At 35.6% G+C, this 68,026-nt stretch overlaps 1 protein-coding gene across 2 annotated transcripts; it reads right to left on the reverse strand.

Moving 5' to 3' along the window:
* Positions 1–8,430: 8,430 nt before the first annotated feature.
* LOC150088139 (5-phosphohydroxy-L-lysine phospho-lyase) lies at positions 8,431–59,889 on the reverse strand. Of its 2 annotated transcripts, XM_090370586.1 has the most exons (12): positions 59,715–59,824; positions 51,020–51,411; positions 50,359–50,477; positions 43,381–43,540; positions 41,655–41,729; positions 37,770–37,860; positions 30,882–31,090; positions 30,669–30,766; positions 28,824–28,948; positions 22,976–23,130; positions 10,095–10,184; positions 8,431–8,880 (listed from the first exon to the last, which is right to left on the reverse strand). In XM_090370586.1, exons 2-12 carry the CDS (start codon positions 51,040–51,042, stop codon positions 8,592–8,594), a joined length of 1,434 nt encoding a protein of 477 aa, XP_090226712.1. In that variant the 5' UTR covers positions 51,043–51,411; positions 59,715–59,824; the 3' UTR covers positions 8,431–8,591. The 2 variants fall into 2 exon arrangements, with proteins under 2 accessions (XP_090226712.1, XP_090226711.1); XM_090370585.1 differs by lacking the exon at positions 51,020–51,411 and having other exon boundaries at positions 59,715–59,889.
* Positions 59,890–68,026: the final 8,137 nt, after the last annotated feature.

A 68,026-nucleotide genomic window follows, 5' to 3' on the forward strand; every position in this document is an offset into this window, starting at 1 on the left:
AAAAGTTAATGATCTTGTTGTAAAGCAGATATCTTTAAGGGCACAAAAGGTGCTACTGTTGTACACATTGGTATTAATGACATTAAGAGTTGAAAATCTGCGGATTTACTTATTTATAAACATTACTTTTTTTTAAACATTGCTCTGTATAAGTACAGGAGAATATCTAAAAAAAAAGTTGCGAGTTGTGGTTAAAATTGGAAGCGTCTGCAATTCCGCCCAGACACAATAGGAGGAAGTATGTAATGTGAGCCATGTCAATCAATTCGGTCATGGAGAGTTTATGCAAAGCACATGAGGTAGAATTTTTCCCAGTGTTGTCTGTGCTTGTTAACAGGAGAGACTGCTTCTAACAAGGATGGGACACACTTAAAAAGAGTGAAAGAATATTTGCTGATGCTATCGTGGCAATGTTAGTTGTCTCAGAAAACTGCTAGCTTGGGGAGATACACAGACTAATAATAGCTGAGTGATTCTTGCACTGCTTCTATTGGAACAAGCAGCAGCTTGGAATACAAGGTATCAGGGATTTCAAGAGCTACTGGGGGAAGGGGGGTCCTCACGGAAAAAGCAAATAGTGGTAACTAAGAGTAAGAACAAGTGCATGTATACTTTCATTACACTAATACTAAGAGCACAGTAAATAAATTTGACGTACAGATTAAGTCATCAAAGGTAGGGATATAGGAGTCAGTGTCACTCAGTCACAGCAGATGCAGAATTTGAATATGGGGAGTACAATGTGTACAAAAAGGATGGGGAATTATGCCCTTAGTTAAGAAGAATCCCGTCAACATGGCTGGTTATGTGGAGCACTAGGACACAAAAAATATAAGTATATGGGACCTGTTATGGCCTAATGACCACAATGAGCATGAAGCACTTTTTTCCCCCATTAATTTCTATTATTTATTAGAGATTAAATGTATTGAAGTATGTATTAAGTTATAAAATTATAACTAAATTTCAGACTTTATTTGCACTTGTCCTGGAACTTGGGTAGTCAACTTTATGAAAAATTATAAGGGGACTCAAGTTATAAAAGTTTGAGAACCTCAACTATACACAGAAATACAATGGGCCAGTAAATAAGAATGTCTTATAATGGGCATTTTTGATTTTCCTGCCATTTACGGGATTATAATTCGTCTTTTACATCCCGTATGGTCACTACGATGATAACATCAACTGTGCTACCCAAGAGGGAAAAGGTAATTAATCATACAAACTTTTCATAACAACAATGAAATGCCATTCTCGGTTTAGCCCTAAATGGATGTCAGAAGAACGAGAAAAAAAAAAAAAACTGCATGTAAATTATCAGGTGATACAGAAACTTATGGTAGATATAAACTGGTCTTTGGTCAAGTAACTAAGGTTAGGAAAACTATGGCAGATTACAAGAAATCTCTGGCAAAGACTACTTATGTTAACAGTAGAAGGGGTTGAATCACATTGGTTCACTTCTTGTCACTGTTGATGAACCTGCTCTGGTTGCTGACAGGATGAATAGGTATTTTACATCAGCATTCACACGAGGAATTCTTTAGGGAGGCAGTTGCCAGATGTTTATCAAACTAACAGGTAGCTGAACGATTTTCGGATAACTGAGAGAAAGTGGAAGAGAAACTGAAGTTAAACATAAAAAAATGTACCTAGGGTGGTGGGATCTATCCAATCATATTAAGGGAGATAGCAAACCCTTGTTCATAATTATGAGAGCATCTTTGGATTCAGCAGAGGTCCCCATGTACTGGAGATGTGCAAATGTATTGCCAATTCACAAGGTAGGGGGGTACAAAAGGTGACATGAGTAATTACATACCTGTTTGCTTAACTGCTGTTCCAGGGAAATTAATAGTCACTGGTTAAAGAAATAATACAGAATCATCCAGACAGGAATGCAATTATACTGCAGTCAGAGTGGATTTGTTAAGGGACAATCTTGTCTGACCAATCTTATCAGATTGGCATGATTCCATTACAAATGAACTGGGATAAAGGGAGGGTTGAGTGGAGGAAAGTAATTAATGGCACTGCTCTTCATGAACCAATGTTATTAGTGGAGTCCCTCAAGGTTCACTGCTGGGCCCATTGTTTTCCACATTTATTAATGATATTATGGTATGTATATCAGGCTAAGTTTCAGATAATACAAAGGTTGGCTTAGTAATTAATGACAGTAATCACAGTTGTGATCTAGAAAAGTTAGGCAGATAGCTGAGAAATGGCAGTTGCAGTTTAACATTAACAATTGCAAGCTAGGGCATATGGGTAGCAGTAATCACAGATTAATGTAGAAACTGTGTCTGTGTGAATAGTGAAAAACCTGGGGGTAATTGCACAATCAAATATGTTCACTGAGCACTGCAGACAGGCTGCCGGGAACAATCGTAGGGTTGGCCAATGATATATAGAGGAATTTACTAGTAGAGATAGGTGGGGGATGATTATCCCATTGTAGAAGGCAGTGGTTAGGCTGAAACTTGAGTACTGCATACAGGTATTGACGCTTCATTTCAGGAAGAATGTCTGAGGATACAAAGCAGCAAAATGCAATTAGTAAAGGAACCTATCTGAGAATAAGTAACAGTCTTCTACTTAGGTGAAGCGTTACTTATTCGAAGTAGTGCAATATCATGGCAACTCGTTGTGAAAGTATTCACAATATGAGATATAACCTAAAACGATGTCGCCTTAAAAATTCTGTTTATTCAGAAATGGCTGTGGATTATGATGCTAAAGCACTTTATATATACTTAGTAAAGGAATTAAAAGGATGGTCTTACCAAGATCACCCTTTTGTTCATGCCTTCTTACCAAGAAGGTCTTCAGTTCTGCAAATTACGGCATCATCTGTAGATGAGACACCTGTGAGGAGATCTGGTTGAGGTGTTTAAAGCCTTGAATATAGATTAAGCTCAACCTTGATGGCATTGTTCCTCTTGTGAGACTACACACACACAAGGCATAAATTCAAACTGATGAATGATGGTTGCAGGATAGATGTGCAGAAGTTTTCCTTCGGGCAGTGGGTGGTCTGCTTGTTTGAAACTTGCATCTGTTTTGAAGGTGGGTAGTTTGAATAAATCCAAGGAAGGAATACACAAATTATTGAAAGCAATGCGGAATTTGTTTTTTGCTTTATAAACTTGCCTTCTTGTATCATTTGTCACTACTAATAGTAACAAAAGATACAAAATACAGGTAATAGATATAAATAATATTGGCAAGAGGGAAAAAAAACTCACTTCACTCGTCCATCCTAAGAATTTTAGTTCATACTCTAATTTATTCAAAGTACACACTTCCACAACAGGGTTTTGTGGTTGGTTACAACAATCAACCACCTGCTGACTAAAGGTAAAACCTTCTACACATCTATCCTGCAATCTTCTGAATTTGGATTTATGCTGACTCATGTGTGGTCTCAGCACGAGAAAGATTATCATCAACATCAAGCTTACTCAACATATTCAATGCCCGAAACACCTCCTTGCAGTGTAATCAGCTATTGTTTTTACCATTGAGCCTAGATTGAGTTTTATGAACAAAGCGTTTTACATCTGACTTAGTACTGAAGTAATCAAGTGGGTTTTTTTTTTTTCTCAATAATGTTAGTTTTTTTGGGGAATGATTCTACATGAGTGTGAATTATTGAAATATCTCATCAGGGATATACTAGCTCAGTGGTTTTCAACCAGGGTGCTGCAACAACATTCTTGGGGTGCCGTGTAATTTGGGTTTAAATTATATATTTATTTCATTATATAAAAGGTGAACGGCCTCCATTTAGTTTGGTAATCAATAGTAATCAATAATTGATCTTTATTTAGTATCTCAATATATAAAGAATAAGATTATTATATAGGTATATATTAAAAGGTCGCAAACCACAGTTAGGTATTTCTTTTGGCCTAGGGGTGAAGTGAAAAAATTACTGGGACACTAGGGTACCATGAACCGAGAACGTTTGGGAACCTCTGTATTAGCTTCCCTCTTCTTTTCTTATGTCGACTTTTGCCTAAAATCAGATTAGAAAGATGGCATATGCAGTTCTCACTAACACCATATAGAGATAAGAACCCCCTTTTTTCCCCCTTTCCTCCAAAAGAAGGAAAATAAATTAAAATAAATGAAATTACATTTCTACTTTTTTGCTCATCTTTCTTATGTCTGAGTTTTAACATTGGTTTTTTTCAAAAAGTTGCTGTAAGAAAATATCTTGCTCATCCTTAGAATGAAAAATTTCTCCAAAATGTTTACAGCAATTTTTAATCTAGTGCAAAAATCAAAAACTTACTGAAACAGCCCATAAGGCACAGTCTACACCAGTGCTACGAGCTTATTTTTCCCTTCCAGTTTATATGTTAGGTCCCCTTAACGTTTGAATTACGGATCATTTCTTTTGCAATTCTCTAGTTCCTTTTTCTTAATTCAATAATCACTGAAAACTGGAGTTACTATCGACATTTAAGTATTTTATTTAAAAATAAAACTGAACAGGTAGCAAATTAACTGGCTAAACTTAAACATTAAAACTGGTGAATTATTGTAAACAGGAACTGATCACTAGTACACGCAGATGAGTGAGAAAACACTCAGTAAATGAGTTGTTTCTGGACTCATTGCCAAATATTTTAAGGAAGAGTTTACCAAATGTCTTCGCAACCCATATGCATTTACTAAAAAATAACAAAAGTATGCCTAAAATTAATTACTTGTTCTTTCTAATCTGATCCACTGTAAACCATAGTCATGCAAGGCTGATGGTATCATAAGGGTAGCATTACAAGTGTAATGTATTCAGTTATCCTTTCACTTTATGTTAATTAAATTTATTAACCAAATTGTTTAAAACAATTGTTATTTGCTAATAAGTGCTTGTTAGTTAATTCAAGACCTTAACAAATATGAAATGTGTAAGCAAATTAACAACTATTTAAATCAATTCACCATAATATACCTGTTCTTTACAGCCATTGAAGGAGTGATACAGAAGTATCACAAGATGTCTGAGAATAATCTGTATTTAAGAAATACAAGGCAGATTACACTTCAGAAGTTTAAGTGCTCATTATTTCACTAATATCAGTTATTGATATACCCACACCACTAAAAGAATATTTAAAATACAAATGAAAAAAAAAAAAAAAAAAAAAAAATTTGTGGCTGCATACTGGTCACTCAAGCTCATTCAGTGTCAGAAGTTCTTGGGCAATATCTGGAGGAGCTCCTAATGGTAGCTAGGGTTCATTACCACCACCAAGTTTGTTATAGCTGGGAAACTGAGAATGTCACATTTAATGCACAATTCACTTCAATAACCTCTTACAGCTAAGAGGGGTGATCATTTAATTCGTGGACTGGTGCAAGGTTATGTTTACTGTGCAGACTCTCCATAACTGCCACTACAGGTGCTCTCCCTATCGCTACTGAGAAAACTGTATGCATGCCAGTATTGTTGAGCTAGTTTTGCTCAAAAAGTTTTTTTAGCTAAGTCACTGTCCATCATTTTAAAGCATCATGTCAAACATACAGATTGAACAGCGATATGCGATTTGTTATTGTCAGATGGGGCTTAAATGCATCAGAAACAGTGATGAATGAAGCATATGGGTATTGAGTGTCTTGGTGGGATGGCCATATTTAAATGGCACAAGCAGTTCAGTGAAGGCTGCAAGTCTCTTGCAGATGACCCAAGATGTCAACTCCTGAAAAGCCCAGGAAACCTTGGATGAAGACAAGTGAATTATATGTTAGAATGTCCATTTCATACAGTAGTACTTACAATACTGTGAAAGGGCACCTGAAAATGTTACAAATCTGTGTAGGCTGGATACCACACAATTTGACTAGACTACAAAATAAAAACAGCAAAGAAATTCTTGATCATTTTGAGAGACTGGCAAAACTTCTTAAGCTGAATAAGTGACTTGTGATGAAACTTGGATTTTTCACTTTGATCCAGTGGAGTGGAAGCATTCTGAATCACCAAGACGTAAAAAAAATTGAGCTTCTTTTGGCTGACAAACAAATGATTGTTTTTTGATATAAAAGGCAATTCTGTTACGAGTTTTGTGCCTCGTGGAACAACTATGAATAAGGAAACAGGTTCAAGTAAAACTTTGCCTCGCCATTCGTCAGAAATGTCAAGAACTTTCTCCTGCAAAACAATGCCAGGCTCCATGTGGCTAATACTGTGCAGGCAGTAATCACTGCCATAGGTGCTGCAACATCCCCCCCCCTTATTCACTGGACTTAGCCACATGCAATTTCTTCCTATTTCAGCTTCTGAAGAAAGCTGTGAAAGGCAAGCGTTTTGCATCCAACAATGCTTGCAGAGCCCACAATGGAAGCACTTCAGTCTTTCAAAAAATTGCTTGCGACAAGCATTTAATGTGTGGGTGGCAAAAGTGTTTAGAGGAGAAATCCAGAAGACAATTAAGATAAGATTTTGTACCAGTATGAATTAAATTATCACCCCTCATACAATTGCAAAAGACAGTTATGTCATAAAATGAAACTTTTTTTTAAAGCTAATGAAGTGGAGTTAAATTAGTTGGCTGATAAAAAGTAAGCAAGTTTAGTTCACCTTCCACTGCTAGTATGGCACCTGACAGATGCCACTTTTTTGAATATTTTAAGTTGTAAATGAAACAAAATTCTCCCATGTATTTTTTCTCATATATATTCTATAACCAACTAGAGACTACTATTTCTGCTTTTGTTTCAATAAACTGTGAATTAAGAGAATTTCTTTGTATTTAAGATGTACCAGGTGAGCAAAAGTATCTTTCTTCTATGCCAATCCCATTCAAACAGTGTCTGAAATGCCAGCAACAGATTTACATTTAATACTATTAAAATCAAAAACCCCAACTCTGGAAACTCACAACATAATATAAAATACATTTTTAATCAAAAATTGAACCAAAAAGGCTCTGAACCTTGGTTAAAATGAAGCCAATTATAAAATAAATTAGTTAACTGTGCTTTATTCCAATGTCTTTGTGAATATCAGATTTGCCAACATCTTGAGGTATGGATAGACAAAAACTAAAAAAAAAAAAATAAAAAATAATTAGTAAAAGGCGTATCAGAGAAAACAGAGCTGAAACCACACTCTGTTATCACATAGTGGGACAAGTGTGGTTTCAGTTCTTTCCATGCCTGTGGTACTTCTCAGAATTTTTAATGTGTTTTAGTTTAGATGCATGTCATTGGAAATCTTCCTGTGATTGTATTCATGTTGGTGACCAGATTCTCACTGTCTGGGTGAATAATAAGTGGGATAAGCATGCTTCAACTAAGTTTTCCATGACAACTCTTAGTAATGTCAATCATTAGTTAATTTTATTCTAATAATAATTCAAACATTAGGAAAGCTCCTCAGAGTCATGAAAGGTCTTTCATGACTCTGAGGGCAAAAATTTAAATTCTTTATCAAAAACTGTGAACCTAGGTTTTAAAAGCACAGAATAAATACTTATTTAACCGCTCTGCCAGTGTTAAATTTTCTCAACAATCCTCCATTTTGAATTCTGACAGTTTTTTTGCAGTATCAAGAGATAATGTAATAAAGTTAGCATGCCTGAATACAAAATTCTCACAATGCAAGTGTAATGTACACAACACATGTGTTGTACCATCTGTTTTGTAAGCTAATGATATGATCTGATTAGCAAAACTACTTGCTGTTGAGAACCATCAATGAGCCAAATGGTACCGAATTAGTCTAGCAATGAAAACCAGCAGTGCATTTCCTTTTATTTATTTGAATAGAAATAATTTTTTTACTAACTTAAATTTCTTACCAATAAGAAATATTGTCTGCAGAGGAATTTTATACAAGTAAAAAAAGTGGATGTGTCAATATCAGCAGTGAAACTGAGAAATAACTCTGCATTCTACCTATACTAAAGGAGGGATGGGGCATATTGCCCCACCTGTGATACTGACAGGTTTTGCTTAGGATCATTCACTATTACTAACAGAGCTTAATGCCAAGCTCTGTCACTGCCACAGAAGGAAAATGTTGACCCTCTCTCTCTGCAGTAGACATGGAAGAAAGAGTATTATTTCTTAAATAGAATTTTACATTATGGTCTACTTTATTTGTAAAGATAGCAAACATGATAATGATCTCATTCTATTGCAGTTTGGAATCATTATGAAAGTGAACACTAATTCAAAATGTTTCTAAAAATATTTTATTACATGGTAGATACCATGTTACTTTGCATTATGACTAAACTCGGACAAATCAATATCTTTATATAAATATCTTTACATAAGGAATAGATGAAATCTTCAAATGACCTATCTCTATAAAAAGTATAGAGAGTTCATAAATAAGGCAGTTTATGAAGTGAAAAATGAACTAGTCCAATGATAATCTTACATATAAAAGATGCACTGAAAAAAAATATATATAATACAGATATAGACATTGAACAAGTCTTACTGTACAATGTTCTTATAATATGATTGTATCTTACAGACCTTATCTGTTAGTGTATTCAACACACTTTGGTTGACTATACTAACTAATACTTTATACAAAAAAAATTATATCACAGTCAGGAGACTCAACACTGGCACCTAACAGTTTGTCTTGTTGCCAAAAATTTAACAGAGCATGAAGAGGAACTCATTTCATCTTCAGTTGCACTATCCTCACTCAATGAAACAGAATCTTCACTACTTATATCTTCTTCTGCTTGTAACCAGCAACTGTCCTTGACTTCACAAAAGATATCATCCAAAGTATTAAGAAGGTGATTGGCATTATCCATATTAAACACCATTGGTGGTTTAAATTTTAGGACATTTTCATACTTTCCTTCAGTACTCATTATAATCCTTTCATCTTTTAACCTGTAATAAAACATTTTGCTTAATAAAAAAAAATTGAGATACCATTAATCATAATTAATTTATCAAGTTCTTGAAATATCAAGTTTAATCATTAAATTTTAATTATGGTACTTTTGAAAGCCATATCCTCAGACAGTGTTTTCAAACAGTCTGAAACAAAAATGTAGAATAAAATAGATACAAATAAAGATGAATAATTTAAAATTGTGTAATGGTGTCAAATGTCACTGGATTAATGCATTTTAAGCAGAGAAATGCTCTCAATCTAAACCTGATTCAATTACAGAATTCAGTAAGAAATTCAGGACACTCATTGGGACAAAAACTTAGAAAAAAAGTCCCTACTCACAAAAATCTTATTTAACTTTATAAGATGGAATTTTCTTAAAATAAAATTCCATAATTATTTACCAAAATATGTGCATACAACTATATATAACATTCCAACTTACTCTGAAGAAAATAAAGGGATGAGAGGAAGCACTATCATTTGTAAGTGATTTTTTTTAAAGTCACTTCCACAACAAAAATTGCTTTTAGTCGCAGTATGTACACAGTCCCCTCAACAGAAAGTTGACAACAGTTCGTAATACATATCCAAAACAACCATATTTTGACCGAGTCATTCCTTTCTCATACCACGTGGGAAAAAAAATTTCTTTGGCTCGTTTCAGTAAGCTGCTTCTCTGCATTCACCCCAAAATAGGAATTGTTTGAGGCCAGCCTGCACTCTTCAGGTGGGTCCTTGTTTCCCACAAGTGAGATTATACCAGTACTACTCAGGTTGAGCTCCAGCAGTGTGAAAGATTTTTCATTAACATTATTTTTTATTACTATTTAGATTTTTTTTTTTTTTTTTTTTTTTTTTTTTTGTCCATCTATCTTAAGTCCAAGCAATAGGACCGTGTGATAAACCTCCTCATTGCAAAATGAGGCATCAGCTGCTTTCTGGTAACTAAACAACCAGATACAAACCAACACAAATTCTCACCAACATACACATACCTTGCCTTTAGCAAAATCTTTATAACCTCATAGAAGAACAAAACAGAGCTAAATGAACAGAATGGTATTCAAGTGAAAAAGAATGAATTAGTAAAAAAATGGGGTAGGGATCAACATGACAACAAACAAGTTAGACTTGAAATAATACTATGAAATGATCAGTATATGATAGACAACTGTTAAGCAATGTATTCCAAAGAGTTACTTACCTCGACACTATGTATTTTGCTTCTTCTGCAGCTGGTTCTTTTGTTGTTCTGTCCTTAACCAAGTCAATTCCAATAAACAATCCCACACCTCTGGAAAGAGAAGAGAAATAAAAACTGGAGTATAAATATATTATTAATTCATTTATATTTTAATGAATACTTAGCAGAGTCTATATGGATTATACCTTCTGAGGGATATGGCTATATAGGTTCTTTTACGACTGCCAATTTAGCATGATGCAACAAATTCAATTCCTGAGAAAGAGCAAGCTAGAACACTAACAGTTATGCCATCATGAACCAAATTGTTAGACTAAAATTAAACATCTTCACTGAATTTATGATTACAATAATAAAAAAAAAAATTTATACTACTGAAAAGCAACAGAATTTGAGAGAATAAAAATTTTAAAATAGCTGAAGAATGTTTATTTCTGGGTCTGTGGATTCTTAGTTAATTTAAATGTAATTTTCTTTACATTGCATTTTGTCTCAAATGTGAAAAGAATTTTGGTTTAATCATCACCTACAATGCTAAGTGCATCATATGACTAGCAAAGGAATAAAGAAATGGCAAATGTTTTCACTTCAAGTGAAAATACTTAGTTGTAGGCATAAAAAAAGGAAACAAAAAGAAAGAAAAATTTAGCTTCTCGCACTACGTTATTTACACTCATCACGGATCATGCTAAAACAGTTTCTGGATCCCAGTGTCAAAGGATTAATTAAAAGCTTTATATGATAACAATAAAGTTGTTTTTAACCCTTTAAGGCATTTGTTCCAGATAGATTTCTATACACAAAAGGCAAATATGTTCAAGAGCCATACACTTATCTAAGCAAGGGTCCAAGGATACCCAGTTAAGTACAGATTAGTGACACTAATCTGTAACAGATTAGTGACACTCCATATGCTGAAATTATTGTCATTAACCCAAATTTAGGGGTTACTGTGATTACATCAGTATGCTTTGAAATTGGTACTCCTACTGGCTCTGTATATTTGGTGTCCTTTTACTGTAAATATGGGGGTGATAGACAACTGTACATTAGTTATCTTGAGTAGATTAATGTTGTATATTGAATGGTAAACCTGTGATAGTTGCTCAGGATTTGACCATAGCTCTGTGGGGGCAGGAACTTCCAATGATAGAGGATTAATTCTGGAGGAGTTCTTTTCCACTTCTGAGTGGGGAACAATCTACAGCAGCTTCCTACCTTCTGTCTGTGGCAAATCCTATATGGTGCAGTTAGAAATAAATTGTCTGACTGGAAGCTCTAGTTACTAGTAACTAGAGATGTATCTCGTTTAAGTACTTACTTGGACCTGGCAGGAAATAGAAAAGGTTTGCCATAACTATAAATTGGAATGTTTTTGAAGAGACCATCAGAATGAGCATTCAGAGATTAACAAACTGGAATGATATTGGTGGGGAGGATAAGCCCAGGATATTAGCAAAAAATTTTACAGGAGGTTAGCTCCGAGTCTATGAACAAAAGGAAAAATATTCTAGGAGTGTTCCCTGGTGGAACCAAATTTTGAACGAATTGAGAACACAAGTACGTGCTGCTCGTAAGCAATATCAAAGGGCCTGCAAAGTTGTAAATTCCATCACAATAGAAGATTTTTAAAAAATATCTTAATTTAAGGTCACTGCTCCAGAGAAATTAGAAAATGCTTGGCAAAACTTTGTAGACTGTATTGCCAGCTAGATCCCTGGAGTAGAGTATATAAAATTGTCACTGAAAAATGTTTTATTTGTGAAATGTTTAGAGTTTGTACAGACAGGGCAGGGGAAAAAAAAAAACTACTTGGTTTGGGTCTGTCTGGTTTATTTAACTGATGATCTTAGTTTAAATACTGTAGACCAGTGAGGAATTTGAGGAGAATAGTCTATATAACTTGGAAGATAAAAGAACCTCCATTTTTGAGAGACAACCTTGATTTGGCTATGTCTCTTGTCAAGGAATGGTTGGATATTTTGGAGACCAAGTTCATATATAGTGATTTTATGCAATGTATTCAGATATTTTACTTGATCTTTATAACTCTTGCTTGCAGCAAAGAGCATTTCCTAAAGTACGGAAAACTGATCTTAAAGAATCTGGAGAAGCCCTTGAGCAAACCAAGTTTATATCATCCTATTGCACTGTTGCCTATATTAAGCAAAATATGAGCATTTAATTGTGGCCAGATATAATGTTAGGTATATTAATTTTAATTTGGCTTCCAATAAACTGTTTGGTTAAAAAAAAAAAAAAGGTAGGTCCATAGAAGATACTAAAGAAATTAATGGACACTTAATGATTCACGGCGATATGTTCTCTGTTTGTTCATGGCCTTTAAGGATGCATTCAATGCCCTGCGGTGGGGGAGTATCCTCTGCAGGGCTAGAGCAGCTAAATGTCCCAGAGATCTATAAAAACCTTGAAGGATTACTTTTCAGACTGCAGTGTTACAGTGAGATTGAAATTCCAGCAAATAGTTTATGAAGTTTGGCATGGCTGTCCTCAGGGATCCATACTCTGCCCATATGTGGACAATGGTTCTGAAACAGCTTGAGGGCACAACTTGGGGGACTGTGGCCATCGCTTACATGGATGATTTGGTTTTGATCACGTTGGGCAACTCTAGGGGGGAGGGAGGAAGAGAGAGAGAGAGAGAGAGAGAGAGAGAGGGAAAAAAAAGGTAGTTTAGTTTTAGGTAAGTTATTAGAATGGCGTGCCCTTTACAAACTTGCCATTTTTAAAGAAAAAATGGTTACCATGTTATTGAAGGGTAGGCTAAGTTGCATTAGGCAACCTGTTATTAGAAGTGTCTCCTTAAGGAATGTTTCTCATGTCACGTACATTGGATTGCACCTAGAGGATCATTCATTTTTTTAATGGAATATATTAAAAATTTGAAGTCTAAAATTAAATTATTACATGCCAAGCTTCAGAGGGTCATCAGGGTTAAGTGAGGTGTAAAGGAACATGCCCTAAATATGTTATATGAAAGGGTGTTTTTGTGCCAATTCTGATGTATGCTTCTGGGGCATAGTTTGAGCAAGTAGCAAAATGTAATAAAAAGGCATTAGTTGTCTGCTCAGAGATTCACTCTTCTGAGAGTGACCAGGGCCTGTAACACAGTTGACAGATACACTACGTTATTATGGGCAAATTGCCAACTGACCTATTGGCAATAAGACCAGGATTAAGATATTGTTGGCAAGGAGGCATTTCCACTGAGATTGAGTGCCTGTTTGTGCCCATTGGGAGGGGGGACTGCACTCAATTCTCATCAGCTAGCTGCTGAGAGGTGGAGAATACATGAATTTATATGAGCATTTGGCAAGATGAAATTGTTCTGAGAAAGACAGGGAGATGTTTCTGCCCTGCCTCTCAATAGTAAATTTTAAATCACCAGCCTTGGCTACAATTTAGTATGTGTGCATGCTTTCTCCTCATGGGACACCTACCACTTTAGGTTCAGGCCGAACCAGTCCTCTCTGATTTGTGCAAGTGTGGGGCAGTGGAGACAGGTCTTCATGTTTCCTTGTATTATCCAAATTATGAGGACATTAGATCAGAGTTAGAAAGAAGCACCTCTGTTTTATGAGGGTTCTCTTCCAGAGTTCTTTTTGGTCAAATTATTTTCAGATTTTATATATATATATATATATATATATATATATATATGTTTTTAAAAGAAGAGCTAGAATTCTCTACAAACAGCATACCTCTGAGGTTTTGGACAGTGCAATCTGCTGTTCATTGCCTTCACGCAAAAATTGCCGTAGCTCTTCTTTGCTGTTCACAAGATGCACTTCAATTGTTTTAGACTGAACTGGTTTTATAATGTATTATTTAATTTAATATATATTGTAAATAATTCATTCAGCCAATTGAGTGTATATGTAAAATTGTACAGTATTTTATGTTAACATTTATTATATATAAATAAATAAATAAATAAATAAATAAATAAATAAACTTATTAACCTCTGCATGAACAAATTCTAAATTATATATATCAAAGAAAATATGGACTTTGGTCCTGGAGGAGCATTTTACCAAAGTGCCTAACATGAGTACCAGAAATATAACTGGGGAAGTCAAGTCTGCATATGAGAAAGCATTAGCCACGCTAAGTATTAGCCATGCCTATGCTCTGTCATCCTCGCTATCTTCCACTTTCCTGTCTCTTCTCTGCTCTTTCCCACTCTCGCTTCTGCAGGAGCATGGACGACCCGCCAGATGTCTTTTACTCCCTAGTCCAGCTCCCCCGTGCCAGTGGGGATACTGGGAGAATAGGTACAAGGAATTTCATGTATTTAATACACAAAGAAAGAAAAGCTAATCAGATTGGACCCTTGTGCACTGTGAGAGACTGCTGCTCTTCCACTTCCAACCCCAATATGAAGCCAGTGGTTTGACATCCTTGCTTCAATTTGGATTCAAACAAGGGTGCTCCACAATTGATGCTCTATCTAAAACCCTCAAAGTTGCAGAACAGTTGGATGCAACTTATGTACTGACAATCTTCATTGACTTCAAAAGGAGCTTTTGACACTGTTGTGGCCAGGCATTCTTCAGAGGGCCAGAGTCGCTAACTGTACCTGGAATTTCTACTACTGCCTCAAAAGCTATTTCTCTAACCGCAAGGTCAGCATCAAAACAAAATATCACTGCATCACCTGACATCTAACCCGAGGCTGTCGCCAGGGCTCCATCCTGGGGCCAGCTGTCTGGAATATAATACTTGACGACTGGCTCCTGAGGAACTACCCACACACTAATCAGCTTTCTTATGCTGACGACATTGTTACCATCATCAAGGGCCCCACCCACGCCACCATAGAAACCCAGGCTACGGTTGTTCTCTCTGCTCTGTCTGTATGGGCCACAGAAAATAAAAACTGTCTCCACTGAGAAGAGCAAAACCTTCCTATTAAAAGGCAAACTGGACTTCTCCAGACCTCCTACCATACATTTTAATAGCCGCCCACTGAAAAACTACCGATCGGTGAAGTACCTAGGAGTAATTTTGGACGACAGGAGAACTTTCATCCCCCATATCGAAGCTATCAAAGAAAAGATAAAAAATTACATCACTATGTTAGCACACTTTACCCGCAAGGACTGGGGTCTTAAAGGACCAACTCAACACCTTTTATACTCAGCCGTATTTATACCAATTGTCACATATGGAGCTGCAGTATGGTACCACAGAATGACTTTAGTGCATGCTCGATGTAAAATTCAATGACTTGTGCAACGACTTATTCAACGACAAATGACCCACGCATGTAGAACGACATCAACTGCCGCCCTACAGCTACTAACAGGCCGTCTCCCCTTGGACCTCCACGTTGCTTTTATCAGACTCATGCCATTAAGAAGAATAAGGAAGCTGAATTCCTCACTATTCAAACGTATTGATACCAACATCAAACAGGAACATAAATGTGTGTGGCTAGAATTGATAAACCTATAGCAAACCCGCTGGAATAACTCCACAACTGGTGCAACTACTAAACTTTTACTTCCTGAGGTAACCTACATCAACGAACAGCATTCCTCTTGAATCTTCCCTAACATCTATGCTTCCTTCCTATTAACTGGCCACTGGTCTTTCAAGAGACACCTTCTAGAGTTTGGCCTAGTCAAGGATGCCCTCTGTACCCGCGGAGAACCTGAAGACTGGGATCACATGATTCACTCATGCAACGTATACTTAGATCTAAGAATCCAACTACTCCTAGACCTCTACACTACATCACTTCGGCCAGAAACCAAGTTATTGGAATCTAATGATGCCTTCCGTGCACTGACCAGTTATGCCAATGAGGTCTTTCATCGTCGCTGGCATCACCTGCAACTCCCGAACACTATTCCTGGATTACCTCCTCTAGACAGCAACTGATACCCAGCACCAGAAACTTCCAGACATGAAACTGGAAATTGCAGCCAGCCCTGTCGACGCCGCTCCATGATTCTCCATTGTGACGATCCTGGACTCTTTAATTTGAACTTTACGTATTCTCTTCTTCCTACCCAGTCTTTCTCCAGGACTCCCACAACTGCACCTAGCACTCTTCCTGCTCCTTTTCGCCTGGGAGGATGCCTACGCTCTGTCATCCTCTCCATCTTGCCTGTCTTCCACTTTCCTGTCTCTTCTCTGCTCTTTCCCCAGGAGTGTGGACGACCCGCCAGATGTCTTTTACTCCCTGGTCTGGCTCCTTGTGCCAGTGGACGGATGCTGGGAGGCTCCTTCCTGGTGATTGTGCCTCCCAGTAACGAAGAGGCCAGTCAAACAACACACTACTCACACATAACCCACACTGACTGGCTTTGCCATGTTAACAGAGTATTTAACACGGATTTGTGGGAAACCACGAGAACCGCATAACAATAACACTACGTGTGGGAAAATTTTAGACAACTCAGCTGATGTTGGGAATGAATTGAATAAGTACTTTACATCAGTCTTTGCTGACGAAAGACCCTTCATGCTGAGAAGAGCAGCCCAAGCCATAAGAAATTAGTGATTTTGTAATAACAGATTGTTTATTAGAAATAAAAACTTGAGCATAAAGGCAAGTAAGGCTCCCGGAGTGGATAGTATATACCCCGTAGTTTTGAGGGAGAGTATTTGAACCATTGAGGTTAATTATGAGGGCATCTTTGGACTCTGGGGAGATTACTTTGAATTGAAGAAGTGTTAATATATCACCGATACATTGAAAGTGGTTCTAAAATGAAGTTTGTAACTACAGATTGGCTAGTCAAACTTCAGTAGTAGGAAAAATCTTAGAAGCAATGATTAAGAGTGCAATCCAGGGATATTTAGATAGATATGGCATTCTGAAGGACAAAACATGGCTCTGTTAAGGGAAAATCATGTTTAACTACTGAGGGTAGTAAATTAGCCCGGGTAGGCATATTCCAGTAGACGTAGCAGCCTATAGGTGCTCTCAAGGAACACAGACTACACAAAAAAGATAAAGAGGATAGAAATACACAACATCATACTAGACTGGTTGGCTGCTAACTGCAGATAAATACCATTATCTATAACAGAGTCTGAATGGCCTCCTGCTCTACATCCAGCAGTTCATACTTAAGATGCACTTTGGGAAATAACTAAGGAATGGAACAATGCTCCCATTAACCAACAAATGATATTCCATCCACACATAAGAGAAACAAATATATCTAATATAAAGCAGCAAGATCTTTGAAATCTACCATCAAAAATATATAAAACAGTAAATTTTTTTTTTTTTTTTAAAAAAAACCATGAAATTCTGATTACTATGTTTTAAAGATAGTACTTAAATAAAAAGCAAATCAACATTTCATTTTTTGAAAAACTATTATACAAATTAGTTTCCAGGAATGGTTTTAAGATCAAAAAATTCTGTGAAATTAATAAAAATTGGTTAATAAAGGAATGAATTAAAATCAAATTTTCGAATCTTTCAGTTTGTGGTATTTTATTCCTGAGAAGTGGGAGAGAAGACACGTACCACCACATGCTATACAAGGCTGTATCAGAAATCAAAAAATGGTTTTCAACCAATGCTCACATATACAAACTGGGTTTTTTATATAACCCAGTTTGTATATTTGTTATTCACCTGCTATGTATATGTAAGAAATGGACTTTTGTTAAGAAATCAACAAAAATAACAATACTTTACTGTTTTCTATAGTTTGCAGACCAAGTTTTTTTAAGGAGAAAGAAAGTTTGTAATACCAAACTTTATGTAAAAATCAAAACAAAGGCATTCTTTTTTGGTAGCCTGAATATGCAGCCAAAAACTGGTCTTGGAAAGTGATCTAGATGGCATTTTTTTTTTTTTTTTTTTTTTAATCAATTTAGCTGCTGAAGTGTTGTTCCATCCAAAATTAAAATCAATATAGCAGATTTGTCACTTGACAACAAAAACTAAGGACATTTCTTGTCAGTCCTAATGAAGACATTTTTTCATGGTGAAAGAGAGAAAAAGACTCTGGATCAGGCAGTCTCAATCATGTAATTTTGATAACAGTGATTGCATGATTATGAAATAAGTAGTCACTTTATGAAATAACCATCATATTTACTCAATGGGCGTAAAGCTCTGCAAAGCCACTATCAAGAATATCAGACTCTGAACAAGAAAATACTAAGCTTTTTCTGATTCAAGAATGAAAGGAAGAACAGAGCATTTTGCAACTTCATTATTAGAGATGGAACTAAAGTGTCTATAAAAGATTCTATAACAATCAATTAAAAACCAGAAATAATCTAGTGCTTTCATTTAAAAAGGAAATTTTCTAGAGTTACTGCATTTGTGGATTTCTCAGCTGTAAAGATAATACATTCTGGTGGAACAGCTATTAAACATTAAAATAAGTGCACTCTAAACTTTCAATTGCAAATTAGTTCCCTTAACAAAAGGAGTCTATTATTACTCAGTTAAAATTAAGTGACCAACTATTGAATATTTTGTACCAGAAAAAGTTTAAACAAAGACCACATAAAAAAAAAAGTACTGAGAGGATAATAAACATCAAGCAGTTTTATTTAGAGTGAATGCAAAACTTCTAACATTCTTTTTCCTTCTAAACTTCTCGAAAAGTGTTAGCTGAACTGCTATGGCTTCTATTCTGCCTCAGAAGATTCAGAATTTGTAAGTTTTTTTTATGAAAATCCCAAATACAAGGAGATATTAGAACCTTTAAATTAGTACTGTGCATGGGTTGAAAGTTGAGAAGATGAAGGAAGATATCTGTTGACAGACTGAATTTCAGTATGTCGCGATTTTCAGGAAATATGTATGAAGGAAGGTTGTTCCAGAAAATGTAAGTTGAAGTTGGACAGAAAGAGGATGTTGACTGGTTGCCGCATGTGTTCAGACTGCTTTTGAAGAGAGAATGGGAATTATAGAAGTCAATTCAGAAGAATTGTCCAGAGAAGTATCAAGAGAAAAGGCAGCAGAAACAATGTCTGAGACAGATGGACTGTTAGAGATGAGTCATTCATTAACCTAACTGCCTTCTTTTGAATGGAACCTGAGAAAGGTTTTGGCAGAAGTGCCCCAGATGTGGGAACAAAAAAATTCCATGGTATGGTAGAATTACGATTTGTACAGAATGAACAGCTGTTTGGAAGAAAAGTAAAGTAATACTGAGAATGAAAGAGAACCATTTTTTGATGCAGAGGAAGCAATATTTGTAACATTTGCTTATGCCAAAAGAGATTAAAAGTCAAGGTAAAAGCCAACAGAGATATGATCTTGCCTACAAATAAGCAAGTCATTGAAGATAAGAAGAGGAGCAGAAGAGTCCTTTTTGTGAGATACAAGACAGGACTGAGTTTTAGAAGGATCGAAATCAACTAAGTTGATTGTCCCACTGGAGATCACCATTTCAAGAATTGGTAGAGGATATTTGAAGTTTAAGCTGTTTGTGTAGGGCAACGTTTTTCAAACCAGAAGGTGGAATGCAATGTGCAATCATCAGCAAAACTATTAATAATAGGATTTCTGCTCAATGAAAGAAGGTCATTGATGTCAAGTATAAGAGAAAAAGAGTGAGCAAGACTCTGGGGAACACCAAAAATAGTGGAGAAGTCAGAAGACAGAGCCATTTACCATCACCTGCAGAGAGCAGTCAAAGAAAAATTAGATATCCAAATAGAAAAAAAAAATTAAAAAAAAAAAAAAAAGTTGACAAACCATAAGATGGAAGCTTATTTAGAAGACATTTATGCCAAACACAATTTGAATTCCATTGAATATGTCCATAGAGGGGTAACATAAGCCAGAATATCACCAGTGGATTGACACTGACTGAATCCGTATTGGCCATGGTTTATCAGACGAAGGTTTCTGGATAAATTAAGAGTTAACTGATTGCTCCATTGCTTTAAAAAGAGTAGAAGTATGTGCAATAGGACAATAATTGAATGGGAGAGATTTATCCCTCTTTTAGAAACTGGCTGAATATGTAGTGGGAATTTCAGCTGTGTGAACAGTAGAAATTATAGCAGGTCTATGACATTTGATCTGGATTTAAGACCCAGGTTCACTGTAGAGGTCTGCACTGGCCCAGGCAACAAGGATGTTTGGGCACAAATATTCTTAATGAATTATTTCCAAACATTTCAGACTATTTCCTACATATTTTTTAAATATTTTGTTAAGACTTAAATTCTTAAAGGTGTTTTAGGAAGTGTGTATTAGTTGGCTGTTGACACTTAATTGACCAATAAGGTGCACCTCTCCAAAATTTGGACTCTTTCATGGAAATGACCTGGTCTGTAAAGTAGCCTTTACCCTTAAGCAGGCATTAAGTTGCAATTTATGTTACATCAAGAGTATGATATGAGTCATATTTCCCTCAGCAATGGGTTCCTTTTTAGTTGTATGTGTACAGTATACAATATTTATTAAAAGTGTGATACTGTTATTCCCTAGTTCTACTACAGAGATTTTTGGTTGACCTACTTTCAATTCTAAGAACATTCACTTGTAACACTTTCTAACTGCTTCTTTGCTATATCCAATACTGACCAATAATAGAAATACAGACATGGCTGACCCATCATTCATACAGTAAGAATTGCCAGTGACAGTCAGTCCTAATTTAATTTAAGTAGAGGTAGACATCAATATTTGTTTTGGAATTATTAAATATGGTAAATAGTGAAATTAATAATCAGTCCAAGCTTGATGTGTAAAGGGAGAAGAAAAACCTTTTGTGGATCAACACTTTACATTGCCTTCACTGGGAATATATTCATCTCTCTTGTCCCAGTGTTGTATGGTGTAGTGTTTGGCTGTTACACAACTATCCCACAAACACAGGAAACAACAGTATTTAGTGAAACCACCTTGCAACCCAACAAGCAGTCCAATCACTGAGATCACCATGAATATTTCAACCATAGTCATTGTAATGACTAGCAGCAAGAATCTGGGACATATCATAAGTTTCTTTCAGGCCAACAGCATGAACATGAGGAATTGATGGCAAAGTATTTTCATTATGAAGCAATACTGTTTTCAAACTTAGCTTTGATGCATCAATGAACAAACACCATACAGAGGTATTGTGATCAATGTTCAGTTCGTGCATAAGACCAACAAAGTCTTTGCAGACACATTTTCCATTGCAAAATATCTTAAACTCTTCATTTCACTTACAGTATATTGTAATGTTTTTACCTTTGGCAAGTAAGTTCCACTGTTGTAGTCTGGATCTGAGTAATTCAGCCTTCTTTGGCTAAGCCCACTTCTCTGATCAAGTCATTTAATTCTTGTTCAATGTAGAGTGAGGGCCTTTTCTTTTTCTGGCTCTTAGTCCAGATGGTTCTGCAACATCTGGTAAAACGATTTCTGCACCTTCATCACTACTTCCAATACCCCAAGATTTTGGTGGCTCAGGTACTGGCAGTTCTTTACCATGTGGCACAGGCCTAATTCCTGATGGGATATTTGATGCAATGCTTGCTCTCTTCGGAAATACCTTTTATTTTTTTCATGCAGAAATAGCAGTTGTCGAAATGATTATGCTCACGCCACACCATAGGCAAAAGGTCTTTTAAAACCACACCATACCATAGGATGGCAAAAGGTCTTCTAAAACTCAGTCCTGTCTTGTATCTCAGCTTGCCATATAACCACAGCCTTAAGTTTGTTGTACGAGTAATACAATATGTGGAGCCCAATTTTTTTCTTGGTTACTGATCTTACAGCCAAAGTACAATGAATATGCAATGTTTGACACTGTATACTTTCTTCCTGAGTTTTTGGGGTTAAGTGTCCACAAACATAGAAGTTGTCTGGCCGACTGATGCAAGTTCTGTGCTTTTGACTTCTCCATTTTAACAATACATTAACCTAAAAACAGTACAAGCAACTGGTAAATTTGAACAGAGAGGATGAATTCTTCTCGTGTAGTTTATCCTACACTATATATTGAACAGCATAATAAAAATGCTGACTTGTCTGGAAAAGTGAATCCAAATATACTATATTGCAAGAACAGTAATGTACTTGCTTAACTTTTAGCCCAATAAACAAAACCAACCAAAAGTTGGTAAGTTTAAAAATTTTATTTCAAAAAGTAATAATATACTTTGTACAGAATCCAGTTATCTAGCTATATCTTAAAAACAGACATGATAGGAAGTTTTTGATCGATTTTAAATAAATAAAATAATTTGTTTATACTCCGGCACGACAACCAAGTCAGTAGAGTTTACAATAAATCGTCAATATAAATATTTATCGTATTTAGTAGTCACGGGCTTGAACCCCGGTTCACACAAGGAACGCATGCTATGCACTCTCACTCCTGACCACTGGGCTACGTAAAAAATTCTATACATAAAACTTGACCAGAAACTACTGATTTGCTGGCGGTAAAAATCATGTTGGGTAGTGTTATTGTTAACGTTGAATCTGAAAGTATTTTTTTATTATTATGAAATTTCACAGTAATGCTAGCAATTTTATTTGTATAAAAAGCTTCAAATCAAGATGGAATAAAATCTGTTCTTTGGGTGAAAAAACAAAAAAAATAAAATTTAGGCCTGTGCAGACCTTTAGTTCACCAATTTACATTAATTGATAACTGAACATCTAAAAATGTAATAAAACACAAAGTCTAATTTTTCTGCCCGTGCAGCTTGAAACAGTAATTAGCATTGCCAAAACTAACTAGATTAAGTTTTTCAAACAGGAATGAATAAGATTACCCAAAAATTAAATTTCATATGAAACATGGAAAATCTTAAACTTCAAAAGCTTTTGTCAACATGAAGTGGAATCTACAGAATATGTCAATAATTGAGAAATTATACACTTAAATCCCAATATAAAGCATTACTCCAAACAATTTACCTGACATCTCCTATAAGTGGATGTTTACTCTTCATTTCTCTCAAAGAACTTAAAAGGTAATTTCCTACTTGAGTAGCATGATCTAAAAGCTTCTCATTTTCAATCACATCCAAAACTGCACTTGCAATGGCTACAGACACTGGATTTCCACCATACTATAAAATAATTGGAGGAAAAATACATAATCACTCTGAAGAGTTTAATGTTGATAATATCAGTATACACTTGTTAAAAATAAGTGTGCTAATTTTAAAAAGCATATGTCACTTAAACCTCAAAATACCAAAATGTTAAGATTTCAGTCATTTCCAGAAGTAAACAAAATATACCATAAGAATTTCTTAGATTCAATAAATTTAAACCAAACTATTTAAAATTACTTTCAGTTACCCAAATTTTCAAAACAATACATTTTATATTAAATAAAATAAATATCATGTTCTATGTAGAACCTTCTTTCATTTTAAGTGCATAATAAAATCACATTTCAGGCATAGGTGTTGTTCGAAAGTAATTTCATGTACTGAACTTTCACTCAAATGACATTTACAAAACATTTGTAAATAGGTAAGTTGACTGGCACCCAAAATATTTTCATAATAGTGAATTACTTAAAAAAAAAAAAAAAAAAAAAAAGTTTGTTCTACAGATAATGTTTCATTTAGGTGTTCAACATTGGCAGTGAACATAAAATAAAGAAACATTTCATTACGTAATTTCTAAAAGCAACTACACATTATTTGCAAATATGTTCCATCATGTGATAACATTCATCTAAAAAAAAAAAAAAATAATAAAATTTGTTAGTTCACTGCTAGATACCAGATTGGAAAGTGGTGGGGATATGGTTTTAGTAGCCAATGTGCCATGAAACCATTACAAAGAATATCTTGAAAAGTGGTTCACTTGCCTAATTTTCTTTAGGTTATGAAAATGAGTAATAATTTTGTGAAAAATTAAATTAAGTTTCATATGAAACATGGAAAATCTTCAACTGACCTCTTCAGATGTTAAGTCAAACTTATAGCAATAAGATTCTGGTTTAACCACAAGGACAGTGTCAATGAGTGGAATAAGCATCGAACAACTCAAGACAAATTGAACAACTCAAAAGTTAAAGTTCAGTTGTATTAAAGAAACAAACCGTATACTCATTTTAATGGAATAATGAACATGAGGATAGTTTCTGCTAAGGGATTCCACAAATGAGTAAAGGAGAAAAACAAACTTAAATGTGCTCTAAAACTTAACTAAACAAAATACTGCCTTATTAAATTCTAAAAAAAATTTAAGGCAAATCTTTTGCAAAGATTGTGATAAAAATAAGCATCCCAGTATCACCTAGAAAGAGAGAAATGTCAGGTCTCTTAAGGAAAACTTAATCCTCAAGATTAAAAGCTCATTATCAAAAATCAATGCCAAAAATAATGAATTTTTTGTTTACTTTACAGCACACCAACATCTTATTCCATATTGATATAGTACATTATGTCTACTCAAGTGTGTTCACAAGCTGATGTGCTTGTTATCATATGGAATGAAAAATGACAAATAATTCAGGTGGGAAACCACTTTTTTTTTTATCTGAGATCAGACAACTATAGCCCTGACTATACAGGCTTTCATGCCTCGAAGTCTTCAAGAGGATTTGAACCAAGAACTCTCAAAACAAGGGAGACGTAACAAAAGTACTGTTATGGAGGATGCTGAATTTCTTTAATAAAAAAAAAAAAAAAAAAAAATTCATTCCTGGCAGTCAAACAGTTAGGAGCTTATTTATAAAGCTCAGTAGTTAATGTGGTAATATAGTAGTACATGTTTTGAGTCTATGTAACTGCTAACTATTGTAACACTCTCGTTCCTTATCTTTTAAAACTTCTGACCTTATGTAGCCATTTAAGATTTATTCTTTTCAATGAAAAATCTTTGGTTAACTGATTTCTTAAGTGTGACAACATACAACCAGCTCACAATACACTTTTCATAAAAGTTTTATGCAAAAAGGTCCTGCAGCTTGACTATGCACCTTATTCAGCAGTCACTCCACGAAGAGCTGAAAGAGAGAAGAGAAAAAAAAAAAACTTCCTCTGATTACAAAAGAAAGGTTGCCCACGATCAGATAAAGAAAATGTAACACTATTTTCTTTAACATAATATTCTGAAGTACAGAAACTCCCCGTCTTATACAAGGGTTATGTTCCACAGAACACTGCATAAGTCGGAGAATTTTCCCCGTGCTTGCGCAGCACTCACAACTGTACTTGCTGAATTGATTTAATCAAAAAATAAATATTCTATGAACATGTAAGTAGACTTATTTATTGTATTTATTCAATTTTTTTTTATCTAATGTGCAGAAAAATTAGAAAGCGTGCAATTTAAAAATTATAAAAAGAGGAGATGGGCATAACTAATGTCAATAAGTTTTACTTCTCTAGCATCATTGCCAGAATCTACGTCTTCAGCTGATAAGTACGCCGCTGCAGAGATTTAGAAGAGGTCAGCTGCTCAACCTTACGAAAGAACATATTAATGGATGACTGGACAGTAGCTTTTTTTTCTTTTCATCATAAATTCCTTTGTAGCAAGCAAGCATACAATTCACCCCTCTGTTAACTTTTAAGCTTTCGCTGTCAGGATCCATCTTCTTAAACCTCACCATTGCAATTTCACGAAATTGCCATCTCTGGTGATGAAGCATCTCTGCTGCTCATTTGGTTCATCTTGAGCTGTCAGCATTTTCTTGCTTTCACGATTGCTGCCTGCAAGTCAATATATTATTCGCTAAAATAATTCCTTCTCTTCTTCCTCTATCAGCTCCTCCATGTCTTTGGCATTGACCTCCAACTGAAATAGCTCTGCAACCTTTACAATCTTATCTGTAACCTCTTCGTATGATTTGTCTTTTTCAAATCCTTCATAGCCTTTTACATGCTGTGGGCATATTTTCTTCCATGCACCATTTAAACATCTTTTAGTAATTTCCACCCAGGCCTTATTAATGTTTAAGATGGCATGGTAAGATTTCCAGAAGTCTCAAATTTCTCATTGTCTACTGCAGACGATGTGTGAGCAAATGTTCTGCATGAATAGTATGGTTTTAAATTTGCTTTTAACCCTGATCCATAGGTTGGATGAGTGAAGCAGTGTTTGGCAGTAGGAATACGACTCGCACGTTCAAACTGAAATCTAGATGCATAGGATATCCAGGAACATTATCTAATAGAAGAAAAATCATGAAAGGAACTTAGGTTTTCTTTACAATATTTTTCAACCTAGGGAATGAAGCAGCATTTAAACCAATCCTCAAAAAAGACTGTTATCCATACTCTCTGATTCAATTGGAAAGGCACATGTAGGGTGGCTTTATTGATGCCCTTAAATGCACAAGGATTTTCAGAATGGTACACAAGCAGTGGTTTTAATCTGTAATCTCCCACTGCATTAGCCCCAAGCAACAGCATGGCCCTATCTTTTGATGCCTTGAAACCTGGCATTGTATTTTCCTCTTTGGCAATGTATGTTTGATCTGGCATTTTTTTTTTTTTTTCCAATACAGAGCAATCTCGTCAATATTAAATTTGACGCATTGAATAGCCACCTTCAATAATTTTTTTCCAACACATCAATTTCTCTGCAGCTGCAGAATCGGCACTGGCAACTTCACCACATACTTTAACATTGTGGAAACCAACACAATACCTGAACCTATTAAATCACTCATTGCTTGCCACGAACTTGGGTTGGCCTTACTTATCCTTAATATCTTTATAAATACTTGTTGCTTTTGCTTGAATAGTCATTAGACTCAGGGGCACTTGATTCTGAATCTCCATCCATATTATTAACAGCTGTTCCATCTTTGATATAGCACCTGAATGGTGCTTTGTGATCACTGTTAAAGCAGCGAGACCTAATTCCGTTGCAATATATGACAAACTGTCCTGCTTCTTGATCATTTTCATCTAAATGAATATTGTTTCATTTCCTGGCACTACCATCACTTGCACTTTCCATTAGTTGCTTTCCTTTCATCATTGTAATATGTAAATAGGAATTAAGAAGTTCCTGAAAATGTTTTTTATGATTGAAAATTTCATTGAAGGGAAACACATTTCACCATAATAGCGTAAAAACCCATGCAATTACAGTTATTGGTTTTTTTAGGCGCATTAGCAACTAAGGCCATATTGCTCCGGGATATGCGGTGGTCATTCCCTGACCTTTCCGCATCCTCTGTATTTGGCAGTGACGGGCTTGAACCCCAGTCTAATCGAGTGTGCTACATACTGCTGCTCCTTCCCACCTGGCTATGGAGGTGCCACAGTTATTGGTATTGTTGCAAATGCAATAAGATAGTTTACTACCCGTTTATATTTAGATGCACTGACAGAAAAGCCCAATAAAAGTGCAAATTGTTTTGTTTTTTGGTCATGACCTCAAGAAACTTGCTTTAGAAAAATATCACAAAAGGTGTCCAAAACTGATTCTTAGATAAATAGCAAAATTTAACTTCCAAGGACTTGGATCAAATTACAAAAAAAAAAAAAAAAAAAAGTTATTGGGTTCCACATTATAATATTTTCATGATACCTCCATTTATTCCTAGAGGATGCAGAATAAGCTTCTACAAATTTTTCAAGTTGTGCACCAGCCAGGAAAAAAACTTACGTAAAGTCAAAAATTTGTAAGTCTGAGAGTTCCTCTAGTCGTTCGGGGGGAGGGGGGGGATTCACAGAGCATAACCTATCCAAAATGTTTCAAAGACCACTTGACTCAAGCAAAGTTAAGTAAAAAAATACACAATATAATGTTCCTTTAAATTCTAAAAGCAGTGCACGTGTGTGTGTGTGTGTATATATATACATACACACACATCCTTCATTTTCACAAGTAGAAACTGAACCATTTTGTTCAGTGTTAGAAACCAGCATTCTACAGAGTATTTCAAAAGAATAGTTGTGGAAATCATTTCATCAATTTAAGTTGAGATATTATTCTCAAGGGATAAAGTTCTTCAATGTACACTAATGATGGAATAAGCATAGCCTTACTATATACCAATAAGGATATGATTATTAACAATGCAAGTCTCAACAAAAGAGCAAGTCATTATTAGAAAAGAAAAAAAAAAGCTGGCACTTTATTTTACTATGAATATTGTAATTTGACAGTGTGGCTTTAGTTAGGCTGAATGGACACTTGAACTGTACATTCAGGCTTCTTCCTTTTGCTAAGTAGGACAATGTTACAAGATGTGAGCTACAGCTCTAAATACACTAACATCAAAAAATTTGTTTTGACTAACCAAATCTGGTCTGAACCTTTGTAACATCTTGGAGCATAATAAAGTCACACTTGGCGAAATCAACATTGAGCGATTTTGTTATAGTCCCACAGGGACTGCTAAACACAATCCAACTAAAAATAATCATTAGTGTATTTCTTTTTCTTTAAGTGAAAAAAAGTGCAAAACAAGTGAGGAAAAAAAAAAAAAAAAAAAAACCACCCTTGTTAACATGCTAACGAACCATTTATAATAATTTCTTAGAATAAGTACAGCTGGTTTTGTATTAGGCCTTAAATCTTGGGAATTGTTTTTTTAACTATAATTTTTTATATTGTTAGGGTTTATAATCTGGACATTTGTACTACTTGAAATTACATAAACTGCAACTGACAATATTAAAAGCTGTACTGAAAATCAGTTAATAGCCTACTCAACTGCTATTCAATAGTAATAATCCAACCAAGAACCATAAAAAAAAAATATATATCGTAAAAGAAAACTACTTGCATATAAAACACATTTATCTATAAATTCAGTTATTCAAAAAAAGAGACTTACTGTATTAAAATACTCAACACCAATTTTTTCAAAACTCTTGGCAATCTCTACAGTTGTAACCACAGCAGCTACAGGATGACCATTTCCAATTGGCTTTCCCAACGTCACTATGTCAGGTACAGCATCTACATGCAATAGAAGAAAAAACCTCATGTTGTGCAGTACACTTTATACAATAAATTCATGAATACATAATGCAAGCCATCAATATTAAAGAAGATATTTAGTATAATAGAGGTTAAAGATGCAAGAAATCCAGATTTCTGTCACATCAGTTGGATTTATCCATAAAACTATATCTACTCTCATAACACAATTTCCACTGCAAGAAGGCACCAATCCAGCTGTCCATAAATTTTACCAGTATCAACTACAACCAAATAAATAAGAAATTTCAGTGATTAAAACCTAACCAAATAAGCTTCCTCAGATCCAGCATAAGCATTTTCAAAATGTATACTCCCCCCTCCCATTTTCATCTCATTTCAGTGAGAATTTGACTCATTTTATGCTCAATGAGGCACCCATACCTCAGCTCCCCTGATTACCAAACTCTAACCCACAACTATAATGTTTCTCCTTATATGGAGATCGTTTTCTATTCTTATCAGGCAAGTCTTCCTTCTTTGACTCAAGTAGCCCAATATCCTTTAGATGGGAAGGCCTCCAAACCTGAATGCAATATTCTTTTTTTTGCCATTCATTAATTAAAACCACAGTACATGGTAATGGTATACCATTTGCATATAAAATACATTTATCTATAATTCAGTTATTCAAAAAAATGATACTGTATTAAAATACTCAACATATTGCTTTAAATAAATAACAATTTAATTGTCCAGTGGAGAAGTATTTTATTTAGGGTAATACAATACTGAAGAAACTAAGTGAACCATCCACAGAATAGACTGATATAAAAAAAAGCAGCAAAACAACCTAGCTTATTCTCTGGTGTGTGAAAAAAAAAAAAAAAAAAAAAAAAATGCTTGCCCTATTTGTACAATATTGTTCCATTGCATGAAAAATTTATCCTAAATTTACTTTAGAAATTGCTAAAGTACCTACTATCAAAAACAATTCTACCTACTGTCCAGGGGTAGTGTCCATGTCCACAACCAAGAAAGATATCAATGATGATGACAGGAACAACAACAACTCAAAAGACCAAATGTGTTCAAAGAGAGATTTTGTTCATTTGGATAACAGCTAAATTTAATTAAATGCTGAAGATTTAAGCTGGGCTAAAGGAATAATGATGCTCATTTTAACAGAACATGAAGTTTCTGTTAAGATAATTCCACAATTCCAGTTTGTTAAACTTAATTATTAAAATTAATTTAAAGTAAAATAAAAGAAATTAACTAACTGTTTCTTTAAAATACAGTAAATTGATAGGTTAATCAATTTTACTGATAAACATATTTAATTTTTTTTATCACAGAGTTAGGAGCAAGCAAAAATATATTTTTTAAACAATTAATAAGAATATTTAAATAAGAGGCTTAATGACTTAGTTAGCACATTTGTAGAACATGCCTATACTTTGAATTTCTGCAGAGTTCAGAAAGAAAAAAAAAAAAAAGTCACCCATGGATGCGTAAAATTTAACAGCTAAGAAAATAACTAAATATCAGCTTTAAAGTTCCAAAGGCTAGAAATTCCACAGTTCAATTTATGGAACTGTCAAAGTTCCAAGAGCACTTACTTGGATATAATCCTCATTACTGCTATAATATATACACCAAAACAGATTTTCAACACCCAAATAAACTGAATTTTTTTTATTTACACCTCAAGAAAATGTAGGTAAAGAAAAAAAACAATAAATAAATGTTAGTTTACCATCCTGAAGCTGAAATGCCCACATGTGCTTCCCAATTCTTCCAAAACCAGTCTGTACTTCATCAGCAATACAAATGCCACCTGCTTCCCTAACATACCTAAAGAGAAATAGGAAAAATGATAAGTGAAAGCTGTGATAAAGCTCAAAATTATAAAAATTCTGCAAATATTCTTAATTATTTTATAAAAAAAAAAAATTTATACCATCTTTACCTATAAACTTTGCTGAGATAGTTCTGTGGTAGCAGAACTTGGCCTCCACAACTGACCATTGATTCGGCAATAAAAGCTCCAATATTGCGGCCATTATTATGAACTTCATTGATGATGTTCTTTACTTCATCTGCATAAAGTTGCCCAAAGTCTTCTCCAGGTCTGTTACTTTCTGTATATTTTCCACGGTATGTACAAGGCAAAGGAGCCTGTGGGGGAGAACAATGTTAATACCTGCTTTGTAAAACAGGATTCATTTTAATTAAATTTTTGTATAAAAATTAGATTCTCAACCAAGTTATTTTGATATTTGTAGGTAGCAATTGAAAAAAGCTAAAACACAGTAACAATAAGATAGCAGGTGCATAAGCAAAACAAATAAGCACAAGTAAGGAAATCTCAGAAAGTAGAAATTAAATTACTATTAAAACATTAAATCAACAATTAAGAGTATGTATCTATATTTCTGGATCTTTAAATTTTGATTAGTACATATTTCTGAAAATGTAAGACTAAACCTTTAACATTTTCGAACTAAATAAAAAAAACCAACCACACTTGTTGATCACACTTAATACAGATTAAAGTGAACTGAAACAAAATACAGATTTTTCATTATGATAAAATTTGCTTCAAATGACTTATGGTATATTAATATATAAAGAGCTTTGCACTCAAACTTCATAACTAAATAACCCTTCACGAAAACATGAAATAACTTTCAGGATAAACCACTTTCTGATATCTAGGAAGTAATATCTACAAACTAACAAATAGTGTTCAAGGTTCAGGCCTAAAGAATGTCAGATGAATTAATGAGGCTTGTGGCAGAGAAGAAAAATGCATGATATGCATATAAGTTATCAGGCAGTACAGAAGCCTACAGCAGATAAGCTAGTCTGTAATCAAGTCACAAAGGAGGTTGGTCAGGCAAATTTTTGAGAAATCTTTGGCAAAGGATGCAAAGAAAAACAGCGAAGCATTCTTTACTTATTTAAAAACTCTACAAGGAAGAATCAGATTGGTCCGCTTAACATAGATGGTTCAGCTATTGATGATCCTGCTCAAGTAGCTGATAAAATGAATGAGTATTTTGCATCTACATTAACATGGAGTTACTGAAGGAGACGAATGCCAGAAGTTTATCAGGGAGCCAAGTGATGTTGTAATTACTGAGAGCAAAATGGAGGAGAAATTGTTCAAGTTAAACATAAAGGCACCTGGGGCAGATGGAATCTATCCAGCTATATTGAAGGAGGCAGCAAGGGAAGTAAGTAAACCCTTAAACAATAATTATGGGGGCATCCTTAGAGTCAGGGGAGGTCCCATGGACTGGAGATGTGCAAATGTTTCCCCAATTCACGAAGAGGGTGCAAAAGGTGACAAATAATTATAGACCTGTTAGTTAGTTATTTGGTTTTTAGGAGCATTAGCAACTAAGGCCATATTGCTCCAGAATATGCGGTGGTTATTCCCTGACCTTTCCGCATCCTCCGTATTTCATGGTGATGGGCTCGAACCCCTGTCTAATCAAGAAGTGTGTGCTGCTCCTTCCCACCTGGCTATGGAGGCGCCAATAGACCTGTTAGTTTAACTTCTGTTCCAGGAAAAAGAATGGAGTCACTGGTTAAAGAGGTGATCAAGATTGCCTTGACAAGACTGCAGTAACAGTTCAGACAAACATTGGTTTGTTAAGGGGAAGTCTTGCCTGATCAATTTCATTGGATACTACGATGTAGTCACAAAACAACTGGATGCAAAAATTAAATTTTGATATCATATACATGGATTTCAGGAAAGCTTTTGATACTGTTGCACTTGGAAGACTGCTGTACAAATTGGAGCAGTATGGCATTAAGGGCAAGTTGCTGCAATGGATAAAGAGATGGGAGACTGCGGAGACTGGTAATAAATGGACACTGCTCTATGCAGACTAATGTTATTAGTGGAGTCTCCCAGGGTTCCTTGTTGGGCCTATTGTTATTGTGTAATTATCAATGAAGGTATGTCAGGCTTAATGCCCAAGTTTGCAGATGGTTGGCAGAGTTGTTAATGACAGTATGCTACTGCAACAGGATCTAGAAAAGTTAGGCTGATGGGCTGAGACGTGGCAACTGAAGTTTAACACAGCATTTGTCAAAGTACTACACATGGGTAGCAGTAACCCAAGAGAAAAGTATCAACTGTGTGGTACTATACTCAGGGAGATGGAGAATGAAAGAGACCTGGGGGTAATTGTACAGTCAAATATGAAGTTCTGCCAGTGCAAACAGGCTGCCAGAGCAGGGCATGGAGTTCTGTCATAAAGAGGAGCACTTACGAAGAAAGGGCTTAAGTTCTGAAAGTTGCAGCATCTGGAGACTAGGCACCTGCAAGGTGATCTGACTGAAGTGTATAAGGCCTTGAACAGTTTGAGCAGGCTCAATGCTGACAGTATACTTCCACTTGCTCAGATTAAGAACCTGATGGGGGTTTCAAATTGAGGAGATACAGCTGTAGAATAGATGAGTGGAAGTTTGCCTTTAGCCTGCAGGTAGTTGATTGCTGGAACAGACTTCCATTGTTTTTTTTTTTTTTTTTTTTTTAAATGAAACCCCAAACATGAGGTATTAGAACCTATAACACCAGGATTGGGTTGGAGGTTGAGAAGATTTGTTGACATTAGACTAACTTCTGTAGACTGTAATCTTCAAGAAATACATATGAAGGAAGGTTGTTCCAGAAAATGGCAGTTGAATGAATAAAGGATAAATATGAAAAGTTGGTTCTGTGCGTTTGAAGTTGGACAGTAAATGGATGTTGGCAGCAAGTGTTCGGACTGTTTTGAAAGAGTGAGAATTATAGAAGCCAATTCAGAAGAACAGTGTCCATGGAAGTATCTGTAGAAAAGGCATGCAGCAAAAACAGTACATCTATGAGACAGTGAGTGGAGAGACTGTTAGAGAGAAGTCATTAATTAACCTAACCACCCTCTTCTGAATATCACTTAGAAGCCTGAGAGGTTTTGGAGGCACCACCCCAATGTGGGAACAATATTCCATGGTAGGGCAGATTTGCGATTTGTACAGAATGAATAGCTGTTTGGAAGAAAAGTAATGCCAAGAACGAAAGAAAACCAAGTTTTTTAGATGCAGAGGAAGCAATATTTGTAATGTGCTTGTGCACAGAGATTAGAAGTCAAGGTAATCCCAAAAAGAGATATTTTGCCTAGAAATCAGTGTCATCAAACATAAGCATAGCAGCAGAAGAATCTTTATTGCAAGATATAAGACAAGACTGAGTTTTAGAAGGGTTGAAATCAACTAAGTTGTCTTTGCCCCACTGGAGAATTACCTGGAGATTGGCATTTAAGGAACTGGTAGTGGATATTTGAGAAGTTGAAGCTGATTGAGCAGGGAAAGGTTTGTCAAAATGGAATGTAATGTGCTATCATCGGCAAAACTATGGATAGGATTTCCAGTCAATGGAAGAAGGTCATTAATATACAAGAGGAAAAAAGAGTGGGGGAAAGAACTGAACCTTGGAAGGACACCAGCATTAGTGGAGAAGTTAGAAGATAGAGCCATCTACAATCACCCTCAGTGAGCAATCAGAGAGAAAACTGGATAACCAATTACAAAAAACAGTTGGAAAACCATAAGATGGAAGCTTGTTTAGAAGACCTTTATGCTGAACATGATCAAAAGCCTTTATGTCAAGAGCAACTGCTTGCGTTTCAAACTTTCCATAAATGAGTAACATAAGTCAGAATATCACCAGTGGATTGACATTGACGGAATCCATACTGGTGATCATTGATCAGACTGAAAGTTTCTAGGTAGTTCAAGAGTTGGCAGTTAATTGATTTTTCTATTACTTTAGAAAGAGTAGAAGTAATTGCAATTGGACAATTGGATGGGAGGGATTTGTCACCCTTTTAAGTAACTGGCTGGATATGAGCAAATTTCCAAGCAGAAGGAAAAACCTTTGGAATAAGAAAGTGAGAAAAGGTGGCAAAGAACAGGAGTAAGTTCAGGAGCACAGGTTTTGAGAACAAGTGGAACAAATACCATCAGGACCTGGAGCTCTTTGCATCAAAATCCTTCTCGCATCTTTTTGACGGAAGACCACAGGAGGCATTGAATGGAGCATGTTGGGAACGGTGGGAGCTGTTTTACCAAGATCATTAATACATGAATTGGAAGGAAAATGGGATGCTAGCAGATCAGCTTTATCCTTGGCTGAAGTGACAACAGAACCATCTGGTTTTGACAATAGGTAGGAGCAGAGATGGGCAAAAGTTGTGGCCAATAGCTTTTGCAAGAGACCAGAATGCTCTGCTACCATTAGGGAAAGAAGCAAGTTTTCTACTCTTAGTCTGTTCAAAATCTAGTTTGGACTGATTAATGACTGCTTTACAATTGTTGCGAGCTTTGGTGTAGGCAGAAAATGAAGAATTGGAAACGAGCCAATTACAATATGCAACATTCTTCTCTTGAACAGCCTTAGCACATTTATTGGAAAACCAAGGTTTAGATAAAGGACGAGATTTTGAAGTGGAGTGTGAAATAAAAGATTCCATTCCTACAAGAATAATTTCATTGACACAATCTGAGCAAATATTGACATCAGAAGTTTTGAAACAGTAATCTGACCAAGAAAAAGAAATCTCGGAAGTCATCCCATTTTGTATTCTTGTAATGCCAAACAATACGAGGTTGGGAATACCCATGAGATAAAGGCTCCATTGGAGAAGAGAATCACCAAGTTGTGATCTGAGATGCCTAAAGGAACACTCACTTTGACCGTGTACTTAGATGGGTTGTTTGTGAGAAAAAGATCAAGCATGTTGGCTGTGTGGTTAGGATTGTCTGGTATCCTTGTAAGCAAATGAACAATCTGTGCAAGGTCATTAAGTAATTGCAAAAGCCTCAGCATCTCATCCAGCTGGGTTGGTGTGACTATAAAACAGAAACCAGCTGGAGTTGTGAACATTAAAATCACCAAGGAAAATTACTTCACTGTTAGGAAAGTTGGACTGGAGAAAGTAAAGTTGCAAAGAGAGGAAGTCAAAGATCTCCAAGTGATTTGTGGAGTTGGGAGAATAGTAGAGACAACAGATGAATTTGACAGAATGGGGTAGAGATTTTAAGCCAGCGAAGACCGAAAAGAGGAGATTCCAAATTACTAAGTCTCTGACAGGGAATATTGGAACGGACATAGGGACAAGTACCACCTTTAAGTCGAAAGGAATCATACAGCAAATAATTTGGACAACTGATATGAGTAGTAGTTGAATCAATCGATAACTGAGAGCCTGTCAGAAAAAATACATGGGGTTTGGAAGACTGCAAGTGTCGTCATTGAGATTAGAACTGAGACCACGTATATTTGTGAAATGAACTAAGTGTTGATAAACAAACATTGGTAGTGACCAGATGGGTGAAAGTTTTTTTTGGCCCATGCTATATAAGCTTGCTTTCTTGCATCATATGCTAATCTTATGAAAGTAATGCAGAAAGATAAACAGACAACTGTTATAATATCTTGTGCCCTCTGTCCTACAACAGAGGAATATTGTTTCAAGATAATACTAGTTATTTAGATATTTCTACCAGAAAAACCAAGACCACCAAAGAACAGTGCACCATGTCTGTAAATTGCATGTATTCTATGGTCAAGTTGCTGATTTGCTAGACAAAAAAAAAAGTTCCCAGGGAAATAAATGCCATACAACCCTTACCAAAGAAAAACTGTCTTTGGTCTACATAAATCCCATCTCAGCAAAATTCAAACCACTTCTACACTATGTTGAAATACAAATCATAATCACAGATGCTCAAAGGAGACTTGTTACTGACAGCATATCACTAGAGACAAGAACATGTAAATAATCTCACTATAGACACTGATGTGTATCCAGGTGCTTTCCCTTGTCAGGATTACATTTAAACCTGATAAGAAACAAAAGGGAACTTTTGTTTATGCTTATGAATTCCAGCAATACAATTCAAAAATGAGAATTTTCTTCGAAACATTGTTTATAAAAAAAAAAAAAACCCCATTTCATTAATGTTTACTTATAGTGCAATTTCAATTTTTAGGGTTCTTATTTTGCATTATGCAACTCAGCTGCCAGTTACGCTTCTAGAGATTATTTTCAGTCTCCCACATTTTTACCTTCGTATCCAGTTCATTGTTCTGCCACATTGACTTCATATTTTAGCTTCCATCAAAAGGGCATTGTTTGGTGCATTTACCTACTGTAGTAAAAAAAGTACATTCTCCTATAATGTTTTTTTTTTTTCAGAAAAAACTAGTTCAGTTTTCCCTAACACAGGATCCCAGCCTCTCAATGTCGCCCAAAGTGAATTTAGGAATAAAGTTCCACATGCTTCCTTTTGTTCACTAAAGCCTTAACGCACCTAAAAAGATAGGATACTGGCAGAAAAAGCTCTCAAATTCTGGTTTGGCATTAGTTATAAATTTCACACTAACGATGTTCGTAATAAATGACAAGAGTGATTAAGAACTCTTGACAGGTTTATAGAATGTTTTCTTGGCACATTCCATATCTTATATTTATACACTTATCCAGCAAAAAAGAGAAGTATAGTACAATCGCTGTGAAATTAATAATTTGAGCTTATTCCTAATGAGCATGTATGTTTAGAAACAGTAAAATAAAATTTTGGATTTTACTTCCTTTGCTATACCTTTCACACAATTTATGCAATTGCTATGTTTATTAACCCTTTAACTTTCAGGCTAACCACTTCAGAGAAATGGCCTAAACATTATATAAAACTATTTATTAATAGTTATACAAAAAAAAATGTATAAAATAAATATTAATCAATTAATAACTAAAAAATTTCTCTTCATTACATAAACAGAAATTTCACTAACCACATGAACCCAATCTTTTTTGCCTCCTGGAAGTTTGGTAAATTTATAAGGACTGATATCTGTCATTGAAGTCAAGTTTCCATGATAGGCACTAGAAATTAAACAAAAAATTTGATTATATATAAAACATCTGGAAGTCTGCACTATATAAATTCCTGCAAGATTAATAATCTAATTATAGACCTTGAATTTAATGGGAAAAACAAATTTTGCATAGCACCAGAGTCTTAGTAAGATGGGGAAACCAAATAATTCCCCCCCCCCAATAGTAAGCATCTCAGTGTTTATGGATATGCCCATATCCTATCTGCACTGTTTATGTAAACTCTTGAAGCAAGTCATCATGGGCCCTATAAAAACTGATGAAAAGCATGTGCATCCAATTGTCGCCCAGAAATTAGTTTTAGAAGTCAAGGCTTGCATATCTGTTTCTCAAATCTGAGGAGACATGGCTGAGAGACCACTGTGCCAAATATTGTAAAAAAGCAAGGCTACGCTTAAGGACTATCTCTGAACAGTTGCAAATATCTAATTACAGCATTTCAGCTCCTACTTTGAATAAAGAATTTCCAGAAACCACTAACAGTCTTGGTATAGTAATCTAAAAATGCACTAACCAGGTAAATATGGGCTTGCTTTTTAGTGTTAAAAAAGCTAACTTTATTTATTGTATATTTCTAATAATCTCACAAATAAAAAGAACAAATTTACATTTTAATTTCTTATTACATTCTTCCAGGAATGTAACAACAGGATTTTTAATCAGTCAAAGCATTTAGTCAATAAGGGAAATTATGGAAACAGATGATCCAGTCCCCAAATGAAATGCTGAAGTGTGGAGAATTGTATAAAATCCTACAGAAAGCTCTATGCTAAAAAAAAATTGGCCAAATTTTTCTTCACTTTCAAGAAAAAAGTGTAGCACCACAGTGTCCTGGGAAGGCACACAAAGCTTTGCAAATGAGTTATTGAAAAGACTGGACTGATGAAGATAAAAGTTCAATTTTTCAAGCCTATCCACATATGCAAAAAGTTAAAATAAGCCTTAGGTTTCAATTATTTTAGTGAATTTTTTATTAGCTTTCTAGTAATTGAACTACTGTATTTTAAAGAGTTTGAGGAGGGTTAAATAATACTGTATTTGTGGTTGGTGCCAGTAACTGCTTAAAATATAAATAAAACATGAGCAATTTGATTGGTAATCAGTTGTTTATGGGAAAATAACCTTCAATGTTTCTTTCTGCTTAACATTCAAGCCTCAATAAAATAAATTAAAAAACAAGAGCAAAAAACCTGCAAACTCAAATACCTTGGAACTAGAGGACTAACCCCTAGCACAAAATTTGTGGCAAAGTATCCTTAGTACAGATGTATATAACAACCTCCACTGGCTTCTTTGAAAAGACAGATGGAAGTCTGGGTGAAATGGGTACTAAAGATCTAAATTCCTATGAGAATTTGGTTGGAAAGTATCAGGCCATTGTGAAATCTCTTCTGGGGTGGGAGATATTGTGAACTATTGGATGTGATATTAATATTCAGAAAGACTAAAAAAGCCGATTGAGCTTAAAAAGTAGCTAGGAGCTCCAGGTGGTATTTACCTTATCATATTTAAAAGTAATATACAAAACCTTTAGCATTAATTGCAAAGTCATTGTTAATTTCACAGGTGATTCCCTGAGGCCAGAGATGTGTAATCTCACAAATACACAAGTGACTAAATATTAGTTGGTATGATCTCAGTTGCAAGGAAAGTCATGAAGTTGAAGGTTAAAAGATATCATCTTGAAAATTACATTATCCTAAATGAATTAGAGCATGACTTTGTAAAGGAATAATTTTTGTTTGAACCTGACAAACTATGATATGGTCACAAAGGAGATAGATGCGCAAAACAATTTCGTGCATTATACACTTAGCTTTTAGGAAAAAAATTGCTATGATTCCACATGGTAGGCTGCTCTAAAAGTTTAAGTCTACTTTGGTACCAGGTAAGGTACTAAATGGAATGGGTCATTCTTCAGGATAGGTGGGGTGACAAGTAGAGTTCCCTAGGGCCAATTTGAATTATAGAGACAAGAGAATAAAGAGTACAACATTAATATTTGCAGATGATATAAAGATTGAGAAAGTGGTAGTTAATAGTGCAAAATAGTCTAATAAAGCTACTGCTTCAGGATGATTAACAGGTTGTGTATGGTTGGAGAAATGGAAGTTACATGTTAATGCTGCCAAATGCATGGTTCTACATTTGAATAATCCAAGATTAAGTTATACACTACACAGGGCATTGAGCTGAAGTTTGTAAATGAGAAGGGCTTACTTTAGAGAGAGAGAGAGAAAGTTAATTTAAGCGTTAAGATTAGCATGCAATGTAAACAAAAAAGGCATACATCTTATCAATGATTTATTACAATTATGCATAGGGGGGGGGGGAAGAGGTTACAGTTATACATGTACAAGTCCAGGGTGAGATTAGATTTGGAACATCTGTGTTCAGGTTTGTTAAATCATATTTAACTCAAAGTGATGGCACCCAAATTCTAAAAAAAATAGTGGTGTGGCATCTGACTGATGCCCAGCTTTTTTTTTATTTCTGGAAAAAGTTTCCTCCCCATTCCATTTAAAATATTTCATCCTTCTTTAATGGACTACATCTCATATATATAAGAAAAAATATGACCTAACAAATCTCTACATAAGCCTTATAGAAAATTTCAGAAAACCATCCACTGAGAGTCAAGTTGTTGTATGCGGGTTGTGCATAAAGACAATAAGTGCATATATGTTAACATGCCTAAACACCATTAGGCATGAAAAATTTCAGAAGTGCACAAGCTCATATTTATGCTTATGCAACTAAGCAAGGGATTTTTATTTTGGAGAAGGTAACCCTTCACTACTGTCTGGTTAAGGAAAAACCATGAGTTTCTTGTGAAGGTTTCAAAGATGGAGACTGGGATTGTGAAAATAACAAAAAAGCCATCTACATAAGAGATTACAAAGGTGGATTACTTGGAAAGAAGGCAACTTGAGAAAAGAGAATTTAATTACTGGAACTACTGCACTAAAATGAGATACATAAACAAGGGGACAAACTATTTGAGGAAAACTACCAGACTTCCACTGGGAAGTATAGTAAGAGGAATACAGGTTTGTCCATAGAACTTTAATGCAATGAAAATTTAGGTATTAAAATATCACCTATAAGACACCTTCCAGACTCAAACAATGTAATCCAGAGACAAGGGGGAGGGGGAAAAAAAAAAAAAAAAAAGTGAAACTAAATCAAGATACAAGAATAAGAAGCTGACACTTTATAGTTGCAAATCACCATTTCTTGGAACCATGACAACAAAGTGATCGTTGTTGTTGTTATTTGGATTTTAGGAGCATTAGCAACTAAGGCCATATTGCTCCGGGGATATGCGGTGGTCATTCCCTGACCTTTCCGCATCCTCCGTATTTGGTGGTCACGGGCTCGAACCCCGGTCTAATCAAGAAGCGTGTGCTACGCACTGCTGCTCCTGCCCACCTGGCTACGGAGGCGCCACAAACAAAGTGATCATCTGATCAATTAAAATTCACTAAGAGCAAATATAAGATCAGCTTTGCTTGGAAATTTCTTTCATGACTAAACTAGATTACAGATTCACTAAAAATTAGTCCAGTAACATACTCCAATGAATTATGTAAATACAGTAAGTTTTACAGCTCACTGAATATCAACCAACACATTCTTGTTGCAAGTTTCTTCTGAAATAAGGTAACCTAGAGAACAATTATTTCTGGGTAATTTAAAAACAATTATTAAAAGAAATTTAAATAGCAAACTAATGGTAAATCATTCACTAACTCTAATGTTGGGAGATAAACTTCACTTACCCATCTAATACAATAACATCTTTATTTTTAGTGTAAGCTTCAACAAGCCTCAATGCCAAGTCATTTGCCTCAGACCTATTAAAAAAAATTTAAAACCCTATAATTTAATGTCAGAAATGAGATTAAAAACAATTACAAAACAAATTTTGAAGTCTGAATTTAAGCAAAGAATCTGAAGTTCCCAGGAATGGCATTTAATTATTTTCATTTTACTTCAGAAAAAATAAGTGTTGTGGAATTGCAAATCATTTTACTGAAAAATCTATGCAAATTACAATTTAGATACTTTAAAAGTGGTCATAAAATTAACTAAAATTCACACAATTTAAAAAAAAAAAAAGTAAGTAGTACCACCATATGAATTTATATCAAATTTAATTAAATGCAACAAAAATAATCTTATTTTTTGAAAATGCCTAATGGCAATTTATTGTGAAAAAGGTAAATATACCAATCTGAGATTGGTTACTGCTTGAAACAGAGAAGCTAAATATTAAAAAAAATATTAACTGTTATTTCAGATGTTCTGGGTAAGCTAGCCTAGTTCAAATTATAGCCAAGCATAGTGAGAATGGGAAGGCCACCTAGGATCCATACAATGTCATGTATCATCAGAAATATCTTCTAAACAAGAGCATATGCTACCAAGAAGATGCAATCAGTATCACTTGCCAATGACCTTATGCCAGAGTATATTTTGGATAAACTCCTTGTGGTGCTAAAAGAAGTCTGGCAAATTTTCGTAGCAAGCAAGTGAATCTGTGGACATTGCATATCGTCCTCAACGCTTGGCTTTTGTGAGCTACCTAGGAGAAGACAAGCTGAAGGAATTTCTCTTCTGCAATGTCCTATCACCTACCAGCACTGGAGACTACATCTTTAATATAGTGAATGATGTTTATCAAGAAAAATCTTAACTGGTTGGACTGCTTGGCTGTGTGCAATGATGGGAAGTTGTATGCAATTGGTTACTGGAATTATATCAGGAAATCCCTCCAGTCATAACTCACTGTTTCCCCTTTTGGGAAATTAAAAGAGCTGGCCTCCCAATGTTTGCAACCAGACCTCAATGTGATTCTCAATGATGTAATCCAATTTGTGAATCAAGGCTAGGGCTATAAACTCCTGTATGTTCAATAAAATTGAGTGGAGATGAGATCACATCACCACAACTTACTGTTTCCACTCCAATGCCCATTGGCTTTCTACATAGAAAAATCCTTGGACAAGTCAGTGAACTAAAAACCAAAATTTTTTCTATTGGAGAAGTAGCATGCAATTAGCAGTTTCCCAAGAAACTATTCTGAATACTGGATTCAATTTACAGAATTATAAATGACAATTATAATTATTTTTCATATAATACTGTTACCAATAAGAAAGACAGGCTATTGAACATTTGAATTAAACAAACTAATGCATAATAACCCTATACTACTAGTGCAACCTGTTGGACTTCAAATTAAAAAGGTTTTCATACCCATCAAACTTTTAAAAATCTAAAGTTACAATGCAGATATTTCATTCTGCTGGAGTAAAATTCCAAAATGTTTCTCCTAAACATAAATTTAATACAACACAATGGGAAAATTGTCATTATGAAATATAATAAACATATTTGAAAATTAAATGTCCAATTATACAAAAAAAAAAAAAATTATAAAAAAGTTGGCAGGTATATATTTAGTTTTATTAAGGTTTGAGACTGTCACTATTTGTTCCTTACCCTGAATTTACAAAGAAGCAGACAGACAGCTTATTTGGAAAGTAACTAACAAGACGATCAGCATACAGAACTATGTTGTCATGTAAATATCGACTGTTAGTACAAAGCATCATCATCTGTTCTGCTCCTGCTTTTACCACATGTGGATGGCAATGTCCAACTAAAAAAAGAGAAATACATAATAAATCAGAGTAATCAATTATCTGCAAGTTATCCACTGTACTAATTGAAATAAAAGGCATAAACAGAACATAACTACAGTGGTTCTAACCCAAGAGTTAGAGCCTCTCCCATCCCCCAAAGGTGGTTTTACTCTCCTTATTTCCTTTTTTATTCTCAAATGCAGCATCCAGACCTGGACAAAAATATTCCAAGTGTGGTCTCACCACAAATTTATAATGAAACAACCTCGTCCATACAAGAAAAGGCAATGATAAGAGAGTCCATTTTCCCAGTTGTACTACCACTTTAAAAGCAAAGATTAGTTTCTCTTATTTTTATGGTTTGGAAGATTTGCCTAAGTAGAGCCACAAGTTTATGTAGAGGGAGCATAAGAGAAACAAGGAAAACATAACTGACTATTAAGATATAAGGGTACATTGCAGATTTTAAAAATTGCAAGTAATCATACCATCTTTGTATTGAGGAAATTAAATTAAAATTAACACTAAAAATAAGTGAATATAAAAAGTTAGAGTGGACAAAAATTAAAATATATCACTAATTTGTAAACTATTACATATAGAAACTACAGTGCTCAAAAGCTAGATGACATTCCTGAGGGTGACAAGGAACACACACACACACACACACACACACACACACACACACACATCCAAACCTTAAGCCCTATAATTTAAATTTATGGACTAGTTCTGGAATGCTTTATAACAGTGCAAATTCCACCTTCATTAATTTTACTAATCTTCTGGAGCCTTATAAACCTCTATCGTGTGACCACTAAGGCATCTGGTTGCCAAGCTGTGTAGCCCACATAATCAGAATCTTTCTTCGTACATTCATCCTTTGCCCATCTTCAGACCCTTTAAAGAAGCCCAAAGTGTTTTTTTCGGATGAGGTCTTCATACTTGAACACAATATTTAACATGGGAGTCTTACAATTGTCTTATACAGTGGGATTAATACCTCTATCTCTACTGGTTAACATTCAATAAATCATTGACAGGATACCAAAGCCTTCCTTGCTGCCTGTTTACATTGTTCAGGAAACTTAACATCTACCAGTATCATAACTGCCAGATTCCTTTCTTCCTCCACTTTATTAATTCAACCTCAGCAAGTGGGTAATTCAATTTGGAGTTATTTCCTAAGTGTAAAACCTTGCCATTCAGCTACATTAAAACATGCCACTTTTCTGATGATTATTGAAGCCCATTCAAGTAATCCTGAATGTGTGCCGCTTAGGACTGATTATTAAAAGTTCTAAGTTGTCTGCAAATTTTGATATCACACTTTCTATCCCTTTGATGTTATTTATGATAATGAGAAATAGTGGTCCAAAACCAAGTCCTAGGAAACCAACTCCAGACACTACAATCTGAAAAATATTCACCCCTATGCCTTCTGCGCTGCAATCTTTAGAATCCTTCTAGTAATCCAACATGTACCAGCTGATAAGTAAGCTCTCATGAGGAACAGAGCCAAATGCTTTGCTAAAATCCAAATAACCTACATAGAGCTCATGATAACTGTGTCAAAATGGTCTACTAACTCAGTTAAACATGATTTTCCCTTAATAAAACCATGTTGTCTAGATGCTCCTGGACTGCACTCTTAACCACTGTCTAAATTATTCCTTACCACTGAAGTCAGACTACCTGGTCTGTAGTTACCAACTTCACTCTTAGCATCGCCTTTATGTATTGGCAATATGTTGGCATTTCTCCAAACCAAAAGGAACCACTTCCATGTCCAAAGATTCACTCATAATTAACCTCAATGGTTCAATATACTCCCTGGCAGTCTCCCTCAAAACTAGCAGGTATATGTCACCAACTCTGAAAGCCTTACTTGCCTTTATACACAACTTTTCTAATAAAGTGTCATCTGTAATTACAAAATTACTAACTGCATATGGCTCAGCCTCCCTTGCACAAAAGGTCTTTTGTCAGCAAATACAAATACCAATTTATCCGCAACATCAGCTGGGTTATCTAAGACTTTCCCTACAAACAGTGCACAAGGGTCAGATCTGATCAGCTTGCTTCTTTGATTAATATTAATTCCTTGTTCTTAGTCAATGCCTTCTGATATGTAGCATTGGCCTAACTAACCTTATTTGTGGTACTATTATAAAAATAACTTAAATGTTGTAGGCGTTAGTACTTTCCACTCTGTAACTATCCCATGCTATATTTTTCTGCTCTATTTGACCATCCAGCTCCACATTCATCCATTTCAGCACCCTCTTCATGCTGTATTTTCTTAATGGTATACATTGGTTAATGGCTTTGTGATATTCCTTTAAAAAAGGTATTCCATAATTCTAATGTATTCGTGTTGCCTCTGGAATTCTCCTAATTAATTCTGATGATACAAGGAACTATATGGCATATAGTTCCTTATACCATCAGAATCCCCTTCTTCTGAAGTTAAAACCCTTTCCCTTTAACTTCTGTAACACCTTTCTTCATCTTCTAACTAATGACTTTCTGACAATGGTTTTGATAAGAAGCATAACCACTCCCACCCCTTCTATCTTACCCAAATACATTCCATAGTAAAAACTAATCATCAAGTTTTCATGTGGCACCACATTTCCCTTAGCAAAAATATATCCCATTATGTCAGCATTAGTTCTAACCAGGGGTTCAAATTCAGCTATTTTATTGACAACACTCCTGACATTACTGTAGACACAGTCAAGACTAAGTAATCTTCTATAGTTTACTTCCCCCGACACACCCATTGTAGTTATTTTCGTTCACATGCCAAGCTTTATTTCCCCCTCCCCCCCCACATGAAATATTGCAACCCTCAGAACACCTTATCAACATGGGCTGTTGCGGCAACAAACATTCTTGAGCCGGGTGAAAGCATTAATTTGACCCTCATCAGATGAGCATGAATCCAAATTACCATTCTTCCCACTAACTAGCAGTTTCCCTGAACCCTTAAGGGTACCTTCAATTAATGCGCTTTACCTGCCTTAAAATCTAACAATCTGTTGGTAATGTCAATTGTTGCTCCTGGCAAACACTGGTTCTGGATCACTTACATTTATTACAAAAAGTGTTTCCCAAATCCATTTTCCTTGACAATAGAGTTACCCGATAAAACAAAAACCCAATAAAACAAGATCACCTTTAACCAAAGCAGTCTGCACTTGAGTAGTCTTTTCTGGGACACAAATCAGGGGTGCATCATTTGGCAGATTATGAGATGCTCTTAGTCCCTGACAAGCTCCCAATTACTTTTTTTCCCTAGGGCAAGCACTTATTTCTTCAGCAACTCATTCTTCTTGTAACACACAAAGTTCTAATTTGCAACTGATACACTCCTTACATCAGGTGAAAATAAAAAAATAAAAACCTACATAACTGTAGTAATTTAGACTATATATTAACTATAGTTCAGTATATTATAGTAAAAAAAAAAAAAAAAAAAAAATTTCAAAAACTAACCTGCTATGAAGAGCTTCAGAAATACACAAGAAAACAAATGAAGAATCAAGAAATTCTTGATTCTTCATTTCTGTTTTCTTGTTCAGATTGCAATGGTGCATCCAACAGACAGTTAGAAAAAAAGAAAGAAATATGAATTATCTGGCAAATAAAGCTTGTCCTTTTTATGTAATACAGGTAGTTCCCAACTTTACAAGTTAATTTGTTCCTAGCGCGTGCTCGTACAGCAAGAATTTATTTCCCATAGACATTGAAAAAATATGTACAGAGTAATGAAAACATAACCAAGTTCTAATAACATCACTGACCACATGCAAGTTTTAATATTGCTCTTCAAGCTCTACTTTTGTGCATTTTGCAGTTAGATTTTCATGTGAAAAGTGGACTATTTTTGTCAACTGGAGCACAATTTCTGCAACCACCTTGCATGCCATGCCCTAAGGCCAGCTCTCTAGTGAAGTGCTGTTTGAAATAAGAGACCAATGCAATGCACTGAGAGAATGAAAAGCATGCCATACAAAAGTGCTACTTACAGAAAGTCTAATGAAAACCTTTACTTGTTCATCTGAAATAGTACAATACAGAGACAAGCCAATTTATGCAGGAGTGCAATTGTTTATAAATAGCATGAAATGAAAATTATACGTGGTCAATGCAGGTTAGTGGAAAAATTGAAATAGCTTCTTAAAACAACACTTATGAGCTTTTTTTTTTTTTTAACAATACTTCCCTGCATGATTAAAGAGGCCTGTGCGCTCTGGATTCATCATTATCTGGATTCACTAAATTACAGTTGCTCAGAGCGAAACGGATACATAAATACAGATTGTGACAGGTTTAATTATAATAATAGGAAATATACATATGTTATATTAGATTAGATACAAAACTTTCGGTTGTTTAGTTAACCAATGACTTTCCTCAAAACAGGCTCTTTAAAAAGAACTAAATTCGTTCAGTCACTCAACACGTAGACTACATGGACTTGTAACTGTTCCTAAAGAGCATGTGCCATCACTGAAGGAACAATAGCATCACCCAGATGTTAACTGAAAAATATAATGCAGGGAAGTATTATCTGGATTCACTAAATTACAGTTGCTCAGAGCAAAATGGATACAAAAATACAGATTTGTGACAGGTTTAATAATAATAGGAAATATACATACGTTATATTAGATTAGATAAAGCTTTCGGTTGTTTAGTTAACCTTCAGTTGAAATGAAATGACAGTTAGAATGGAGGTGTGTACTGCCAATCTTGTACGTGAAGTGCATGATTAATTGTTTGATGTTGAAGCCTGTGGCTGTGATGTATGTGGACGTGGCCAGCATTTGTCAATGGACAGGATCGTTGCTTCGGTGATAGGGTGGACTTGACAACCACTGTTCCTGTTCACTGAGGTATTGGAGCATTTGATGTTTAATGACTCCAACCAGGTGCGGCACAGATAATGGCGGGACTTATCCACAATCACGACATCGCGGTGTGGGTCAATGTCGTGGTGGGTTGTCCAAACGTGTTCGGCAATAGCTGAGTGCTCTACATCCGCTAAGCGGATTGCTCTTTTGTGTTTGGAAAGGCGTTTTTCGAGCTGTCTCCCAGTTTCCCCCAAAGTAGCAGCTAGCGCAGTCACGGCAAGAGATGCGGTAGACTAATCCACTCTGTAGTAGGGTGGGGACAGGTGTTTTTAACTTAGAGATGAGGGATCGTAATTTTCTGCCTGGGAGTTGTACGCACTTTATCCCATATCATTTTATGATTCTACAGACCTGTTGTGATAGGTTTGGGTAGTATGGGATAAAGGTGCTCGTGGCTGAGTCATCACCTTGGATGTTTCTGTCAGTCGCTACGTGGTCGCGTGTCTGTAGGTCACACCTGTCAAGGGTATTGATGGGATAGCCACACCTCGTAAGATCTGCCTTGACTTTAGCGATTTCGGCGCACCTCTCATTTACAGAGCTAGAGTGTGTCCAGGCGCAAGTTAGTAAGGTTCGTGCAGTGGCAAGAAGATGGCTATGTGCGTGTGCTGACCAGAAGCTGGTAAATTGGCCAGCACACATAGGTTTACGATGGACTGTTGTCTTCAAGCACATGCCCTCGCGCCGGACAAGGGTGTCTAAGTATAGTATTGTTTGACTCTAGCTTGATCGTGAATTTTATGAAAGGTGACAGAGCTGAGGTGGTCTAAGATTCGGTCACCTGAATTTCTGGGGATATCTACGAACACATTGTCCACATATCAACACCAAAAGGCAATGGGATCTGGTACATTTGTAAATACACGACCCTCTAATTCCTCCATCGCGATGTTTGCCGTGACCGAACCAACCAGGGAACCCATGGCTGTACCATGTACTTGCTGGTAAATGGAGTCGTTAAACATGATTGCACCGCCTGTTAAGCACAGTCTGAGAGTGGTGGAGATATCATCTGGTGTTAGACTGGTTCTGATGCCAAGGGTTTCGTCACTATCTAAGAGTTGTTTTGCACATGTGATGTCATGTTCTCCTGGGATGGAGGTAAAAAGTGAAACTACATCAAACGATGCCATAACTTGATCTTGTAAGATGGATATGATATGGATCCTTTCTATGAATTCACTACTGTTGGAGACTGTGTTGGTGGTCTTGCCTACTAGGGGAGAAAGGAGCCTCGAAACAAACTTAAATAATTCTTAACTCGGTGAGCCACAACAGGATACAATGGGTCTTAGTGGTGTGCCTTCTTTATGTACTTTCGGTAGTCCGTAGAATTGTGGGATCTGGCAGCCGGAGGCGATTACGTGTTAATTCTGTCATTCATTTCACTGAAGAAGGTTAACTAAACAATCTAAAGCTTTGTATCTAATCTAAAATAACGTATGCATATTTCCTATTATTATTAAACCTGTCGCAACCTGTATTTTTGTATCCGTTTCACTCTGAGCAACTGTAATTTAGTGAATCCAGAGCGCACAGGTCTCTTTAATCATGCAGGGAAATATTGTTTCGAGGATCTTTTTAATATTTTGAAAATAAAGTACAACATCCATTTTTCTTTCTAACTACATAGTTTCAGCTTCCATTCATTTTTGTTTAGGCTTGATGTCAAGATTCAATAGAAGATCCAGAAAGATTTGACTGTTAAATAGTTGCAAGTGCAGCTTGCTAAACAAGTAATGTGCCTTGATTAGTGCTATTTGTACTAAACAAGTCCATTATAAACAACTATGTAATGTCTACAATATATCAATTTGTAAACTATGTGAAACATTTGAACAGATACATGAATATATCCTAATTGACTTCATAGAAGCTAAGCAAAGATTGAAAATATCAATAGACAAACTTACCATGTGCAACATTATTTATACAGTCTAAGTACTGTCTTCCTTGTTCATCAAACATGTACTGTCCTTCTCCCCGAACTATTTTCAGTGGACTAGACTTAAAAAACAGTGCACACGATCCCCTGTTAACAAGAACAAAATATATTAGAATGTATTTTATGTGAATAATAATTTCATAGATGAACTAAGTAAAACACCTGTGACTAGTGAAAAAAAAAAAAACTTAAAAAAATTCCCCAAATAATTTTTTCCAGATTGCAATATATTCAGTTGAGAAATAAGATAAAGTTCAAAGTATACATCACTAGCCACAGTGATTTACTGTCCATAAAGCTAGTCCAAATTCAGAGCATCAGACAGGTATAGAGTTTATAATAATCTTAATTTTTTTTTTTATTCAAAAGCAGTTAAAAATGTGGAATAATTACTTCAATCCTTTGATGCAATGAATTGTAGTCATGCTTCATTTCAAGGAGAGAAATAAAAAAAGAACACCGGATGACCAGAGGGGAAGGAAAAACCAAATTAATCTAGTAATTACCTTCTGAAACTAAATTTTAAGGTAACCAAAAAGAACAAAAAAAAAAAAAGTTACTTAGGAGGTAAAGTCACTAAGCTGAAATCAAATACTTATCTTTAGCAACCATGAAATAGAAACTCATACCTTCCCCCTCTTGGTCGTACCATGCTGCTACAATTAAGATGCCTGTGTGACAATTAAAACAAAATCACACAGACTTCTGAAAAATTATTTACATCTGGTGCCGAGGTTCATCTTCATTCACAGAATCACCATTACACACAGTAGACATGGATGACAAAATGAATGTTCTTTCCCCTGCTAGAGAGATGAGTGGCTTCAACCCATTGAATTTTGGGCTGATACATTATAGTTAAAATGTTTATTTCACTAGTCATGCTATTTTCAGAAACAGCATGACTTTACACATTGTTCTATTACAGATTGATGAAAATTTTACAAAAATGGATCTTGTTCCTTCATGGATGATGTCTTGGAGCAATTTTTGTTGAGCATTCTTCTCACCTATAAAATAGCTGAAAAGTTTTCTTATATTAGTATCTGTTGCACTATGGCAGCCAACCGAAGGTGGCTAAAGAAATAAAGGTAAAATTTTATAAAATATTAAACTTCAGAAATTTTGCTAAACATTCACCACAAACAAAGATATCTAACTAATGAAATAAAATTTAGTTTAGACATATACAATTAACATTAATTCCAGCTGAAAAGCATAGGAACTTATTTAAAGTTACATAAAGACATTTATTGCCTTTTATATAGGCTGCAGCAGAGCAACTCAGAAACAGCAGTTTTAGCATTTAAAGACGACAAGTCAAGTTATGTATAAACAATACTAAATTTTTAGAAATCTTCAAGTACCGTGTTAATAGACTAGAAAAGAATAGCGAAAGCTTAAAAAGCGGTACTCACCTTGAAATTAATCCGCGATAGTTTACTTTAGGTAGCGTGGTTAATGTTTAAGTTGAATGGTTAAATTAAAAGGGAGGGAAGTAGGTAAACGTTGACTGAGTTAAATGGGCGCAAGGAAACAGATGTGTACACAACCAAGGATTTGGATGTGTACACTTGTTTCCTTGCGCCCATTTAACTCAGTCAACTTTTACCTACTTCCCTCCCTTTTAATTTTTCAATTTAACCATTCAACTTAAACATTAACCACGCTACCTAAGTAAACTATCGCAGATTAATTTCAAGGTGAGTACCGCTTTTTAAGCTTTCACTGTTCTTTTCTAGTTATGTATAAACTTAAAGATTCTGGAAGTTGGGTGACTTATAGTATATCAATCTCTCTTTTTGGTTCTCTTGCTGTTCAGGAATGTTTGGCATTAATTTCTGAAACATTTTACAATAACAATGTTAAAACTGCAAAAATTCAGAAAAAAAAATTAAATATTAGCAATTATAAATGCAATTTTTATCAACCTCTTTGTTTAATGCATAATAAACACTTAAAATTACAAAATATTTCACTGCTTTATCTCACTATTAATAAAAGTATATTTAATTCAAACAAAATAAATTATAGAATAAGACAAACTCAACTGAGAGAATCAACGAAAACAGAACAAGAATACCATGGGGAAAAGAATAACTGTACTTAACTGATATGTTTTTTCCTTTGCTACATAAGGAAAAAATTAGAAGAGCTGATAACACTGAATATCATTATGTACAAAGCCTAGCAAACTTCACTGTTCTGCTACTTAACGTAGAAATGAAAATTATGTGAACGTTATCTACTAGTTATTCAGAACATAAAATAAATAGAAAGTTCTGGCCAAAGAGATCAACTGCTAATAAGTTGCCATCCAATGGCAGTTATTTCATAAATCATAATGAAATAAACAGTGATTTGATACAATGAATGAAGAATCAAAATAATAGTACTAAAAATTCCACCCATGCAGAAGTACAATTCTGTAACTTCATAAAAAGGTGCTACAGACTGCCAAAGAAAGTTCTACATAGAATTGAACTGATCTTGTTGTATTTGCAGCTGTGGACAAATGAAATAAGACAATATATTAATGATTCAGTACGTACAAATTAATTGTATGTCACTATATGCATCAATATTTTTTTTCAGAAACTATACACTAACTGAAACAAATGAGGAAACATTTTTACATTAGGAATCTCGATCCATGGTTAATTTCCAACCAACCAAAGAGTACTGTCATGTTTGGAATAGCATTTTATACCCCCAGCTAACCACATTTTTTTAAACTATGTTGAGCAACAGTCCCGTTAATCAGTTATAAGAGTAGTAAAGACTTGTTTCTATTTCAGCCAAGGAGGTCCCTATTCGCATTACAGAAGCATACTATACTATTAAATGTTCAAGAGTAGATACACATTAATTAAAATAATATTCTTAAATTATCTTAAACAATAAGTATATTAATAAAATAATTGATAATAAATTAACATAAAACATTCTAAATTAATCTTATAATTATATCTTAAATTTCTCAAATTACAGACTAATATTAAAATTAGCCATATGGTGCAAGAAATAAGATAATAAAAAATGAAATAAAAAAGTAATAATAAAATAGAATATCAATGAGAAAGGTTGAACAAGAGAAGACAGAAATAAATTTAACATATAAAAAAACTAAAAACAATTCAGCTATCAGTTTAAAGCCAGTTTCACTACCATATAAAATACAGATAAATTGAAATTGTTGCTGATCTAGAGTTCAGCTTATAATAGCAGTCAAGAGTTAGTCTTATTAAGAGGCATGCATGCCATATCTATTAAATACCATGCACACAATATGAAAAATAAAATGACTTAATTTAATTGTATGCACTTATGTAGTAATAACAACTTTCATTTACTATACTAAATTACTTTAAAAATTAAGAAAAGAGATAGATATCTCCTTCAAATAAGTGACTCCAAAAGAGAACTATTAATAAATTAACATAAAACATTCTAAATTAATGTTATTATTACATCTTAAAAAATGTTCTCCAATTACAATGGAATTGTCTGCAAAATTTGCAGACTGAATACAGGCTACTGTGGCCATATCATAAGGGGTTCAAAACATGAAATACCTAAACTGACCTTAAAAAGGGGAAAATTCTCAACAAAAGACCCAGCAGAAAGAAAAAAGAAACCAGATGGATAATATTAAAGACTGAATGTGACTTTCCACAGATAATAATGAATTATCTTTATTCAATAGGAGTAGAGAAACTCCTACTGGTGTTTGATGGCCTTCCACCTCCAAGACGGAGATTACACACGAAAAAGAATATGGGAAAAAAAAAAAAAGCTTGCTTTCTTGCATCATTTACCACTGCTAATACATGCCTGTAATTATGAAAAATTTACAGATATCCAAAAATGTTACTAAAAACACACAATCACATAACATTTTTGTACAATTCAGATGAATGAATTCTGGAATGCTTAATGAGTGCTGTGATTTAATTTGACTATTCTCCATATCAACTACTATCCAGAAAAAAAAAAATAAGCTTCCTTATCACATTGGCTAGATCTACTTTAAGACTGAGGTATATAAGGTTCAATTTCTGGATTAAATTAGAACCAATATAGAACTAATTTAAGATCTATGAAAGTGAGGTATACAACATCTTTGAAGAGGACAAGTAAAACAAATAAGAAACCTATATTCTTATTGGTTGGAGAAACAAAACAAAAAAAAAAAAAAAAAAAAAATTATATATATATCTCTTAGGGAGTAAAACAGTGGGATCGCATTAGTACCAGAAATGAGAGAAGCAAATGAATGCTGCTCTTAGTTCCAAGCCCTCCAATACAGATGTTACTAGGAATCAGGTCCATCTTTCTGTCCTACTACATAATGTGCCCAAAAGACATTTCCATCCCTGCAGCTCACTTTCAGGAAGCTTATGTGGATCAATGGATTAAATTAATTGCTTAGAAGTAATGAGTTGGGTGAAGTTCAAAGCAGAACCAAATAGTCACCTTTTGGCAATGGACCGGAGGTAGTCCTCCCTCAGTAGACAAAGTTTCATTCTCATGCAACATTTAGCTATTCTAATATTAAAATGAAAAAGCCTTTTGATGTTCTATTCATCAAGGCTTCCAAATGTGTTTCAATTGGCAGATCCAAATCAGGATAGTGATATCATAAGAACTAAACTGTCTAAAATGGCACTTAATTCCTAATAACAATGGATGTAATAAAAATTACATCCATTGTTATTTGCAGAGTTGACACACCTTATTCTCAATACTGATTTGAACTCCCATGAACATTGCTGGAAAAAACACCAAAATAAAAGTAATACAATGAAAATTGTTATTGATCATTTCTGTTAATATTAAAGTTTAATTCATAGCTGAATTCTTCTACATATGGACCAAGGGTCAAAAAGAAATTTTGCAAATGGAATGAGTGTTCATATAAGGACATATGTTCATGTGTATGATGGACCAGAATAGCATTAATTTTTTTCCAGTCCATTCAAGCCAATATATATATATTTTTTATTTTAATTATTTAAAACCTAGGTCACAAGTATCCTAGCGTGGATAATAGTCCTCCAATTTTTCACTTATTAGAATTGCCATTTAATAGAATTAAAATTCAATTCACAATAACCAGCACTTACAAATTGGAGCAGTATGGCATTAAGGGCAAGTTGCTACAATGGCTAAAAGGATGGTTGAGTGGAAAAAGACAGTACTAATCAATGAATTGCTCTTGTAGACTAATATTATTAGTGGAGATCCCCACAGGGTTCAGTGTCGAGTCCATTGTTTTGTATATTTATCAATGATATTAATGTCCAATGCTTAACGTAAAGGTTGGCAGGGTTGTTAATGTCAGTATGCTACTACAACAGCATCTAGGAAAGTTGAGCAGAGAGGCTGAGAAGTTGCAACTGAAGTTTAACATTGACAAATGCAAAGTACTGCATATGGGTAGCAGTAACTCAAGAGAAATGTACCAACTGTATGACACTATACTCAAGGTGATGGAGAATGAAAGATACCTGGGAGTAAATGTGCTGTCAGATATGAAATTTTCAAAGCAGTGCAGACAGGCTACCAGAACAGATCATTGGTCTTAACAATAATATACAGGAATTTTGCTAGCAGGGATAAGGTGATTATCCCTTTGTATATGGCAATGGTGAGGCCACACTTTGAGTACTGCATACAGGTCTGGAGGACTCATTTTAGGAAGGATGTAGAATTTCTAGAATGAGTGGAGAGAAGTGCAACAAGATTGGTGAAGGGAACAGAGAGGTGCTCTTACCAAGAAAGGTTTAAGTCCTGAAAATTTCAGCAGCTGCTGACTAGGCACCTGCAAGGTGATCTGATTCAGGTGTAAAAGGCCTTGGTTTGAGCACGTTCAGTGCTGATGGGATTCTTCCTCTTTCTCAGATTACGAACACAACAGGGCATAAATTCAAATAAAAGAAAGACAGTTGTAGAATAGATATGCAGAAATTTGCCTTTAGTCAGTGGGTAGTTGATTGCCGAAACAAGCTTCCATCCATTATTGTAGAAGTTGATGGCTTAAATAAATTCAAGGAATAGCTGGATAGACTTTTGGAGCAAGTGGATGGGAACTTTTTTTTTTTTTTAACCCTTCTTGGCTGATGCTGTTTAAGCTTGCTTTCTTGCATCATGTCTCTACTAATGATTCATAAGACCCCCCCCCCCAATTCACACAAAGTGACAAAAAAGCAGCACATACAATATTAAAGACTTAAGATACAAATAAGAACCACTAATTTCAAATTACTGGCTAGCAATAAATATTTTTCTGCAGGACCTGTCAGTATGTCAAACTGAAGCAATAGTGCAAAATTTTACAAATACAGAAATAGAATACAATCCTAAAGGTGAAATAAAGTGCCTGGCTACTTGAATACTTACAGATGAGAAACAAATAATACTGCATTCATATATGTTATTTTAAAAAAAAAAAAAAAAAATTATATATATCTCTCTCACTGATAAGGTGAAATTCTCTGAAAAACATTTACTTATCCTAAACATCTGTCTCACAGGTAGTATCTCCCTATAAGTATTTGAAACCTAAATTTTAGTTATTTGAATAATGTATGTGGGAAGGATTTATCCTGGTGGGCATATTAATCAACATCCACCCCCACCCCCTCATGGCTGGCTTGGATTCAAGTATCGCAAAACCCACATCATTGCTCATTTTTTGCAAAATACCGAAGGCTGTCTGTATTTGCCTTTAATTATTTATTTTATCACACAAACTGAATGCTAGTGATTTAATACAAAATGTATTAAAAATAATTTTGTAATAATTATAAAATGAATTTGTAATAACTGAAAGCAAAGTGGAGGAGAAATTGAACATAAGGAAGGTACCTGGGGTGGAGGGGTTCAATCCAGTTATATTAAAGGAAGTAAGCAAACCCTTAGCCATAATTATGAAAGCTTCCTTAGACTCAGGGGAGGTCCACATGGACTGGATATGTTATCAAAGGGTGATAAGTAATTATAGACCAGTTAGTCTAACTTCTATTCCATGAAAATAATGGAATCACTGGTTAAGGAAGCAATGCTGGATCATCTAGACAAGACTGCAGTTACAGTTCAGGCACAGCAGAGGGTTTGTTAAGGGTAAGTCTTGTCTAACAAATTTGATTGGATACTATGCGGTCAAAGAAAATGGATGCAAAAAATAATTTTAATATAATACAGTTGAATTTTAGGAAAGCTTTTGATACTGTGGCACATGGACTACTACACAAATTGGAGCAGAATGGCATTAAGGGCAAGTTGCTACAATGGATAAGAGGCTGGTTCAGTGGGAGAAGTCTGAGTGGTTATCAATGGACACTACTCTTCATGGACTAATGTTATTAGTGGAGTCCCCCAGGGTCCGGTGTTGTTTTTGATATTTATCAATGATACTGATAAGTTTTTAAAGGGTTACTGTGTTAAGTTTATAGACTATACGAAGGTTGGTAATGACAGTAATGATAATACGCTATTGCAACAGCATCTGGAAGTTGAGCAGATGGTTTGAGAGGTGGCAGCTGAAATTTAACATTGACAAATGTAAAGTACTGCATATGGGTAGCAGTAACCCCAGAGTAACATATCAGCTGGGTGGTGGTACTACACTCAGGGTAGTGGAGAATGAAAAGGACCTGGGGGATAATTGTGCAGTCAGATATGAAGAAGTTTTCTGAGCAATGCAGACAGGCTGCAAGAGTAGCTCGTGGTGTCTTGTCAATGATATACAAGAATTTTGCTAGCAGGGTTAAGGAGGTGATTGTCCCCTTGTATAAGGGAATGGTCAGGCTAAACCTTGAATACCATATACAGGCCAAAGAAGGCAACAAGATTGGAACAAAGGGTTGCTGTTACCAAAAAAGGATTAAGTTCTGCAAAATGCAGCTTCTAGAGCCTAAGCACCTTAAATGAGGTGTACAAGGCCTTTAATGTTTTGAACAAGCTGAATGGTGATGGATTCTTCCTCTTGCTCAGATTACTCACCCGAGAGGATAAATTCAAATTGAGGAAAGACAATTGTAGAATAGATGTGCGGAAATGTCTTTAGCCAGCACATGGTTGATAGTTGGAACTTTCATCTGTTATAGCAAAGGTCAACAACTTAAGTTCCAAGGCAGAACTAGACAAACATTTGGAATTAATGGATGATGAAATGGGAAGGTTTTTTTTTCCGGCTGATGCTACATACGTTTGCTTTCTTGTATCATATGCCTCTACTAATGCTAATGAAAAAGTGCTCTATCTACTTAAGTACGTCATAGCCAAATCAAATCAACTACCAAATAATTAAAAATTAATGGGGGGGGGAGTTAAAGAATTTTGTGGCTATAAGTTATAGGCCCTTAACAAAATCACCAATGCCTTATTAATGATATGTATTTTAAGAAATATAAAACAAGACTAAATTATAAATATTATTGGCACATCAAAATTAGCAAGTTAGAAATCTATAACATTATAATTGTGTTAATTTATAAACTTTGTTCTTATTAAAAATTCATCTTCCGTGCCTTTCTTTGCAAAATCACTAATTAGTTCTAATAAGTTTGGCGGCTTATTTTGTGTTCAAGGCTAGAATAGCGTGTCGTTTAATCTGGTTTGCCCTATAGAATTTCTTTTATAGTCTAATATAATATTTTGAAATTTACTAAATGACTTTCAAAAAAATAAATAAAATAAACAACACACTACAGGAAAATTAACAAACAACGTATGGTGGCTCTCTACTATTCTATAATTACAGATATTTCATACGGTTATGTACAAGTTAGTGCAATATCATCATTTCTGTACGTTGTCAACTACAGTACTTAACTAGGTTACGAATTGGCATCATTTAAGTATATCTCATATTGTCTAAATTATCTTATTTCATACAGTTATAATAAAAAAATAAAAATAAAAATACCCTTGAGCCCTCGTCTTTATGGGCCGCGTTGCTGCAGTTCTATCCTATCTCAGCTCGATACCGACGCAGTCACTATAACTTCATAATAGCAACTCATATAAAACAAACATCTGTAAATTTAAATAAAATAAAAACATAAATAAACTTCTGCTAGATTGTAGGGTAAATGATCTTGTTGCCTTGCATACTAAATTTCTACGAACGCCTGCTTCGTGCACCAAATGAATCTGCAAAGAATAATTTACACTATAAATATAAAACTGGAATAAATAAATAATTAAATACACTTCTTAATTCCACCTATATTAATGCCGGTGCACACACATACTGAAATAAATATAAGAAACTTATAACACTAACACTTTTTTTTTAAATCTAAAAGGTGAACTTACCCGATCAACGTTCTACGCATACGGATAGTGTCCTCTTTCGCTAGCTTCTCAAGTGGACCCATTGAGCTGCACATGGTTTACGCTAACGGTATAAACGAATTGTTCTCCGCAAAGTAACTAAGTGACTCTACCGCACTCTAGCCAAGCTGCAAGCAAATGTCACCTGACCAGTACAGATATCCTAGGCCCGCAACGTCTATTTATACGCTGCATGCAGCATCAGCCTTGAGCAAACGCAGGGTGCACGCGGTTTTTATCAACCAATTAGAGCGCAGTATATTATAGTTTATCACTTGCGACATGTATACCATCCTGATATACTGTATATATATATTTTTTTTTTTAATCCTCCGAAAGACTAAAAGAGCGTTTACTTATTTTGGCAATCGGATTATTAAAAACACAAAATATCGATAATTCCAGAAATTGCTTTTAAAACGTTTCTTTCAAGGAAATGAAAATCGCATATCGCCTTTGCAAGTACTGTAACTAGATATCTTTAGTGTTCGAGATAAATAAAAAAATATAATAATAAATTAAATTAAATATAAAAAATACACAAAAATATAATAATAATTACATGTAACTTCAAATACCAAAATCATGAAGTCAGAGAGTTCCTTGACCAATAATACTAACGGGAAGAAACCACCCCACGCACCTGATACCAGTAGCCGTCGCAGGACGGGGATGAAAAACTATTAGGAGAATTAAGAGATGATTAGCATTAGCATTAGTTGAGGCATACGATGCAAGAAAGCAAGCTTGAACAGCATCAACAAAATAAATACCTTCCCATTTCAGCCATCCGGTCACTCCAAATGTTTGTCTAGTTCAGACTTATATTTATTTAAGCTATTAACTTCCAAAACAAGAAATGGAAGTCTGTTTCAGCAATCAACTACCCACTGGCTAAAAGCAAACTTCCGCACATCTATTCTACAACTGTCTTTCCTCAATTTGAATCTATGCCCCTTCAGGTTCTTAATCTGAGCAAGCGGAAGTATCCCGTCAACATTGAGCCTGCTCAAACCATTCAAGGCTTTATACACCTCAATCAGATCACCTGGCAGGTGCCTAGTCTCCAGATGCTGTAACTTTCAGAACTTAAGCCTTTCATCGTAAGTGCACCCCTTTGTTCCTCTCACCAATCTTGTTGCCCTACTCTGTACTGGTTACAGCAACTCGATATACAGGGCTGATTTTGGTGTTCTTAGGCCCTAGGCAATTTTATTCAGAAATGTGCTAAATGAGGGTGTGGGGGTAAAATGTTTCTTCTATTTTAACACTTTGACTGCAAATCATGCCAATTAACGTGACTCAAATTTCAATTATAATAAATGAAAAATCACCTTAATTGAAGGAGGCCCATCACTTCGATTCTTGTAGTTTCAAGAACAGTCGCTAGACAGCGTATGCGCTCCCCGCACATGTTTTCTCAGCTCGTTTTTCATTAGTCATAGTCAAAAGAGTGAAGCGTTGTTGTTGTTGTTTTTTTTTTTTTTTTCCCCTTCCTTCGTAGGCCCTAGGCACTGCCTAATGGGAAATCTGACCCTGTCTACATCCTTCCTAAAATGAGGCCTCCAGTCCTCTATACAGTACTCAAAGTGTGGCCTGACCATTGCCTTATACAAGGGGATAATCACCTCCTTGTCTCTGTTAGAAAAATTTCTATATATCATTAACAAAATTCCATGACCTGCTCTCGCAGCCCGTCTGCACTGCTCAGAGAACTTCATATCTGCTTGGGCAATTATCTCCAGGTCTTTTTCATTCTCCACCTCCCTGAGTGTAGTACCACACATTTGGTAAGTTTATCTTAGGTTACTGCTACTCATATGGAGTACTTTGCATTTGTCATTGTTAAACTTCAGTTGCCACTTCTCAGCCCATCTGTCTAACTCTTCTAGATCCTGTTGTAGTAGCATACTGTCTTTACTTTCATTAACATGATAGATAAAGAGGAATAGAGTACCGTATTTCCCCATGTATAAGACGCACCTTAATTTTAGGGCCCGAAATTTGAAAAAAAAAATGTCTTACATAAAGTTATTGAACTCGTTTTATTCATCATAAAATTCATACAACTCCTCATCACTGTCAAAACTCCCATCCATTAGCTTGTCCTCATCTGTGTCTGATGACGAATCACTATCTTCATATATTGCCTCGTTCTCAGTTCCATCTATGGCATTTTAAATGCCACACTTCTTAAATGACTTGACAATGATCTCAATCTTGATATTATCCCAGGATCTTTTCATCCAGGTACAAACTTCTCCTACAGTTGGTTTCTTCATTCTTCCTGCTGGTGTCAAATTGTCCCCAGAAGACTTCATCCATTGGTTCCATTCGGCTCTCATGGCAGCTTTGAAGGGTTTGTTAATGCTGACACCAAGTGGTTGGAGCTGAGATGTCAAGCTTCCAGGTATGACGGCAAGTTTTGTTTTTTGCTCTGCAGCAATCTTCTTTGTGTTTTTTGTTGTGTGCCCTGAACTGATCACGCACCAATAGGGCAGGTTTGTGTAAGAGCCCACCTGGTCTCCTGCTCCAACTTTCTGAAACCAGATCTTCATCCCATCCTGATCCATCCAACCCTTGAATGTGGACAATAACTCCTCGAGGAACGTCTTCCTTTGGCATTGTTTTGCGTTTGAAAATCAGCATAGGAGGCAGCTTGGTTCCGTCGGCACAACAAGCTAGAACAACTGTATAATGGCTCTTTTCATGTCCACTTGTCTTCACGGTTGTGATCACCATGCAGTGATCACTTTCACCTATACAACGATGCAGAACCCTCATGGTAACAGAATCCCCCAGGAGTCTCCCAGATACAAAACAAAAAATGTAAACTGGGACAAGTTTGACAAGCAGGTCTCAGATAAATTCACCAGTAGTCTCATAGATACATTGAAACAACTGCCCGCAGAACAACTAGAGGAAAAAGTAAGGTTACTCCTAACAGAAATATGTGACGTCACATTAAAGAAAAAAAAGAGAAGAGGAAACCAGGTGCCTTGGTGGACTAATGATTTGACATCCTTAAGGAGATCAGTTAAAATATCTAGGAAAGATTTAAAGAAAGCCAGGAGAACACACAGACCACAAGACCAAATTGACAGACTTCAAGATATATACAAAGAGACAAGACGCAGGTACTGCAACGAAATACACAGGGAAAAACAACTAGCCTGGAAAAGACTGGTCGAAGACACAATGGGAAAAGACTCATGGGGCCTGGTCTATAGGCTGGTATTTGAGAAAATACGCCCGGGAGAAGTATTCTCCTCAATCATAAGCTCCCCAAACAATGAAACACTGACATGGGAACAGTCAATAAATGAAATCCTGGATGGGTTAATAAAGCAGGACATAACAAACCCTGAGAGCCCCACACAGACAACCATCCGAATTCAGCACCTGACTTACAAAGCAACAGATAGAGAGGATGACTTCACACATGAGGAAATAAATGCAGCAATACTCTCCTTCACAGATGGAAAATGCCCAGGATTAGATCTGATAGAGGTAGCAATAATGAAGAGACTGTGGAAAACAAATAGCACAGTACTGGAAATCCTCTTCAACACATGTCTACATGAGGGCACCTTCCCTGCCCCCTGGAAAACAGCAAACCTTAAAGTCCTCATTAAACACCCTGATAAGCCCCCAACTTAGCTTCCTCCTACCGCCCCATTGCCCTACTTCCTGTCATAGGCAAAGTCCTAGAAAAACTAATAGTAGGCAGATTCCTACAATACTATACCAAAAAAAATCTTTCCTCACACTGCCAATTCGGCTTCATCCCTGGCAAGTCAGCTGTGGGAGCTATCAAACAAGTTCTTAATACTATCACTTCATCGGAATTTAAATATGTCCTAGGTCTCTTTGTAGACTTTAGAGGTGCCTTTGACACCTTATGGTGGCAAAGTGTGCTGGCAAGGTTTCGAGAGGCAGAGGTCTCAATTCCGATCTATCGTCTAATTACAGACTACTTCTCAAACAGGCACCTTGTGGTCTCAAGTGGAGCATGCTCCGTAACAAGACCGGTGACCCGCGGCTGCCCACAGGGATCTGTTCTTGGCCCAGTTTGCTGGAACATGGTCCTTGATGAGTGGCTCGCAAAAGATTTCCCCCAAATAACTAAAATAGGGTATGCAGACGACCTTGTTCTGCTCCTACAGGGTAACTCACGGCTTGAGCTGGAAACCAGAGCAAGAGAGGCCTTAAATGATCTAATCTCCTGGTGTGCAACAAACAAACTAGAATTGTCTGCAGAAAAAACAAAACAAGTCCTTTTTAAGGGAAAACTCAACAGAAACAGGCCCCCATTAATAAAAATCAATGAACAGAGTATAGGTAGGGAATCCACTTACAAGTATTTAGGAGTCATACTAGATGAGAAACTAAACTTTGTAGAGCACGCAAAATATCTAAGAAATAAAACCCAACAATTAACAGGAAAATTATTGAGAATTGCCCGGAAAAAGTGGAACATAAAATCATCTACACTGGCAATGTATTACAAATGTCTATTCCTACCCATTATATGCTACGGAGCAGGTGCTTGGGCACCCAGCATTAAACACAGCCTAGTAAAAAAATACTTAATGCAGGCACAGAGAATTTTCCTGCTGGCCTCCTCCAGAGCATGTAGAACCATCTCTACATCAGCACTCCAGATAATATGTGGTAAAATACCAATAACATACGAAATTATACAGGTATATCTAAAATACTATAGAAGACAAGGAACCCCACATTCCCTAGGAGAATATACAACAGATCCAAATGAGACAGATAAGGAAGAAAAAAGAAGATTAAGAGAAATGTTCATTACAGACTGGCAAAGAGAATGGAGAGAAGACACCAAAGGGAGAACAACATACCAGTTCATCCCCCTGGCACAGGAAATAAATAAAAACAATAAACCCTGGTTGAGCCCAGATTTATATACTACCTTCCTCCTGTCGGGTCATGGAAGCATAAATGCAAGACTGCATGCTCTGGGGCTGGCTGATTCCCCCAACTGCAGATGCGGGTCACTGGAAACCGTACAACATATAATGCTCGAATGCATAAACTACACAGACCTGAGACAACCATTCCAGCTTGTAACAGAAGTGTATCACACTGAGGATTTCCCCAAAGTGCTGGAATCACCAGATAACTTTCAAGCATTAGTAAACTTTGCAACAAGTGCATTCAAAAGAAGAAGAACCCTCCTCGGTATGCCGGAGTAAAGCAAGAGGCAACACACAAGCCCATACCTAAAATTGGGAGAGAGGACACAGCATGGATGGAGACTAACCTACGGAAAGGGACTGATATATATTCTCAGTACCCATGCTAAAAATACCACAATAAAAAGGAATACATGCTGACTGCAGCACTGTCATTTCAGATAGTCATAACAATGGACATAAACTGTACATGTACCATAATAAACAGTACCAGGAACAAAAGACCAGTCAACCCCAACATGGCAAAAGTCTAAGACACAACAAGTGAGTAAGGGAAATGGAGAGTATACCCTATGCCACAGAAATATGACAATAACAAGAAGTAATGATTGCAACATGGAAAACAACAAAAATAAATTCAAGGGCATGGTACTGAACTACATCCTCAGTGCCCATGTTTCAGACAACACGGTGCACTTACCACACAAGTAGTTTAGCACCATTAAGAAAATACATGTTGACTACAATAGTACCTTCTTAGGGAACCTCAACAACGGTCATAAACCTTATATGTACCACAAATTATCAGTACCAGGCTCACTCAGACCAGTTAACCCTGTCAGTGCCTGGGCCTAGGGCACATCTGGTAGGTATAGGAAGCAGTGAATAATTGTCCTAGATCATGGTAGTAGTGAATAAGTGTCCTAGATCACAGTATGAACCACAAACTATTAGTGCCAAGCTCACTAAGACCAGTTAACCCTGCCAGTGCCTGGGCCCAAGGCTCATCTGGTAGGTATAGGAAGTAGTGAATATTTGTCCCAGATCACAGTAGCACTGCAAGAACAAGAAGGAATGATTGAGGCATAGAAGACAACAAGAAGGGAAGAAAGGGAAGGAAAGAGAGTAGAAGGAAAAGGGGAAGAAGAGAGACAGAATAAAATCAAGGGGCAGGTCACTGAATCACATTCCCAGTGCCCATGCCTCAGACAGCTCACCCTGCAAGCAGTTAAGTGCCAATGAGAACAAAGCAGGTTGACTGCAACACTGACATCACAAATTACACCAAGGGCCAAAAACTTTGTACCTCACATCAACAGTACCAGGCACAATAAGGCCAGTTAACCCTAACATTGCCAAAGCCAAAGGCCCATCAAGTGAGCAGAGGTAATGGGGTGAAATTCCCAGGTCACAATAGTATGACATGGACAACAAGCAAAGATTGAGACATGAACAACAACAAAGAAGAAGGGAAGGGGAAGAGAAGAAACTTTGTCCCCTCATTCCCACTCTTGGTCAGGATTGAGCCCTGCAAGAGATGGAATAGTACATCCCTCCCACTCTTGGCCAGGACTGAGCCCTGTGAGAGATGGGGTATAGGGATATCGAAAAGTAAATGATAGTCCTTATATTATTATAGTTTAATTTATTTTATTTTATTTATTTTATTTTAATATATTTTACTTTATTTTATTTATTTTAATTATCTTATTTTATTTTACTTTACTTTATTTTAATTGTTTTATTTATTTTATTTTACTTTACTTTATTTTAATTGTTTTATTTATTTTATTTTATTTTATTTTATTTCATATCTAAGGGGAAATAAAACCAAAAAAGTGTGCCCTGGTAATTCTGAGGGGACCCTCCCTGATGCATTACCCAGCCACACAGGATTAACTTGATGGGACATCAGACGTCCAAAAACTTAACCACAGGACCGGATCAGTCCGTGTCCTCTTAAGATACAGTAGATCCTGGCTGCCTCCATGTGGCTAGGGATGGGAGTGAGGGGCTGTGACACAAACCTGCCACAGCCCCCTACTGCTAAATGCCAGGTGCCGGCTAACACACAACGCAAACACAACACTAATGCACACCTAATTACATATTTCATCTATCAGATGCATTTTTTTTTTTTTTTTTTGTTTTGAGTTAAATATATACGTGGAATTTTGATGCTCTTTTAAGTTCTTTTCTAAGCCGGCAACTTGGCAAAAAGCCTAACAAACGGCGGATATAGGGGAAACCCTGGAAGCCGCTAATAACTTACAAATACACTTTATCTGTATACATGTCGCGAATGGATATATATGTGAGAATGTATATAAATTGTATATAAATCTTGTATCATGTATATATAAATGGATGTATATAAATCTTGAGAATGTATATAGAATTGTGTGTATAAATAAAAAATGTAAATGTCTTCACGGTTACAGTTTTCACCCCTTCTTATCAACAGTTCTGTTACTTCGGACATCAAATTGAAGGAGGACTTCGTCCATATTTGCAATCTGCCCAAACTCAAACTGATGTGTCTTCCGACATTGAATGACAAAACGATGAAATTCAAGGACGTTCTGCTCATAGCTTTCAGGCATCTTTTGAGCAAGTCTGGTGCGTGTACACATGCTTAGTCCATTTTCCTTTCATGAACCTAAAGCACCAATTGTGTCCTCCTTTGAAATCAGTAACTTCTTTTTCATCAGCAATTCTTCTTGCCTCATGCTGAACCATTTTTGTGGACACAGGAATTCCAATTGCCCTTTGCTCTTAGATCCATATCTTCAATTCCCTCTCTAAAACAGGCCATTTTGCTGACTTGCCTCTCATGGCCTTCTTCTGCTGTGGCGTTTTCAGTAGTGTTTCTTCTTCTCGTAGTCAGTCTCGGATTGTTTTCTCAGTTGGAAGAGGACCAAATTTACGTTCAGCAGCACGATTTCCATTCACTTTTGCAAACTGGATCACTTTTAACTTGAATTCAGAACTGTACGAAAATTTTTTCTGAGCCATTTCTGGGTAGAACGTGGCAAAACGTAACCTAATATACCAGTAATAAGCGCGAAAAATGCAAGTAAAAAAATCTACAACCACTCTATAAGACGCACCCAGTTTTTATACCCCAAATGTTTCGAAAAAGGGTGCGTCTTATACATGGGGAAAAATGGTAAATAATAAATAAAAGTAACGTTTCCAAACTTTACTTTAAAAATAATCTTCAATGTGTATCAGAAAGAACAAAATTAAATTTATCATTTTGTTTTATCAAATAATAAAACATAGGCTTTATTTATCATAATAAAGCCTATGTTTTATTATTTAAATTATGAAAGTATTTTTTAATAA

This window comes from Mastigoproctus giganteus, chromosome 3 (assembly GCF_048544385.1).
Source record: "Mastigoproctus giganteus isolate SK-2022 chromosome 3, ASM4854438v1, whole genome shotgun sequence".
NCBI lineage: Eukaryota > Metazoa > Arthropoda > Arachnida > Uropygi > Thelyphonidae > Mastigoproctus > Mastigoproctus giganteus.

Excerpts from the sequence above, each read along its gene's own strand:
- LOC150088139 (XM_090370585.1), bottom strand. The coding sequence starts at position 59,788 with ATGTGCAGCTCAATGGGTCCACTTGAGAAGCTAGCGAAAGAGGACACT. Across the intron at positions 37,861-41,654 it reads GATGTTATTGTATTAGATGG|TGCCTATCATGGAAACTTGA; the intron begins GTAAGTGAAGTT and ends TTTAATTTCTAG. Across the intron at positions 28,949-30,668 it reads GGCATTTCAGCTTCAGGATG|ATGCTGTACCTGACATAGTG; the intron begins GTAAACTAACAT and ends TATTGCATGTAG.